The sequence below is a fragment of the Petaurus breviceps genome, unplaced genomic scaffold (assembly GCF_028583685.1).
Source record: "Petaurus breviceps papuanus isolate PSGF00001 unplaced genomic scaffold, PetGlider_PUasm1.0 37, whole genome shotgun sequence".
Taxonomy (NCBI): Eukaryota; Metazoa; Chordata; class Mammalia; order Diprotodontia; family Petauridae; genus Petaurus; species Petaurus breviceps.
In genome coordinates this window covers 90,833,807-90,894,822 of record NW_027186296.1, presented here as the reverse complement: position 1 = coordinate 90,894,822, position 61,016 = coordinate 90,833,807, and the positions used below count along the sequence as shown (strand labels likewise).

The window sequence follows — 61,016 nt, the reverse complement described above, 5'->3', positions numbered from 1 at the left end:
GAAGGAAGGAAGGAAGGAAGGAAGGAAGGAAGGAAGGAAGGAAGGAAAAGAAAACTTCCTGCAGTACTCCCAGTTCTTAATAAATAATTATTCAGCATTCTGGAGAAAGACTCCAGAAAAAAGCCCTAGGCTTCTGACTTTCAGAGAGGAAATAAACAAATGTGGCCACCCATCTTGGAAGAGCCTTGCTATCTCTTCAAAGTCAACATGGTCCTTGCTAGATTCCTGCCAAGTGCCTTCTAAGGGCCACATGCTATATAGCTCAAAAAGTCAACCTTTTAAGGAGGTTAAAGGCCAATGACTAAAGAGGAAGCCATGTATACCAAGATATTCATAGCAATACTTTGGCACAAAAGTACAGAATTAAGGAACTGGAAGGGTCTTTAACAGTCATTCCAGTTCAACCTATATTCCAAAGTAATCCTCATTATATCTTACAAGTAGTCATCTGGCTAGCCTCTGCTTGAAGACCCCCAATGTAGAGGGATGGGGAAGGAAGGAACCCCACCCCCAACTCTAAAGACATCCCATTCCTCTTTGGGGCATATCTAATTATTAATAACTTTTTCTTGACAGCGAGCTCACATTTTCTTCTTTGCAATTTGCACACATTATTCATGGTTTTGCCCTCTGGGGCCAAACAGAGTAAGTCTAATCCATTTTCCACATAATAGCTCTTCAAATAATTGATCATGGTTATCATGGCCCACTCATTCTTCTCCTCTCCAGACTAAACATCCCTAGTTTCTTTAACTGCTCCTCATAAGATAAGAACTCAAAGCCCTTCACCATCCTTATTTCTCTCCTCTGAAATCTTTCAGCAAATCAGTGTTCTTGAACTATAGCACCCAGAGCTGAAGGAAGGCGCTCCAGATGAGGGAAGAGAGGATAGAGGAATTATTTCATTCCTAGAAGGGATACCTCTCTCAACACAATCCAAGATCATGTTGTTGAGGCAAACCCCTCTACACTCTTGATCTCATTGTGTCCCATCTTCTTCTCCAAATTGCCCTCTCCCCCATCCCCAGCCTCTCTCAAGCCTTCAGTATATCCATAACTACTGTGTACTTGATGCTTACAGACATGTCCCTATCTTCCCTACCTTTTAAAAACAAGCCTTTACTTGATCCTACCATTTGTCCCATATCTTTTCTCCCTTTTGTGCCTAAACTCCTTGAGAAAGTCATCTACAACCGGTGCTTCCCCTTTTCCTTTCATTCACTTTTAAACTCTTACCATTGTAGCTTCTAATCTTATCCTTCAGCTAAAACTGCTCTCCAAAGTTAATAGTGATCAGTCCTTTAATTGTCAAATCTAATGGCCTTCTCTCAGTTTTCACAGTCTTGACCTCTCTGCAGCTTTTGACATTCCCAACACTCTTGTCTTTCTGGGGGTTTGTGATTTTCTCCTCCTCTTCCCCCTCCTCCCCCTTCCCTCCTTCCTCTCCTTCCTTCTCTTCCTTCTCCTCCCCCTCCCTCCCTTCCTTAACCTCTTCTTTTCCTAAACCCACCCTCTCCTCCTTTCTTTGCTGGATCTTCATATAGCTCACTTCTCCTAACTGGGTATTCCCTAAGGGTGTTTTCTGAACCCACTCTTCTTTTCCCTTCACACTCTCTTTCTTGTTGGCCTCTTTGGTTCCATGCAGTCAGTCTTTGTCTCTATGCAGGTGCATCCCAGATCTGCATGTCCAGATCTAACTTCTCCCCTGAACTCTGATCTTGCATCACCTCCTGTACATTCAGATGGGATGTCCTGTAAACATCTCAAGCCCAAAACTACATCCTAATAAGAGTCAGCACAAATAGAAGAGCAGCAGCCAGTCTGGAAATTAAGTTGAGTTGAGGGGAGCAGATTGGCAGCCTCTTCCAAGTAGCATTGACAGTATTGATTTGATTATAGTTCTAGAACTGGAAGGCAAGAGGAGCTGGCAGAGAAGAAAGTGAAGGGGACTAGTTAGGGGAGAAGACTACGAGGCAAGGCAGTGGGCAAAAAAGATGGTCAGAGGGGAGGCTAGATGGCACAGTGAATAGAGCACCGGCTCTGGAGTCAGGAGTACCTGAGTTCAAATCCAACCGCAGACACGGAACACAAGAAACTAACTGTGTGACCTTGGGCAAGTCACTTAACCCCAATTGCTCTACCTCCCCCCTCCAAAAAAAAAGGCAAAAAGATGGTCAGGGAGGAAAGTGAAGGTTGGCTGGAAATGGCCTAGATAAAGGATATATCAGACCACCTGAGGCACTCATCAATTAAAACAATGAGAGCAGGAGTTCAGATACTCAGTACTCCAGGATATGGTCTCTGGTCCAGGCAGAAGATTACAGGTGAGTGAGTACTCCAAGCACGCACAGTAGTAGTTATACCCTAGGCTCCCCTGGGTACTTGGTCTTTCCTCTTCCCCTTCTCCTATTTAACTGAATTTGCCCCAAGTATTAGAATTCCTGGGTACATTTTCAGAAAAGCCTTCCCCTGGCTAAACAAATTATAGTATATGATTATGATGTAATCCTATTGTACCCAATGATCAACACAATTATGAAGAAGAATGCTATCCGTCCCCACAGAAAGAACTGATGGTATCTGAATACAGAATAAAGCATACCTTCTTTTACTTTATTTTTCTTGAGGTTTTTTTGTCTATATTTCTTTTACAATGTGACTATTATGAATATTTTGTATGACTATACATGTATAACCTATATCAAATTGCTTGCTTTCTCAATGAGGAGAGGTGGGGAGAGAAGGAGAGAATTTGGAATTCAGTTTTAAAAAAACAAATGTTTAAAATTGTTTTCATAAGTAACTGGAGAAAAATTTAAAAAGAAATAAATGAGGGGCGGCTAGGTGGCACAGTGAATAGAGCACTAGCCTTGGAGTCAGGAGTACCTGAGTCTGAGGATCTGGCCTCAAACACTTAACACTTACTAGTCCTGTGACCTTAGGCAAGTCACTGTTATGGGAATGGGATTTTAAGATCTTCCCTGCCCCTAGGCCCTTTGATAGGCTTAAGTGCACCAGGAGGCTGTGGTGGGAGGATTGGTTTTCAGGAATGCTTTTTGATTAGGCAGTGGGTCAAGAGGGTTGTTACATTCTCCGAACCAGGAGAAGGCTATATATACCCTGATGTGAGATTTTGTTTTGGGGTTCATTCCGCTGGTGAGCCCCCCCCCCCCCCCCCCGCTTTGAAAAACCCAAATGTTGATGCTTCCCTCTCTGGTAATTATGACTAGGTATGGATGTAATGGTCAGACAGTTGGAGGCCTGTCTGCTGAAATTTTTTTCTGTCTTCTTGTAATTTCTGCTTGTAACTTCTGTCTGTATACTCTGAAGTTTGGAGTGCTGACTTTTCCCCCTAAACTAGGTAAATGATATGTTTGATTGATTAAAGCAAGAGTTTTAACCTATTTTAAGTTGCTTTCCTTTAGGAAAGCAGATCTAAGAACCTGTGTTGGCAGCCACCCTGGGTATGTCCAGGTGCTTGCTGCTACAGTCACTTAACCCCAATTGTCCTGCTTCCCCCCCTCCAAGAAAGAAAAAAAAACACACACAAAAAAAAAAAAGAAATGGAAAAGAAAAGAAAAAGTCTTCCCCCTCAGATTTCTCCTAAAGCTTTATTTTCCACTCTAATGAAATTCTTGTGTATTTTTTTAATGAATATCTATCTGTGCTTGTCTTATCTCTCCACTAGGTAGGATGTTATGTCCTTCCTAAACTTTTACCAGTGCTTAGTGCAGTGTCATGAACAGAATAAGAGCCTAATAAATGTTGGTTCATATACTGTATTATGTAGTGCAATGCCACCTCTTAAGAGATTTAGCCATTTGGGGTCAGAAGGAGACTTCTCTGTCTTTTGGAGAAAGTCATCCATTCGACCCAGGGGCACTGACCTAAGTGTTCTCCTTTTCTGAGACTTTTTGCACTTTGGGGAAGCTAACCCTAACAGGTTTTATTAAATAGCTAACATTCAGCAGGATAATTGCTAACTACAATGTTACAATAATTTGACGCTGTTTTTAAGTAATCAGTCTTCTAACAGTAGATAACCACTTTCATAAACAGCCATGCTATTTGGCTAATTGATGATATGGCATCCATACTGGACTTTGTAGTTATAAGACCTGGGTTTGAGTCCTAAATTCACTATTTAGCTAGCTGAATGAACTTGAACAAGTGGCACTTTACATAGCCCTGAGTCTTAATCTCCTAGCTGAAAGAATAGTAGTTGGATGCTGATTGATAGTGGAAAGAGAACTGGATGGAGAGTCAGTCACTGGATTTGAATTCTAATTTATTACTTACATGACCTTGGGCAAGTTATTTAGCCCCTCTGGCATCAGTAAGGTGGGTAGGCCAGATAATGTGTGGCATTTTCAGCCAGAGGACTTGTGTTCAAATCCTGACTCATTGTCCAAGGCAATTCACTTAACCTGTCTGAGCATCAATATCCTCACTGGGTAACACGACCTCTAAGGTCCTTTCTAACACGAAGTTTGTAGTATCACTCTCAGGACTGTTTCATTTTTCACCAGGAACCTTATCCTTGCAAGAAGGTCTTGATCCTTTCCCTCCCCCTCTCCTTTCCAGTTCTTCTTTATATTTTGTCTTCATCTGTTAGTAGAATGTAAGTTCCTTGAGGGTAAGGATCATCATGTTTTATTTTATTTGCATCCCCAGTGGTTAGCACAGTGCCTGGAACTTAGTATGTGCTTCATAAATAGTATAATTGAGAGAGTCTCTAAACTTCTAAAATCCTGTATTAATGTAAAAAGTTGATTGTTACAAATTGTTATGATTTCATTTAATCTTCATTACCTTTAATGACAATTATTAATACTGATTCTTGGATGCAATAAATCACTACATTAATTCTTCAGAAATGTCTCTTATATTCATCTCCTTCCATTACTGCCCATACGCTCCTATTTTAGTGGGTTTTATCACCTCATGCTGAGACTACATCATTAATCTCCTGCATCTAGACACTCCCTACATCAATCTACCTGACACACCACTTCAGATTATACTTTTTAAAATAACACTTCCATCATTTTGCTTTTTGTTGTTAGTCATTCTATTCTAACTCTTCATTTGGGGTTTTCTTGGCAAAGATACTAGAGTGGTTTGCCATTCCCTTCTCCAGCTTTTTACAATTTTTAACAGATGAGGAACGAAGGCCAACAGAGTTAAGTGACTTGCCCACAGTCACATAGCTAGTAAGTGTTTGAGACCAGATTTCAACTCAGGAAAGTGTCTTCCTGACTCCAAGCCCAGCACTCTATCCACTGCACCACCTAGCTGCCTCTGTTGTCGAGTGTGTAGATGTGTCAAGTCCCCAATTATATGGTAAGTAATTTTAGATCAGGACCCATTTAATTTTACTACACCTAGAATGATTATTTGTACTTTGTAGGTACTTAATAACCATTTGATCATAATATCTGCATTTGAATCGCCATATCTGCATCTGAATATCTGAAGAAAACCATTTGTACCACTCTTGTGACTTGTGAGAATAAGAACTTAGAATATCTGGGATCCAATCTTGGCTCTACCAATACTTTGCTCAGAGTTTTCTATGCTTCAATTTCTTTATCTAAAAGTTGAATTTTTTAATATAAGGTTCTACATTTATTAACTTGGCTACAGCATTTTCTTAGCCTTAGAAAAACTAAATGTAATTCAACAGTTCAAATGAATCAACTGAGTTTATCTACCATAACTACACTTTTAAACGAAATAACTTTTACAAAAGAAGTTTAAGTTAGAATGTGGCAGCTAAATGGTACAGACAACAGAGTTCAGAAATTGGAACCAGCAAGACCTGAGTTTGAATTTTCCATCAGAAATTTACCAGATGTGTGATCCTGGGCAAGTAACTAGACTGTTTTATGCCTGTTTCTTCATCAGTAAAATGAAGACAATGATGGCACCTACCTCACAGGGTTGTATAGATCAGAGTTAACATATATAAAGGCCTTTGCAAACCTTAAAGTGCTATATAAATGGTAGCTATTATGACATCTGACTATGTCCTGAGATGTCTCTGAATGATGTTTTCCAATGGGGTGCTTCTGATACAACTTCTTCTCAGGATACTTGGCACTTAGTGGAGACAAAGAGGAAGTCTAGAAAGGAAGAGGAGTCTAACATGGCTGTGAACATGGCCTTTCCCTCTCTGAAGCCAAGGTGCAATTGGCAGGAATCTCTCCAGCACTGCAAGGCACGACATTCAGGCAGAGCTTCATTTTCATCCTGCTGAGCCAGAGCAATCAATGATCAGTGCAGCATGAGGAGCCAGCATGCCCCAGGAGCTGCTGCCAGCTTCCCTAGCCACTTCCGAAAGAGACTCAACTATTATTCCCTTTTCCTGCTGTGGTGGCAGACAAGCAAGTTTAGGAGGTAAGGGAATTGCCTGTCCTCCACTCCTATGGATGCATGAAGCAGAAGGAGGGGGAAATCAGACTCTAGCCTAAGGGTGGATGAGATCATATTGGATTGAAATGAAAGATTACATTATCATTGATGCTTTTTGATATTACCACACTTCCTCTAATCTAATTAAACTGTGTGGCTTTATTATGATATGAGGTTTAAGAGTTTCAAAAGCTGAATCTAATCAGGAGTTTCCAGTGATTGGATACTGAATCAAGAGAACAGAATCAACTCATACATATCAATTACACAACCTGCTACAATTAAAAATCTTGAATTTAAAAAAACAATAAAATGTCAATTTCAGCTATTCCAAATGACATCTAGGAACTTGTTTTCAAATAATTTAACTCAGAAAATTAAAATATGGTTCACCAAGTAAGCTTAATGTTAGCAAGGCAAACTAGATCTGCTAAAATGACATAACTTAAAGTAGCTTCAGGACAACCCTATTAAACTATAGTCATTGTAATAATTTCACTGCATGGGGCAGCAAGGTGGCATAATGAATAGAGCACCAGCCCTGGAGTCAGGAGGACCTGAGTTCAAATCCAGCTTCAGACACCTGACACACTTACTAGCCATGTGACCTTGGGCAAGTCACTTAACCCCAACTGCCCTTCCTTCCCTTCCAAAAAGCAAAAATAATAATAATAATAATTTCAGTGCACAAAACCCTTGACTAAGTTATTCTTTTGAAATTGTTGTTGGGGTGGGTAGGTGGCACAGTGAGTAGAGAACCAGGACTGGAGTCAGGAGGACCTGAGTTCAGATCCAGCCTCAGACACGTAACAGAAAAAAAAAATCATTGTTCAGTGGTGTCTGACTTTTCATGACTCCATATAGGGTTTTCTTGGCAAAAATACTGGAGTGGTTTGCCATTTCCTTCTCCAATTCATTTTACAGATGAAGAAACTAAGACTTGCCCAGGGTCACACAGCTAGGTAGTGTCTCAGGCTAGATTTCAACTCAGGAAGATGAATCCTCCTGATTCCAGGCCTGGCACTCCTAGCTACCCTATTGACTTGTCAAGAAGACAAAAGGCATGGTATGCTTGAAATAAAGTACCTTTTGCCTTGTGGTGACTCATTCATTACTACTCCATCTGGTTCAAAATGTATGCTTATCTGAATAGAAAATTTAAGACAATCCACTAAATTCTCACTAATTCTAATAAATAGAAGTGATAAGAATTAGTGAAAAAAATCTAAATTGGAAAATGTTAAAGAAATAAACATATATTTAAAAAGAAAAAACATTATTTATGCAAAGAAACAACTAGGCTAACAAATTGCTGCCCAGTACAAAATCCTTAAAAACTAGCTAATAGGTCAGAATGATTTGTCATTGGCACACTAATATACAAATAGGTATTTCTGAAGTCTTTAACAAAAGTTAGTCTCTAAGACATTTTAAATAGCCTCCCTCCAAGTCTCATGGCACAAATACCTATACATGATCATAAGCAAACTTCTCTTGACTCTGGTATTACAGATCTGAAGAACAGATAACTCAGAGGGGATATACTTGTTTTTAAATATTTGAAAACTGTCACAAGAGAGGATTAGACTTGGTCCCAGAGTGCAGAACCAGGAACATGGGACTGAAGTTGGAAGGAGGCAAACTTAGGCTTGATGTCAGAAAAAGGATCCTAACAATTAAAGCTTCCCAAAAGTGGAATGGGATGCGTCAAGGGGTGGTGGGTTCCCCATTGTACACAGTAACAGGAACATTATACTATGATCAATTAAGAATGATTTAGCTCTTCTCAGATATACAATGATCCAAGAAAGTTTCAAAGAACTCATGATGGAAAATGCTATCCACATCCAGAGAGAGAAGTGAGGGAATCTAAATGCAGATCAAAGCATACAACTTTCACTTTATTTTTTTTATGTTTTTTTCTTTTCTCTTTTGGTCTGTTTTTTCTTTCACAACATAATATGGAAATGTTTTACATGACTAAACATATATAACATCAAACTGCTTACTGTTTTGGGGGGAAGGGAGAAAGAAAAATTTAGAACTCAAAAAATTTTTAAATGAATGTTAAAAATTTATCTTTACATGTAATTGGAAAAAATAAAATACTATTTTTAAAGAGCTGGTGGATTTTTTTCATAGAAAGTCTTCATGAAGAGGCTATACAGTGGGAGTTCCCTTTTGTGTTTGGGTTGAATTAGATGGCTGCTCTGATCTTTTCTATGTGATTCTGATTTCACCTGTATTTAACTGCTTTCTTATATGCAACAAGATATGGGTGTAGATAAAGGAAAACTCTTCACATTAAGGAAAAAATGATAATCTACTGATTGTCTACCAACGATATAAAAACTTCATTTATTAATTGGCCCCATGAAGAAAGACCTCTAGCATCCAGTGAAACAAGGTCACACGGGACTTAGTTCCCTAAGCAACAACATAAAGAGAAGATATGTTTGAAGTTGATCAAAACTTATACCATGAAAATTTTAAATTTCTTTATAGAAACCTGAAAATAGAATCATGGGATAGAGAGCTGGTATAGGCTATACTACTCAGTGAAAGGACAACTCAACTTTAGCAATTATTTATTCAAATAAATGAATAAACAAACCCCAAAGATATTGCCCACAAATGAGTAAAGTATATAGACATGCAAAGGAATATAGCAAAGGAAAAATACTGGGCCCTCATGTAATGTGCATAAATTATTGATTAGACCTGGAATCTAAGAGTTCAGAAGTCAAAGTTTGCTATTCCTTCTTATGTCCAATTAAACACATATTTATCAAGCATCCAATATGTTCAAGGTATTATGGTAGGTGCCAGAGATGCAAAAACAAACTAAAAAGACTAGAGTAGGAAATTCAATAGAAGTTGGGCATTAGTTTCCCCTAATCTCTTTTACCTTATCTTAAAGAAACAGTTCAGGTGGATTAATGAACTTGGTATCTGGGTAAAGATATCTTTTTAACAGATAAGGGCTAGATTAGTGTAAATTGCCCTTTTGGTATGAAGAACTAACCATCTCTGTGATATTCAACAACCCAAATGGAAAAGACAATTTCAAGGGTGACCCTATTATAAAACTTTGCCTGGTTTGGGATATGCCCATACTAAGTAACGGTAAAATTTTAGCCCAGATTTCCCTTAAAATAATTTGGCTTAATTCCAAACTTGCTTTCTTTATGTATCCTCTAATATGGGGCTCCTTAAAGGCAAAGACAATTATATTTTTGTCTCTGTATCCCCGGCACTTTACACATAGCGGGCATTAAATGTTAACATTAAATGTTAAATTAAAATTGAGTTTTAAATCAGGGGAAGTGCAAATTGTTAGTTTTTCTATATAATCAATCTGAAACATAAGTAGAGATTCTTTGGCATCACTTTTTATAATACTCAAAACAAAATGAGTCAAACTCTTTAGGAAGAGTAGAAATTTAAAATGACAAAATAAAATGAAGTGGGATTTTTCTTTTAGGAACATATTTTGAAAAACCTTTTATATCAGAAATATTTATGTTGGCCACAGAGCTCCCAGGGCACTGTCCTTTTAAGATTTCAGAACCTTCTCAATGGCTGAAAAAAAATTCCTTGATGAGGATGGGAAACACCAGTAGTGCTTACTAAATTGAAATCCTGGTAATAATGCCTGCTATGGTGTACCCAGGAAGGTATCTGAAAAGTCTAGTACTTCCTGTGGACATTAAGATATGCAGAATAATAAGTGGATTCAGGAACTGGCTGAACTGGACCCAAAGATGGATCTATATAAACTCAGGTTTCCAGTGGTTTTCATTTTTATCAGTATCCTAGGTGAAGGCAGGCATAGGATGCTTATCAAATTTCTGGATAACACAAAGCTAGAATATTTAAGTTGGATGACAGATCTGGGATCCAAAAATGGCAATATAGGACATGAAGCCAAACCTAATAAGAGGGAAGTTGGGAGAAATGTAAAGACCTACATTTGGGTTAAAAAAAAAAATGCCTACAAGATGGAGTAAATTTAGTTCACGTGAAAAAGAGCCAAGTGCTTTGGTGGACTACAAGTTCAATTATTAACCAACTGTGATTTGGCAGCCAAAAAAGCTAAGACCATAATTCTCCAGATATGATCACAAGTGAACTCAGATCCTTTAACTTTAAACTTCACTATATTAGATATGGACTAGCTTGAGAATAGCAAAAGGACAGCAACCAAAAAGATGAAGACATGAAACTACCGTGTTTCCCCGATAATAAGACCTCCCCTTACTGTTTAAGATTCCTCTAAAATAAGCCCTCCCCAAAAAATAAGCCCTATTGAGATTGCTACTGTAGTGAAGGTGATCAACTGCGCTACACGCTACATTACGGTACCCTCTGTATGCACCGTCCCCACCCACCCACCACCCCCCGTGAAACGCACGCCACGCTCCGAGCTGCATCCAATCAGAGCTGCAGCAGTGACCGTGTCATCCTGTTCTTCCCCAGTGATTTGCTTGCTGGCGCCATTGAGAGCAGTGCCTCGGAGGAGAGCTGAGGCAGGACAACATAAGCCCTCCCCTGGAAATAAGCCCTCTGGTGTTTTTCTTTCCAAAAAAATTAATAAGACAGTGTCTTATTATCGGGGAAACACAGTATGTATTTAAGGAACTAAGAGTATATTGACAGTCTAGAGAAGACTGGTGATAGCAAGAGTGGAAGAGAGAAGTAGAGGGACATAATAGTCGTCTTTAAGTTTTAAAGAAGGCTTCGCTCTGTACAACAGTAAATGGAAAGAGTCTGCAGGAGATTTCAAGTTAATATAAGGAAAACCTTCTTAATAAAGAGTTATCTAAAAATGGAATAGTTTGCCTTTGGGTGAATGCTAGATGGCCATTCAAATGTCCAGGATGTCGTAGCAGGTGGTCCTACTAGTGACTAAATGACCTTTGAGAACCCTTTTTCAACTTTAAGCATCTATAGATTTAAGGTAAATACAAAAGAATCCTTTACCATTTTTACTCAGTATAAACTTAAAATCTTTTCTTTAAAGGAAAGGGGAAGACTGGAAAGAATGTAGTTGAAAATATATAACTGAAATACATACATGAGACTCTGGACTACTGAATTAGTTGGTTCACTTTTGCAAATTGACCAGAAGAATAGAAGACAATTAAATATCACTTTGTACACTGGAATTTATCAAATAGAAGTGCTCCATCACCTGTCACTTCAACATTAGGGAAAAAAATCATTTGAACTGTCAGTCACTACATGAATTGATACTATATAAGGTCATTAAAATATATAGTTCCACTAGTTTTTGCAAGTTGTAGGGTATTAAATTTGATTAAATTTAAATTACAAGCTTTTGATTTGAAGTTCAAAAATTATTTTTCTATTACAATTAAAGCACCATTGAAAACCACTTCTTTTTAATCCTCTGCCACCAAGTGATATAAAAACTTCTCATTAACTCTGATCAATGTAATGATCAATCAAGATTCCCTAGGACCAATGATAAGGAATGCTACTCACCTGATGACAAAAAGAAGGTGAACTAAATATGTAGAATGAGACATTTTTAAACACAGTCTATGAGAGAATTTTTTTTTGACTATGCATGCTCATTTAAAAAGGGTTGGTTTGTTTTCCTAGTGGGGAGCGGGAAGAGAAAAGAAATGCTTAATTGAAAAAAATTAATTAAAAAAACTTCTTATTAAATGTTATTATACTCTGTACAGGCTGATATAGTCTACCAAAACAATAATGTTTATTTCATAGTAGATGTTAGATGAACTATAATTAAAATTAATTTATTTTATATTTTTAATGTGGAATTATAATCAAATGTTCTAGAGGAAAGCAACTTAAAATGATTATTTCAAGAAATTTTAATGGTCTTGCTTTTGAACTATAAGAATCTGAAGAGATTATATTAAAGACAGAATAATAAATTACTTTCCTATAAAGTAAATTATGAAGCCCCTAGAACTCATAAACTTGAATATTGGTTACTGTCTATACTTTCTAAATTATGCAGCTGGAGTGGTACAAAGAGTTAGGGGATTCTCAGTATAACTCAAGGAAAAAAGCACAATAATCAAGACTTATTATTTAAAGCAGAAGTCTACCTGGAAATGTAATGAAGCCATCCTGGTCAAAACCAGTAAATATCACTTGCAACAATAAAGTTTAAAAAAAATTGTCACAGGTAGGGATAAAGTTTTGGGTTTTTTAAGAGAAAAAGAAATACTTTAGTTAAAAAATAAAAGGAGTCAATCTCCCCTATTCCTGGCCCCCAAATCCCCAATGCAAAAGGAAAATGTGAAGGGCATGTTAAATTAGGTAAAAAGTCTACTACGTCACTGACCCAACCACTAACACAAAAGTCCCCTTGCTACCTACCAACTAGTGTGCCTTAGTTGCTTAATTTTTTATTTTCATGGAATAATTGAGTTGATAAATATAAAGACTAAACTATAGATATTTACAGATATTTACTGCATCTTGTTAGTCCCTAGCCTTAAACTAACAAATATATTGTTGTAGGTAGATACAGTCTTATCCAAGCAATGTTTCTTTATAATGATTAATTCTCCAAAATTATGTTCATGAAGCAAATGAGTTACATAAAGGTCCTTTTTAAGCTCTGCTTAAAAAAATAATTCAGCATGATATTGTCTTCAGTGGATTATCAATAAAATTTCTCTGGGTGGTCCATTACACAAATTTGAATTTCTGAAAACAAAGTACAAAAAAATTTTGTTTTCATTAGATTAGAAAAGGCATTTAATCATTTACTGTAGTAGGTTCTGATGAGTGACTAAATTCAGAAAATTAAGTTTTCTGAAATTTTGATTTAAAATTTTTATTGTCAATATGGTAACACAAAAACATTCTAAAAGATCACTTAAGGATACAGCAAAGAATTTGGATTACTGACAAACCCATTTATAATGCAATGTATCAGATGAACAGCATGTTGTAGAAATAAGAAATTATGGACTTTTTCTCCATGCAGAGAGAGAGAGAGAGGAGAGAATTTTTTTTTTAAACAATGCAGCCTGTCGTTTTGCACATAAAAGATTATAAATTTAACCAGGAAATCATAACAATCCCAGTCCAATCTTAAGATGTTCCGATCACTCCATCTTTTTCCTTAACCTGACTTATTGTTTTGTCTTCGGAGCTCACAGCTTGTACTTTAGAATCTTCAGTTTTTAATTTTTTAACAGAAGGTTCTACTGAGAGAAGAGGCATGCAGTGCTCTAGGGACTGTGCTATTCCATCAATTGTCCATTTGTCTTCACGAAGGGCATGTTCCTCTAGTGTAAATGGTCCCTGTTTAGTTCGGGTCAGTTCTTGCACAGTGGCACAGGAAGAAAGTTCTACAGCACAAAAAAGGGAAAAAACAACCCGTAAGACAGGTTTGTTATTTCACATTTTATGTTGTTTTATATAAGATCAAAAAGGTTTAAATCTTATATATCTGTATCTCACTTAAAAATAAAAATAGAATAATCCAGAAGAATAAATCACAACAAAATCACTTGGGATTAAAAAATAAATAGCATTTTCTTTCTCAGTGGGAAAAGTCTTTTTCCCCCCTCACTGGGGAGAAAGTCAGAATATAAATATTATTTCTACTTGTCCAGGAGATTTTGATTTTATATCTTTTAAAAATGGAACCATTCCTCTAAAGAAGTTTTTAAAGGATAATTTTATACACACACACACACACACACATCTATATATACTTAACTGTACTCAGATAGTCAGATACTCTTATTTCATACTTTCAAAACTGTTTGCCTCCTGGTCTTGACGGAAGTCTTAGCCTGGCTCCCAAATGTGAGCCTGGAGCTTTGGATCACAGCTGACTCATTAAGGGTTCAGTTGAGTTCAAATCACCCAAGTGTATTAGATTGTTTAAAAAAAAAAGAAAAGCAAAAGCACTGCTGATTTTCATCTCTTCTGGACAATAAAAATGAAATGAAAATTACTATTAAAAAAACTGTTTGCCCTTATATTTTCTATTCTCTTCTTTACTTTTCTATCCACTTTTTATCGTCCTCTCATCATAAGCATTTCAGTGCCACTGCTGATGTTTAGAAATTGCGGGCCATAAACCTAACAGTACTGTGATGGAAGCAAGCAAGGCAGTCCAGAACATAGGGCTGGTATTCAGAGATGTAGAAAAATTGAATACTGAAAAAAGAATACAGCTCCCCAAGTAGTAATTCTTTTCCATCCATCCTTACCTTTGCCAATGTCACTGACCAAGCTTCTGATATAAAAACCTCCTCCACATTCAACATCTGGAATGTTAACAGTGACATGGTAAATTGCAAACGCCCCATGAAATCTACTTTACATAGAAATGATGCCTCTAAACAAATGTAAAAAATGCACTATGCAAACAATCAAGTGATGAAATATTTATGGGATACAAGATAAATTATTCATCCTGAAGCATATGTGTGTGAGAGATTGCAAAGTCAGAGCACTGGGAAAGCAAATAGAAGCAATCCAATGAGCACATTTTAAATTAACTAGCAAGTCATGGCATTTTAATAAATATTGCAGCCTAATTCATTTAAAAGGTTTTAAAAGGTTAAATATCTTAACTTTGCATTGCTGAAAAGGAGGCATTTTTAATGTAAATATTTCAGACTTATAGACTTCAAACAAGTCAAGATCATTTCCTAAATGATCATGGTTGTGTTCTAGATAACACACTATAGATAAAGAAACAACATTTTAAAAGTTTCTTCTTGGGACTGGCTGATAAATGTTTGACAAGTAAGCATAAAATAACCAATCAAATGAGAGAAACCATGGGAATAAAACTTTTTTTCCTTAACAGTGGTGGTCTTATAGGTTGAAGAGAAGGCTAGAGGTACATTAGTATCTGAGTATGGAGTTCACAACTATTCTTACAAGTTTCATCTATCAACAGAACATCTCTTGTAAAGGGTCCCCATCTGTCAAATAGAAAAGGCTACTTTTTTTTTTTGCAGGGTAATCAGGGTTAAGTGACTTGTACAGGGTCACACAGCCAGTAAGTGTCAAGTATCTGAGGTCATACTGAGCTCAGGTCCTCCTGACTCCAGGGGCAGTGCCCTAACCACTGTGCCACCTAGCTGCCCAATGGTTAAATGTTTTTTCTAGTCCTAACCATACAATATTCCAGTCATGTGAAGAGTAAATCAAAACAACTTGGTGATTTTACTATTTTTGTTTGATAATAAATTGTTAATACGTTCTAAAATCATAAAGGGTCATTTATTTCCACGTAACTATTAACTTTAGTACTCCTAGGACCAAAAATGATCCTCAAGACCAAAGAAAGGTAATGGAATTCTAACAACATATTTGTACTCATAGGCAGTCAAGTATGGTCATATCCTTTATTCTACAAAAATCTTTAAAACTTAAGTGTAGGTAGCAAAAAAATCCAGGTTTTCAATCACATTCAAATATGTTATTTTCAAAGACAGCATCTTTTCCTCCAGCCAAACAACTATTACATTTCCATGGAATAATTTTTTAAAAACTATTCATTATTGTGTTTCTTATGTATTCCTCAAATAATTGAGAATCAGAGCTTCTTAAAGACAAAAGAAATTTCTAATTGTTAAGTACAGCACCCTGTAGGCACACAAGTTATATAATAATGCTAATGGAAAAGGAAATGAAATTTAGAAACAAAAACCAATTAGGAGAATATTTCTTAAGGCATCTTTTCTAATATGCCCTGTGAACTGACTTAATAAAATTAAAGAGGGCCTAGAGACTAACTAAATCCTTGGCTCTTTGAAAATCAAGTATGTCTCAAGTTTCATACATCAATCTTACTGTGGGGAGGAAGATTATGAAATAAACATAAATTTCTCAAAACAGAAATAAACATTATCCCTCCTCCCCCCAAAAAACCTCAGGTCTCGACCAGGGGTGGGGAACCTGCAGCCTGATGTGGCCACAGGAGGCCACAGGTTCCCCACCCCTAGTCTAGACTATATGAATTTTATGAATTATCATTTTTTGGGGAGAGGCAAACATGTTAAGGAAAAGCTAAAAAATGTCATAACCTAAATATAAATGTAATATGTTACTAAGTAGACATACTCCTTTCCATTTATTACCATATTACCAAGGATCTTCAATTGTAAATGTTTTAGGTACAATGGAGAAAAGAAATTATCTTCATTCTGATGAATTATCACATAGGATCACAGATGCTGAGCAAAACAGGATATTCTAGGTCAATTAATCCAATCCCCTTATTTTATTGATGAGACAACTCAAGCTCTGAGAGGTGCCTAAAGTCACGTGGGTAGTATGTGGCAGAGCCAGGATTCATACCCAGTTTTTCAGACTCCAAAGCCAGCAAATATTACACTATGCCATTCTCAGAAAGTCCTTTGCCCTCAAGAGAAATTTCATACCAATCAGAATGAATTAATTAATAACACTGGTGGAGAATTAGTTGGTACAAGCTTGGCACAAGTTGGTACAAAGGAGGAGAGGGTTACAAAATATTAAATACTGTTATCTGAAAATAAGATATATGACCAATAATCCCAATTTTATATATTGATACTGTGATACATGAAAATCACAGACTATTTAGAAAAGCATTTATGAGTTTCCACATAGATGTGGCCACCTCCTAAACTGTGTTATCAAGGCAGCAAAGAAATGAGGAAATTTACCTAGTAAAAATTATCTAATAATCACACACACAAATCTTCACTGTATTCCACAGATTACTTTGAATTGCAACTAAACAATAAAATAAAATGCATGAAATTACTAGCATTTTAAACTTCTTCCCTTACCTAATGTAAATAAAGGTGGTTGGAATTTTTGAAGGGAGAGGCTATACACTGTGACTGGTCTGGCAGGTTTTGCCTCTACTACTTCACCTTTCTTCATCAAAGTTGAAAGTCTCTGTCCATCTTTCTTTAAAGCAGAATAGCTAACAAAGGTTGAAAAAAATCTCATCAGATATTAATGTAGTACACAAATAACTGATTGCTCTGAATTAAATCCATCATTAACTGAAGCAAATCATTCTACCCTGTCAGACTTAAATTTCACTTTTCATAAAATGGATTAATATTTTTTATGTCACGATGGTATCAGAGATAATGAGAATTCCTTTAACATCTTTGAAGCTAATATATCTTATATTGGCATTTACTGAGCAATGGTGCCACTTCCAAGCTTCAGTCAATTCCCTGGTGGATTCGATCCAGTTCTCTGCAGTTCCTGGCACCACTACCCCAAACTTCAGAATTCTGTAGAATGAAATGAAGGAGAATGGGGCAGACTAGAGAGAAAGAACAAATTAAGATTTCTCAGGGAACCATGACTAAATTCTGCTAAAATAATGATGGGATTATTCATGATTTCTCAAATAATGAAAACGATTTATTCTCATGTGAAAGAAGTTTTCATGTTTGAAGATTTCTGGCTGAATGTTATTAAAAAACAAATAAATGGTCCACTTAGGAAATCTTGTTGCACAGTCAAGCTTTATGTTCAGAACAGGAAAGCTTTGAAGCAATTACTATAAAGAAAATACTAAAAGCTGACGTAAGCAAATTTAAAAAGATAAATATTTAATTATTGGGCCCAAAGTACAATTCACACTGCTTCTGTCTGTTAAAGCCATTTGCCAACTTTTACTACTTTTCAGGTCAAATGTGACTCCAAACATTATAGTATAGCAGGTTATAGTTTCCTTTCCCTCCAAATAAGGGAAACTCATTTAATTAGTGTCTTTCAGGTCTAAACCTTGTTTGGGTACATTTTTATTCTGTTATTTAACATCTTTTACTGACTCAAATGAAACAGATACTATAAATTATTGTGAATGTAATATTTAAAAATCATTTAGAATACTCCTCACAGGGATTAAACTGTCCTTCTGAAAACTAGCCAACACAACAGTGAACAGTATGCTCAAACCAATGTTAGTAAACATAATAATTAATAAATGTCCATTCAATCTCATCCCTCTATGTCCATGAACTCATCTATATTTAACAAATACAGAAACATATCTGGTCTACCAGAAGACACTTCCCTGGTCTTTTCTGTTTTAGCAATATGAGGAAATGCAAGCTGCTAGTCCTTGAAAGCAAAATCCACAGTCTATTATTCAGTCACTAGAGTACATCAGGCTCTCAGATGCTTCTGACATATATCCCTGAATCAGTCCAGATTAAATAGGGCAGCTCTTTGCTAAAGGGATGATCTGATGTTAGAAAAGAGGTGTCGGTGATAATAAATATAATCTCAAAGCTTAATGTTCACTCATATAACATGCTATGTTGACACCTAGGCCTGGATGACAGACCACTTCCTGTGTTCTCTATGACTTGATAGCATTTCTTAAGAGATTATCAGAATGTTCACAGGTTTCTGTCTAAATTAATATAAAATTAATATCATATGCATCTGATCATTCATTATCATATTTAATGGATGCTTTGCTGAACTATATTACACATAAATGGAACTCAAATGATTTTTTACTGTGGAAAGCATTAAAAGTTTACTATTATTAATATTTACTTACAGAGGGGGTACTTGCATTATATTTCCAGTAAATTTCTGGAGAATACCTTCAATATCTTCTTGCTTTATCTGATCTGCCAAATGTGAAAAAAAAAATAGACTCTACACATGACAAAAGAAACATATGTCATTTTCATAACACTGACACAGCTCTAAAAATGTATTCACTTTATTTTTTAAAGCTGCACTATGATGTACACATTACCTACCAATATCTTCTAGAAACACGAAATAGCAAAAATACATCTTGCTGTGAGAAACCAGAAGAAAAAGGTATATCTTTTTTTAAAGATTAGGTTTCTTTCGTCCTAGTTTCTATGAAAAAAAAAATGGGCCAATGACCTTCTATGTGTTAGTCAATGCTTATTTACTAAAGGTTTTGGAAGATATGAAAAAAAAATCCTACAATTTGTCCTGCAGTGATCAGTATCTTAGAAAATAAAAAAGATAAACACTGCAGTGCATTATCAGGCAATGTGGCATCAAAAACTGTTAGGGGCTAAATATTTTAATGTCTTACTGAGGATTATGCTCTACCCTACCTTAATTGCCACCCGCCAGATTCAGAAAACTACTAAAAATGGTATAAACTTTCTATTCTTAGATTTAGTTTTGTTTGAAGTGACAAGTATCTGTCTTTGTTCTTCCTCCTTCCTGACTTTTACTTCACATCTCCAAATTGCTTTGAAACAACAATAACAACAAATCTATCTGGTGGGGAGCCAAGGCGAGGAATGCAGTCACTAGCTAATTTACACTTTGAGACGGAGAGCATACAAACTTCTAAAGCCTTTGACACTGGTTTTCGGTTCTATCCTTTTTCATATAAAATAGTGTACACATTATATTTCTGTAACTAAAGAACTACACAAGTTCAATATAAACTTTAATTCAATAGTTATTATTATTAATTTTGGAGATTTTCATAACTGCTGAAATCTGAGGATTTTGAACTAGTTCCCAAATATTGATTAGATTAAATCACGGAAAGATTATGTAATTTGTGGGCACAGTCAGAAGCATCCCATGTTTATACAATACTCCCACTAGTCTCCTTTCCAATTTTTTCTTCTACCTTTTGGGAATTGTATTGTAATAATTTTTATTCTAGTACAGATTTGTTACAACACATCTTATATGGCAAATAGCAAAAAAAAAAATCTTATGATTAATCTCTAACTTATATACAAGTTTTTGTCATACCAAGGGCTCCACAGACTGATCAAATTTAAAAAATAACCAGGATACCCCATCCTCAAACTTTTAATATTGACATAGGAAGAAACAGAATGACCTTAGTTTGACATTACTCCTTGAAAGTTACACAGGAATGGGTAGCTAAACTTTACTGAATTCAAATAGGAACAGAAAAAATGCAAAGCACGGGAAATAGTAAGGCCATATTCGAGTGCTTCAGAATAGTTCTATGTCTATAATCTCTTCTACTAGGGGAGAACAAGAATAGTAGATCATTTGAATTTAGGAGTTCTGAATTTTAGCTGGGCTAAAACTGATTAGGTGGCCACACTAAGTCTAGACCAATATGGTTAAGCCCATGGGAGTATAAGGCCATTAGGCTGCCTAAGGCTTGGCAAACCAACCCAAATTTTAAGAATAGAACAGGTCAAATCTTCTGTACTGATCAGTATCTGGACTGGGCCCATAAGCAGCCACTGTACTTCCAGCCTAAGCAAGATAGGGAAACCCAGTCTCAAAAATTAAAAATAAAAAAAGGAAAAAGTTTCATATCAGCATCATACAAAGGTAATTTTCACTAGGAATGAACTTTTATTTAGCAGGCTTTATTCTGTTTTTAAATGTTCTTTCTTTTGCTTCCAATTCTTCTCTAACATCTTATGAAGAAAAATTTTATCTCCACTGCAACATCATATCATAATTACTATTCATACCTTGGACATTATACCAAATGAATATTTCTAAAACACAGATGGCAAATGCTTACCACAATGCCCAGCAGCTATTTAAAGAAGTACCATCAATGACAATGCTGCAATGATTCATAAATCAGTCAAGGCCACAAGAAAAAAAATGCATGTTGGAGATTATGGTAAAACCTTTAACATGTGAAATATAAAATCATAAAATAACCCAATTAAAGAGAACTTTTAAGTAGCCTCTTATACATTATCAGAAACCTTCTGATATGTTCAGAAACATTCAATGTCACATCAATCCCAACATTATTGGCCTCGTATTCAAAGTCTTGCATAATCTGGCCACTCCTTAACTATATTAATATATATCCCACTACTACCTAATATAAACTACATTACAAAAATACAAATTACAATGAAAAAACATTTTGGGGGATAAGGACAGGTGAATTAAATATTTTAGTTAACCAAGAATTGATTTTACTTTTTGTCTTAACCCTTATGAAAATCTTTCAAATAAATATTACTGTTATTATCACCTAAGTAAAGCACAGGGTATAGTGCTTTAGGATCATAATAATGAATATCTGCATATCAATTCTCACTACAATACTATAGATGTCTTTAAAGGAGACCATATTGAATGTTTATGGGAGCAGAACATAGTAGGAAATTTTTTTTTAAACAAATTCTTAAAATTAGCATATTTACATGACATTCACCCTTCCCACTTGGAAAAAAAAAAGATTTCTAATTGGATTTCAATTAATTGGAACTTTTATCATATTTTCAAAATATATGTACAATAACTTTTTAAATAGTTGAATTGCAACCTTAATTCAAAAGCTCTGCTTTAAGAGAAACCTTAAGAAGACATAAGTGCATTTTAAATTTTGCTGATTGATCACACAAGGTACTAAAAAAACTGCAGAGCTGAAATTCTAATAGCTAGGTAGGTAAATGAGTTCCAGCAGCTAACTAAACTCTCTCCTACTGGGACAATGTTGTAACTCAACACAAGAACACAGGAAGACTAGATAAGCATTCATCTCCTGCAACTGAGTCAAGTGGGAAAAATATCAACCACAGGCAAGAGTTAAAAAAAACCAGAAACCTTACAAATAATTCACACTTTGTGACAGAATAATGGGGGTGAACTTACTGTATAAACCTACTGCTGTTATAAATAGAATGAGCACTGTGCAGGTTGCTAAGAGACCATTTCATTTATCTTTTTTTTAGAGTAGTGAAAAAAAGGGATGGTAGATAAATTAAGATGGGCCCCAATTAGTTCTTTTTTACTTCCAGGAGAAAATACTCTTTCTCTGCCATATGTTTACATGTTCCAAAACAAGAGGAAAGAATTAGTTTTAAAACCGTGGTCCTATATAAAAAAAATTAATGGGCTTGCTTATTTAAACGGTACAAAGTAATCTGTAAAACAGAGATTGCAAGGCAGATAAAAAATGAAAAAAATTCAAAATTGTAACTACTAAAGGATTTGGGCAGGAAGTTGGAATGAAGGAAGAAGGGAAAGTAGAGGAGTCATTTTGAAATGGTCTCCCTCAGGATTTGTTTCAAATGAAGCAATTATAATGAGAAATGTTAATGAATGTAACCCAATCCATGTGTTCATTCATTAAAATATTTATTGAGGGCCTAGATTTACTATTAACAATAGTTAAAATTTGTGTAATACAAGGTTTACAAAGATCTTTGTGTGTTATTTTGTTTGATTATTAAATACAAGGCACTGGGGGTGGCCAGGTAGCACAGTGAGTAAGAGCACCGGCTCCAGTGTTGAGAAGACCTGGAGATCGAATCCCAGGCTCAGACACTTAGCATCCACCCAGAAACACCTGGCTGTGTAACCTTGAGCAAGTTACTTAACCCCAATTGCTTAGGGGCGTCCAGGTGGCTCAGTGAGTGAGAGCACCGGCTCCAGTGTCGGGATGACCTGGATCAGGTCCGGGCTCGGATACTCAGCACCACACCCAGAAATGACTGGCCGTGTAACCCTGAGCAAGTTACTTAACCCCGATTGCTTTAAAAAAAAAAAATACACGGCACTGAGTTAAGCACTGAAGGAGATAAAAATACATGTTTCTCTGTTCTCAAGAAACTAGCAATCTAAAATTAGCAAAAAAAAAACAACTAGCCAACAGATCCACTAATCCACTAGTTTTGAACTTCTTTGGTTTATGTACATTGTTTGAAAAATTGAAATTACTTATTAATTTGGCTTTAAATTTAAAACAGAGTTCAAAGTAGCCTTCCTTCCTCTTCTACTTGTTAAAACCAAATCAATTTAGATTTTAATGTTATAAAGCTTACATCCTACCGTAAGGTTTTTCTTCTGTAATTTTCCCTGTTGAATCCAGTGTATCAGTAGCTTTCCCCAATTCTCCAGTAGCAATATACTTCTACAGAGAGAGGAAACAAGCAGAGCACACAATGAAAATTACTCATGAACATGCCATGGTTCATACAAAATTTTATCTCAATTTAAACTAATATGATTAATCTGATACAAAATTAGGGTAACAATGACTACATATTAGGTTGCCTTTTTTTTAATGCACTTTGACAAATTAAAAATACTTCTGAAAATTTTCTGACCTCCAACATTATAAAACCTGAGTCACTTTTAAAATTAAGGCCTAAAAATACAATGAAATGTAGAATACAAAAATAATATAATGGTAGACAACTTTTAAAATTATTTTCTGATGCCTAACTATGTCAAGAAGTTAGTCACTGTATTCTTGAAAACAATATCCCAGGGAAGTGCAATATCATTCATTAAGCATTTAATAAGTGCAAGGCCCCATGCCAGGCACAAAAACAAAACTGTCCCTGGCATTAGAGAACTTACTAACCTTTACTAGGGAAAATCACACACACATAGGTAAGAAAAGATAAATTTTTTTGGTCTGGACTTGTGGTTTCAATGTTCTAGTGTAAAAACTAATGTTGGTATCTCCTCTATGACTTCCAAATTGTTTGGGGGCACTGAAAGGGTAACTTGCCTATAATCACACAGCTAGTTATGTTTCTCAAGAAGGATTTGAATGAACTCCCAGTCATTCTTACTTGAAGGTCAACCCTCTCTCTACTCTGCCAAGCTTCCTCTTGAATGAAAACTATATACAGAGTAATTTGAGGTGTGAGGTGGAAAAAGAAGTAACAACTGGAATGATCAGGATAAAACTTTTATAGCAAGTGGCATAAGAGCAGAAAGGTCTTACAGCTGAAGAAAATTTTAAGTAGAGGTCTGATGACAAACTAAGCTTTCATACGTAAGCCTAGTGATCTTGAGATGGGCTCATCACGAGAGAGGTATGTCTATCAGTGGACACACCTTTTTACCATGGTAATTCATTAAAGTATCTACAGTACCAGGGTTGGCATCTTCATTGGCGAGAGACGAAATGAAATCATGGATAATTTGCAGTACCGCAGGGGTTTCTTAAGTATAAGAATAATTATTTCACCTCTCCGAATGAGAGGTAATAAAAAAGCTAAAACCAACATGAAAACATGAATATAAAGCTAAAATTACATAGAAAAGCCACGTTAATTGAACGAACATTTCATTTGTCGTTGTTGTTCAATTGTGTCTGATTCTTTGTGACCCCATTTGGTGTTTTCTTGGCAAAAATACTAGAGTACTTTACCATTTCCTTCTCCAGCTCATTTTACAACTGAGGAAACTGAGACAAACTGGATTATTACTTATCCAGCATCACACAACTGGGAGGTATGTGAGGCCAGATTCGAACTCAGGAAGATGAGTCTTCCTGATTCTAGGCCCACCACTCTATCCACTGCTATACAACCTCATAATAAGATTCTATTTTCAGATCTCTGAAGGGGGAAAGTGAATCTGTGCTCCATCTCTACTAAATTTAATTTTTATCAGAATTACTAATTGTGTTACTATCAGTGAAGAATTAGCTCATCCCTAGTCCATTACTAACCAAAGTATCTGCTTATCATTCCAGAATAACTACAGTACATTTTTGTTTATTGTTCTAACTGCCGATATCTGAAACATGTTTTCTTTAGTACACTGAAGGTGCATTATAAAAAACCTAATGAAAATAATTTTTTTTACTTTTAAAAAGGAAGAATTCATTCCATTTCTCAGAAATATCTCATTAATCTCATTATGACAGCAAATTTATAACCAATGGAAGACATAGTGGAGAAATGAGAAAAAAATTACACATACATATACCGTGTTTCCCCGATAATAAGACTTATCCCGAAAATAAGCCCTCCCCTTACTGTGTAAGATTCCTCTAAAATAAGCCCTCCCCCGAAAATAAGCCCTATTGAGATTGCTACTGTAGTGAAGGTGATCCCCTGTGCTACACGCTACATTACAGTACCCTCTGTACGCACCGTCTCTCCCCCCCCGGGTGAAACGCACACCGCGCTCCGAGCTGCATCCAATCAGAGCTGCAGCAGTGAGTACGTCATCCTGTTCTTCCCCAGTGATTTGCTTGCTGGCGCCATTGAGAGCCGTGCCGCGAAGGAGAGCTGAGGCAGGACAACATAAGCCCTCCCCTGAAAATAAGCCCTCTGGTGTTTTTCTTTCCAAAAAAATTAATAAGACAGTGTCTTATTATCGGGGAAACATGGTAAGTGTATATATGTTTATGTATGTGTATGCACACAAACATATGCACACACATGTATGTATATATGTGATCCTCAGAGTTAATTTCATCCAATTCTTAAGAGATAAAGAAACCAAGTTTCCTTAAGTATTCTCCCCCCCCCCGCTCCCCCGGGTCACTAAGGTAGTAAATATACAATCTAAGCCCCAGCCGTGGAGTCAGAAGGACTTGAGTTCAAATTCAGCCTCAGACATTTGACACACTAGCTATGTGACCTTGAGCAAGTCACTTAACCCCAACTGCCTTGCCTTCCCCTCTCCAAAAAAAAAAAAAACATAATCTGAGATTTGAGCCCTGGTATTCTGACTCCAAGTCTAGCCATCATTATGCTAAAATAAAAATGTCTGTCTTTTATATGTCTATAAGAAAATCCATGCCCCCTTTGCAAGTGTCACTACCTTCATCTAATTTAATTAAATTCATCAAATATGTAATACTACATATGCAAGGCACTTTGTTTGCACAGTACATATTACAGAATAACTCAAGATTTTCTTCTGTGCACACTGTGCAGAAATATTTGATTAAGGTTGTAATTTTAAAAAGTCAATATTAGTGACAAAAGTAAGCTGTTGATAACTTTCCTTAGTCATACCATGTTGGCTTTTCTTTTTCTGCTAACTATGATTCTGCTATATTATCTCCTATACTATAGAATACAAGTACAAAGAAGATGTACAACAAAATTATTTCCATATTACAAATAGCCCAAGGAGAGAATATTACAAGCAGCCAGGAAGAAACAATTTGAATATTGTGGAAACACAATCAGGATAACTCAGGATCTGGCAGCTTCTATACTGAGGGTTCGAAGGGCTTGGAATATGATATTCTGGAGGTCAAAGGAGCTGGGATTAAAACCAAGAATCACCTACCCAGCAAAACTGAGTATCATGTTTCAGGGGAAAATATGGTCATTCAGTGGAATAGAGGACTTTCAAGTATTCTTGACGAAAAAACCAGAGTTGAATAGAAAATGTGGCATTCAGATATAAGAAGCAAGAGAAGCATGAGAAGGTAAACAGGGAAAAGAAATCATAAGGAACTTATCAAAGTTGAACTCTTTACATTCCTACATGGAAAAACAATAATTGTAACTGATGAAACTTTTCTCAGTATGAAAATAGTTGAAGGGAATATAAATATATATATATATATATATATATATATAGTCTTTATTGGAGGGTATATGGGCATATGAATACATATGTGAATGTGTGTATATATGTTTACAGGTATACATAGATAGAGGGCACAGGACCAATTTAACAGGAAGGGATGATACTTAAAAGGTGAAATTAAGAGGTGAGAGAGGAATATAATGAGAGGAGATGGGGAGAGACAGAATGGGCTAAACTATCTCATATAGAAGAAGCACAGGAAAATGGTTACAATAGAGGGGAAGAATAGGAAGGCAAAAGGGAATGGGTCAACCTTATTCCCATTGAATTTGGCTTGAGGAGGGAATGAAATACACACTAAATAGGGTATCTCACCCTCCAGGAGAGTAGGGGGGATGATGGAAGGGAGGGCAGGCTAGGGGGGAGGGAAGTTGGAAGCACCCACTTTTGAAAAGGGAAGGGATCAAAGTAGAGAATAGAACAAGTGGGAGGTGGGAGAGGAGAGAGGGAAATATAGTCAGTCTTTTACAATATATCTACTATGTTATTGTTTTGCATTAGACACACATGTATAACCTATACTGAACTGCTTATCTTTCCAGTAAGGGTGGGAGACAAGGGAGGAAGGGAATGAATCTGGAATTCAAAGTTTTAAAATCAAATACTCAAATATATACATATATACTATTATTAATACTATTTTACATGTAATTGGGAAATAAGATATACAGGCACTGGGGCATAGAGATCCACTGGAAAATCGAAAGTGGTATTGGAGAAAATATGGGAGAGGGCAGATTGGAGGAGGGGATATCCTGTGGGACTGCTATTTTGGGGCAGTGGGTAGGGGAAAAACAGGGAGAAAATTTGTAACTCAAAACTGGCGGAAATGAATGATGTAAATCAGAAGTTAATAAAGCATTTGAAAAAAAAAGAAAGAAAGAAATGAGTGTCTAAGGCAGGATTAGAACTCTGATTTTCCTGACTCCAGGTCCAACACTGCCAATTACTGTGCCGCCTATCCATATCTAAAAGTGACTGTTCACCGATTAATCAGATATCATATTTAATTTTGTTTTGTATTTATCAAATGTGGAGATAAGAAATTAATCACAGAATTTAGGGGTCAGAAGAAACTTCAGTGACCATATAGTCCAACCCATACCTGAAAAAAGAATAAACACTGTAACATACCCAATAATTGGTCAGTCAGCTTCTGTCTGCAGAACTTTAATTGTGGTGAAGCAACTACCTCCCAGGGCAGTCTATTCCACTCTTGGATAACTCTAATTATTAGGAAATTATTCTGATATCAAGTCTAAATTTGCCTCTTTTTACAGTATTCATTGCTCTTACTTCTGCACTGCAGGGCCAAAAAAAAAAGTCTAATCCCTCTTCCACATGCTAGTTTTCTAACAATACTTAAAGACAGCTGTCAAGTCCCATCCTGCTCTCTCCTTAGTCCCCCAAGTCTTTTCTTCTCAGGCTAAATATTCCCAGTTACTTCAATTTCTTCTCATACAGCACAGACAAGAGGCCCTTTCAGCATTCTGGTTACCTTCCTCTGGAGGCCCTCCATCTCAATAATGCCTTTCCTAACTAATACCCAGAACTGAACACACTACCTAGATTAGAGTCGAGTACAGGTGACCTAATGCCTGCTCATTCCTAGAAGTTACGCTTCTCTTCTTGTAGCCCAAGATCTCATTGGCTTTTTGCTAATTTATCATAATGCTGATTCAAGTGACTTATTATAAGTTAAAACCCCCAAGATCTCTTTCAAAAAAACTTATCTAATCATGCCTCCTCCATTTTCTTATGAAGTAGTTCCTTTGAACCCACATTTAAGAAATAACATTTATCCTTATAAAATTTCATCTATTAGATTTAGCTAATGATGTGCTGCTAGATGTTTAACAACTGGCTCTCCAGGGAAAATGTATGCAAGGCACATTTTAAAAATTTAATCTCATATTAACATTTTCTCTATCACTTAAGTCTAGACAATCAACAAAACAATCATTCAAGCCATGATTTATAAGGTTTGGCAATTTCTGATGTGTAAGTGCTCGCACTGAAAATTTAACAATCAGCTCTTGCAAGGTAGTTCAAGCTGACTTATATAGTCTGTTAAGATATTTTGGGATCCTGGATGTCATCCAGTATATTAGCTGTCCCTCCTAGCTTTGTGTCATCTGCAAATTTAATAACAATACCATCTAAGTATGTCAATGATAAAAATGACAAAAAGCACAGCTCCAAGCACACATTCCTCGGTCACACAACTGAAGACTTTACAAATTTATACTGAACTATTAGTGATTCTGAGTACAGTCATTTAACTAAATCTAAATTCATTTACCTGTATTATTATCCAGTCCACATCTCTCCATCTTTTCCACAAGAATTACATGAGACATTTTATCTAAAACTTTGCTAAAATCTATATAAATGAGAACTTCAGAATTCTCCTGGACCTACCAGTCTAATTAGTTACCCTGTCCAAAAAGACATGTTAGTCCAGCACAAACTACTCCTGACAAAGTTATGGTGGTTTTTTTGTTATTGCCAATCATCTCTTTAACAATACATCGCAGAATTTTTGCCAGGAATCAGTCAAGCTTACTTAGCCTATAGTGTATAGACTCTGTTATTTTCCCTTTGTTGTCAACTAGGAAAATATGTCCTACTCCAGTATTATGGTGACTTTCCCATTCTTCATGACTTTTCAAATTATCACTTACAAAGGCTAAGGAGTGACATCATCAATTCTTTTAGTACCCAAAGACATAGTTCATCTGGGCCAGCTGTCTTGAATTTATCATGGGGTATTTACAATCTCTTTATTTACATTGAATATCAGCTCCCTGTTAGCCATTTTTGTTCCATGCTTTCCAGACCCAAACTCATCCTCCTTAGCAAACAAAAGTAAAATGAAAATTAAGTGGCTCTTATTTCTGTTATCAATTTTCATTGTGCCATACTGTAATGAGAATGGGAATTTGAAGATTTTCCCTGCCGCTTAATAGACCTGGGAGGGGTAGGGGGGTGAAGACCTCCCCTGCTTTGAAAGTAAAATCTGCCCCCTAATAGGCTGAATGTAACCACATGGAGTCTGTGATGGAGGGAATTTGCTAAATGGTGGAGCACAGCCCACAGAAAGTTTCCCTGCTGTGAAGATAAATTCTGACCCCTAATAGGCAGAATGTAGTCACATGGAGGCTATGGTGGGAGGAGTTTGCTGAAGGAAAGCAGAGCCCACAAGAAGCTGGTAGTCAGAGCTAGCAAGATGGTGGGGGAAAGAGGATGCTCAGGCAAGGAGTCAGATAGGCTCGTGAGTAAATATTGATCTTGTACTGGTTTGTGGGAAGGCTAAAGGTGCTGTGGCTTCTGAATATCTTTGGTACTATGATGGAATTGGCTTATTGGTTTTGTGGTTTGGTTTTCTGGTCTCTAAATAAATGCTTCAGTTCTATCCTCTATCTGGAGAATCTGGTATATTTTGCAATCGAACGTCATGCGATACTTATAGTCACAGTCTTTATTGTGATTGTGGGTGCTGTAAATATTGCATTGGCACTACACATACCTGCTACTGAGGTTTCCTATGCCTTCTTTGATCTTTCTCTTTTCCCCCAAATAGTTTAAAGAAACATTTTGTAATGTTCTTAGTTTCCCTGAGAACCTCATTGGGAGTTAAAATATATTTTCTTTCCTGACGCCTAATGGTATTTACCTTCCAATTCAATGCATTTCTTCTCAAACTATTCACCAAAACCATCATCATCAATGGTAGGAAGAAAAAAATGTGGGTAGTAATATATAGGTGACTCTACTTCCTTTTTTACTAAGTTTAAAACTCTTACTTTTACTTTGCAGAATTAAAACATTTCAGAGTTAGGGGGCGGCCAGGTAGCACAGAGAGTAAGAGCACCAACTCCAGTGTCAGGATGACCTGGGGATTGAATCCCGGGGTCAGACACTTAGCACACACCCAAAAACACCTGGCTGTGTAACCTTGAGCAAGTTACTTAACCCCGATTGCTTAGGGGCAGCCAGGTGGCTCAGCAAGTAAGAGCACCGGCCCCAGTGTCGGGATGACCTGGGGATCAAATCTGGGCTCAGATACTCAGCACCACATCCAGAAATAACTGGCCATGTAACCTTGAGCAAGTTACTTAAACCCAATTGCTTTTAAAAATAAAAACACATGTCAGAGTTAGAAAAAACCTCAGAGGTCATTTGGTTAAACCCCATAACTGAACAAGAAACCAATTCTGTAACATATCTAACAAGAGATCATTCAGAATTTTTTTCAATACTTCTGATGAGACCTTCATTATCTCTCAAAGTCAAGTTCATTCTTCTTTTGGACAGGTTGCATCATTAGGCCATTTGCCCCTACATCTATCCTAAATCTGACTCTCTTCAACTTCTATCCACTGATCCTAGTTCTTCCTTTAGGGGTTAGCCAGAAAAATTCCAACCTTCCTTCCACATGACAACTCTTCCAATACTTGAATTCTGTCATCATGTCCTCATAAGGCTTTTCTCCTCAAGGCTAAACAGAGGCTGTGCCTTCAACCAAAACCCTTCGTCATCCTGGCTATCCTCCTCTAGGTGCTTCACAGTTTGCCAATTTATTGTTTATTCTCCGGTTCCTATAACTGAGAATGTGAATCACATTAATGTTTTAATAACAAAATTCCACTCAAAACAATCAGCAGGATTTGTTATAACAGAATTTTTAGCTGGTACAACGTTGCAACTTTCTGCTTTGAAATTTATGACTATGAGAACCTCTTAAACCATTCAAATGCTTTCTTTATCCCAATGCCAAAATTAAGAAAACAAAATTGTCCAAAACATCCTCATGTTTTCAATGGGAAAAAAAATGAAATATATTGCAGAAAGGAGGCACAATCATTCTTTTTCCCCTGGGCCATCCTATCCAAACAACAACAACAACAAAATAAATGTGGTAAATTCCCCAATTGATATATGGTCAAAGGATATGAACAGATAGTTTTCAAAGGAAAAAATTCAAGTTATCAACAGCCATATGAAAAAATCCTCCAAATCACTACTAAATTGATTTTAAATTTTAATTAAAATATAATTAATTGATGGCATTTATCTAGCACCAACAAATTAAAACTCTGAGGTTTTACCTCATTCCCACCAACTGTCAAAGATAAAAAAAAAAAGTAAAATGATCATTGTTAGAGGGGTTTTGATTAATGAAGTGTGTTGAAACTCTTGGTGCAACATGGGTCCAGCCATTTTGGAAAGCAATTTGGAATTATGCTGCCAAAGTCATTAAACTGTTCGTACTCTTTGACCCCGTGATACTAGTACTACATCTGAGAATAAAGAAGAAAAGTATCCTTATGTACAAATTTATAGCAACTTTTTGTAGGGTCAAAGAGGTAAGAATTAAGAAGATGGTCAACAACTAGGAAATGACTGAACAAATTATGATATATGCATATAATGAAATATTATTATGCCATAAAAAAAAGATAGTTTCAGGAAAGATTTGTATGAATTGATTCAGTAAAGTTTCCAGAACCAGAAAAACAATATGTACAATAATAACAACAAAGACAATTTTGAAGACCCTTAAAATTTTCAATTTGTTTATAAAAATGTGAATATTAGCAGAGTATGAAAAGGCCCAAATTGAACTGGCTAATATAAATCCTAATTTGAAAAAAGTATACAGAACAGGCAGTACTAAAGGAAACTAATACACTAACAACATGCTACACTTGGGGAAATGACATTCCCTTTGAAAAGAAACTAAAGTAGTCTTTAGAGGACTATTCCTTTTTAAGAGACATCCATGGAATGTGGAAATCATGTGGAGAATGTGAAATCTTCATTTCAACAATCATTATGGACAAGGCAGTGTCCATGACCTAAAGCAGAATATCCTTTGTGGGAGCAGGATGGAGAAGGTAGAAATATATACACAAATAATGAAATAAAAAGAGGGAATGAGGCTTCACAACTATGGGGAAGGGAGAGGATCAGTGAAGTCATGTCAGTGGCAGCTGGATTGTTTTAGGCAGAGGAGAGAGCACACTACAGACAGGAAGGACTGCCTGTACAAAATCCAAGCTTGGGTTGAAGGGGTGAAGGGGAAGATTTTGTCTATAGTGACCAATGAGAAGGTACTAGTACTTTAAACAAAACCTTCCAGGAAAATCTTTAAATGATTTTTAAATAGCCACTATTAATGATACCAAATAACACAATGCATACTTTTAGGAATTTTTGCATTGAACATACAAGTAGCTACTCCATAAAAAACACTCTTTTCTATATCCATTTGTATTAGGAATACAGAACTGAATGATACCCTCCCTTGCTCTGAAAATGTGTAAAACTAAATGAGGATCCCAACTGCCCTCCAAAAAAAGCAAAAAAAAAAAAAAAAACTAAATGAGGGCTGGAGGGAATGTAAAAAGTAGACAAATAAGTATGATTCTTACAAAAACATGGCAAGGAAGGACAAATGGCCAAGAAATCCAAAGTGCTGAACAAGAATATAAGGCAAGAGAGGGTGGGGAGAAAATGTTGGGGAAGATGTTTCATAGAGGGGGAAACACTTAAACTGAGGCTTAAATGAAGGTATTTCAAAGACAGCTATAAAAGGAATATATTCAAAGTATTCAGAGCCAGAAAGTGCAGACCAGACTAGTGGAGCAGCAAACAAATCCATGAGACCAGAAGGTATGAAGGAGAGGAATCAGAAATCAGCCTGCAAAGGCCGGCTAGAGTCAGATTGCAGAGGGCCTTAAATGCCAAGTTAAACCTCTAATTTATTATTCAAGTAACAGGGAGCCACTTTGAGCAGAGGAATGAAATGGTCAGAACTCCATGGCAGGAACATTTTTTGTGGTAACTTGTAAAGGCCTGGAGAGGGCAGAGATTGGAGTAAGTGTGAATCGTCTGATAGTACAAAACAACAGTAAACTAACAGTACAAACAGATGTGAGACATATTACTGAGTCAAAATTATCAGGGCATGGCAACTAATGGAAGAGCCTGTTCCCACAGAATCACTAAGGAAGCATGTCAAGAAGGTTGTCACAAGGGACGGCCAGGTGGCTCAGCAAGTAAGAGCACCAGGTCCAGTCGGGATGACCTGAGGATCAAATCTGGGCTCAGATACTTAGCACCACACCCAGAAATAACTGGCCATGTAACCTTGAGCAAGTTACTTAACCCTGATTGCTTTAAAAAAAAAAAAAAAAGGATGTCACAGGCCCACATAAGAGCAATGGCAAGCTCACAAAAGAACAGGCACACAACAGTACCCAGAAAAGGACAAACATATCAGATAATCATTGACATATATCATAGAAAGCTTGTCTCCTAATGTTTGTACAAGGCTTCCCTGATATAATACTTCTGCTCTGGTTCCCAGCTCGTTACTTGCAGACCTGTAAATTTGGCATTCTCAACAAGTATGACTCCTGACCCAGTCTAATTTCTAGTTTATCATAAGGTTTTTTGGACTCTGCCCTTTTCCTTAGAAGGGAATTGATGAGCTCATTTGGGGAAAGAATTAAACAGTGGTACCCTTAGAAATAGGGGGAGAAAATCAAGAGAAACATGAATAGATCATAGAGAGTATGTGTGTGTGTGTGTGTGTGTGTGTGTGTTTTCAAGGTTAAGATGATAACTGAAACCTTAGACTACATGATATCCCAAAAAAGGAAAGTGAGTAGAGAGAGGAAGGACAGGACAGAGTCTTTACTTAGAGAAATAAAGAGGAAAAAAAGAATAAGAAATGGCCAGACAGAAGGAAAACCAGGAAAAAGTAATGTTTCTGAGTCAAGGAAAAAGAAGACATGAAGCAGGTAACAGGCAAGTGTTAATAGTTACAAGAGGACTGTGAAAGGACCACCAGATATGGAAATTACCGGGTTCAAAGACATAGAAAAGGTTTCTTTCTCTTTTTTTGGTGGTAGTGGGGGAGGATTGGGGGGAGAGAGTTGAAAGAAGGCAGCTAGGTGGTTCAGTGGATAGAGTGCTGGGCTTGGAGTCAGGAAAACCTGAGTTCAAATCTAGCCTCACACACTTACTATATGTGTGACCCTGGGCAAGTCACTTAACCTCTATTTGACTTAATTCACTGGAGAAGGAAATAGCAAACCACTTCAGTATCTTTGCCAAGAAAATCCCATGGACAGTACGGCCCATAGGGTCACAAAGAGTCAGATACAACTGAATGACTGAACAACAAGGTTGTTAATGAAAGAAATAATGGAGACACAGGGAGTTGAGGGATAAGTAAACAGTAAAGAAATGAAAGTTCTCTTTCTAAAAGATTAATAGTAAAGAGATCATCTTCAATAGTCCTTTACTGCCTACAGGACAAAATGTAAACTCTTTAGCATATATTGTTCAAAGCCCTCCTCAATCCAGTCCCAATCTATTTCTTCAACTTAATATCCCATTGTTTTTATATACAAACCTTCTACTACAGGCAAACTGGTCTCATCATTCCCTAAAAATAGTATGCCTAGGGGCGGCCAGGTGGCTCAGTGAGTAAGAGCACCGGCTCCAGTGTTGGGATGACCTGGAACAACTCCGGGCTCAGATACTCAGCACCACACCCAGAAATAACTGGCTGTGTAACCTTGAGCAAGTTACTTAACCCCGATTGCTTTAAAAAAAAATAGTATGCCTATTCTTTTGGACCTTTGTACATGTTATTCTCATTCTGTTCAGTTTTTCTAAATCTCAGATGGTAGTTCTTCATGCATCCATATCAAAGTCTCCCTTTTCTGTCACTCAGAAATGTTTTTCTTCATGTCTTCCAAACTTCATTTTTAAGGGTCTTCAATAATCCCCTACCTTTGCCAGAGCTAAATGGAAATAAAACTTTCATACTAATATTTTCAGATCCATTTGTATCTTGTGATCTTCTAGACTACAAATGGGATGGGAAGGAGAAAGACAAGAGTAAAGACTTACATGCCCACTCCTTCACTGGCTATCTTTTCCTTCAATAATTAGTACCAGTCTATTTCTTTTTTCCTTTCAGGACTTGTTCTCTAGCTCAAAGGAATCTACTTAGTTGATAATAATAGTTTACAGCAACAGTTAACCTTTACATATCTCTGTATCTTTATGTATATTACCTCATTAGCTAATTTATCTTCAGGTTGTTCTGCTACTACTACAATGTCCACTTCCTGAAGCTAATGGGGAAGGTAGAACAAAGGGCAGCAATTTTTCTCACCCTATCTGGGAATGACACGCCTAATCGTGTGTGCTTTTGTTTTTTTGTCAATACATATGATTTTATGCAGGTGGAGAATTCTCAGTAAGGACCAAAAACTCTCTCCAAAGCACAGTGATAACTAGAGTAGTTTATAGTCTTAGAATTGCCTGAGGGACCGAAGAGGTTAAGGGCCAAGTACCTTTCAATAGCAGTTTTGAACTAAGGTTTCCTGACCCCCTCCAAGGCTGGTCTTCTATGTACTAAATCACCTGCCATAAACTCTTTAAAATGCTGTTCTATGACATGAAAAGTAACTCCACATGAAGAAAAGGATGGAGGCCTTGCACCAATGTTATATACTATACAATTCTTCCTTATGGCCCTAGACCTCAAGACTACTCTAACAGCCCATCTTATAGCCCCAAGACTGACGAACTAAAGCTCTAAGAATCCTGTCCCAAGTCAAGGTCCAAATCTAAATTCAGTGTAGTATTACTGTTTATTTGGTTCTAGCTACCTGCACTATTAAACAATCCCAAATGATTTAACAGCTATATTACGTAAATGAAGTCTACAGTAAAAAGACATTTACTTCTCCAAAATTCAACTTCAGTTACTGGTCATTTGTCACATTTACCTACAATGTTTTTTAAAATGTGCTTACTAAGCGATTAGCTTAACAAAATATTTAAACCACTTGGCTAGCATAGTGCCTAATAAATGTTTATTGAATTCCAGAAGAATAACAATCTGAATCCAAATAATTCATGTCCATTTACTGTGGCAAGACCAGGGATAACCATAATAGCAATTTTTCACTAGTCATTACTTTGTGTTGTTATAGAATTGAAAGTAATGACCTGTGTTTCTAGGAACTCTGCAAACAAATGAGGGAGCTCTCAATGCAGCAGCCTACATATCTTTCTCTAGTAGAATGTAAGCTCTTTGAGGGTACATGGGAGATGCTTTATAAATGCTAGTTGAGTTAAAGTGAACATGGCTCTGCTACTTTTTAAAATTTCATCTAGGGGTGGCTAGGTGGCACGAGTAAAGCGCCGGCCCCGGAGTCAGTAGGATCCGAGTCCAGTTCCAGCCTCAGACACTTAAAACCCACACAAAAAAAACTAGCCGTGTAACTTTGGGCAAATTACTTAACCCCAATTGCCCTCCAAAAAAAAAAAGCAAAAAAAAAAATTTTCATCTATATCTAACAAATCCAAACTAAAAGAAATACTTAGAAATATTTAGTTCACAGTATAGATGACTTGTCTGTTGCCCTACTTGTTTCTAATTCATATTACATATACTTCTGGAAAAACCCAGAGGCTCTAATAAGATGCTAGGACTTCATTTGGGGCTTATTTTTAATTCTTTCAAATCAATCTTATATTAGGTCAAGATGTAAGTGTACTTAATTTGGGTAGTCTGTATTTATGGAATTATTCTTTTCAAGGAAATTCAGCAGATGTATATTATGTATGTATAACCATACCAAGGCAAATCAATCTCCTTCTGCTACTCACAAAAAAAAAAAAAAACATACTGATGTCCATGTAAGAAGTAAAAAAGAGGGTGGACTCAAGATGGCGGAGTAGAAACAGGACATCTGCCTGGCTCCAGCTTCCACCTTTCCCAATTCATGTAAAAGGGGACTCTGAACAAACTTTGGAGCTACAGAACCCACAAAATGACACAGAGAAGCTAACCTCCTGCTGAGGACAACCAGGCAGGGCAGCAGGAATCAGCCAGCTCAGTGCTCTGGGAGCTGAGCCCAGGCCTGTGTGGAGCCAGAGGTTTTAGCTCCAGGGCGGGCCTGACCAACCACCTGCTGGAGGGACTCCAGATCACCAGCAGCTATGGCAGTTTCCAGAATTATCAACACATAGATGCTAAGGACAAAGTGAGAGGTCAGTGCAGTGTGGACTTTGGGACCAGTAGTTGGGAGTGCCTCATGCCCCGGCGTCCACATTGCAGCTTTAGCTGCTGGCCTGCACACTGTAGGGGGAACAACCGACCAGTCTGAGGGGTAAGCGCTCTTGCTTTAACCTGCTTGGATCTGGATTGCAGTCTAGGGTGAAGATCCTGGGGTGTGTGACCAGCTTGCCAGAGCGTGTGGAGGCTTCCAAGAGGGCACCCAACTAATACCTCTGGCAGTTAAGAAAACCCCAGCATTTTGGACGGAAGCTCCCCTGTCTGGTGGCAGAGTCCTACTGTGGCAAAAAGCCCAGGGATCAAGTGACTGAGGGGCGACATGACGAGGCAAAGGAAGCAAAACAAACAGAAGAATCCAACATTAGACTCCTATTTTGGGGACAAAAAGTATCAAAGCATGGAAGAGGAGGAAGACAGTGAAGTCAGAACTCCTGAACCAAAAGCTTCAAAGGAAAATACAAGCTGGTTACAGGCCATAGAGGACCTTAAGAAACAGATAAGAGAAGTGGAGGAAAAATTGGGAAGAGAAATGAGAACGATGCAAGAAAATTATGAAATGAGAGTCAACAGCCTGACTGAGAAAAATAACACCTTAAAAAATAGACTAACTCAAATGGCAAAAGAGGCTCAAAAAGGCAATGAGAAGAGGAATGCCTTAAAAAGCCGAATTTTCCAGATGGAAAAAGAATCTCTAAAGCTCACTGAGGAGAATCATTCCCTCAGATTTAGAACAGAGCAAAGGAAAGCTAATGACATTAAGAGAAATCAAGGGGTAGCTAGGTGGCACAGTGAACAGAGCACTAGCCCTGGAGTCAGGAGGACTTGAGTTCAAATCTGGCCTCAGACACTTAACACAAAAAACTAGCCATGTGACCTTGGGCAAATCACTTAACCCCAATTGCCCTGCAAAAAAAAAATTGGGGCAGCCAGATGGCACAGTAAGAGTGCCAGCCCCGGAGTTGGGAGAGCCGGCATCAGTTCCAGCCTCAGATACTTAGGACCCACACAAAATAACTGGCTGTGTAACCTTGAGCAAGTTACTTAACCCCAATTGCTTTAAAAAAAGAGAGAAATCAAGATGCTGTTAAACAGATCCAAACAAATGAAAGAATAGAAGGCAATGTTAAATATCTCATGGGAAAAACCACTGTCCTGGAAAATAGATCAGGTGAGATCATTTAAAAATTATTGGACTACCTGAAAGAAAGAACCTAGAAATCATCCTTCAAGAAATTCTCAAGGAAAATTGCCCTGATGTTTTAGAAACAGAAGGCAAAATGGAGGTTGAAAGAATCCACCAATCACCTCCTGAAAAAGATCCCAAAAAGAGAACTCCTAGGAATATTATAGCCAGGTTCCGGAACTCCTGGATCAAGGAGAGAATATTACAAGCAGCCAGGAAGAAACAATTTGAATACTGTGGAAACGTAATCAGGATAACACAGGATCTGACAGCTTCTACACTGAGGGATCGAAGGACCTGGAACATGATATTCCGGAGGGCAAAGGAGCTGGGGTTAAAACCAAGAATCACCTACCCAGCAAAACTGAGTATCATGTTTCAGGGGAAAATATGGTCATTTAGTGGAACAGAGGACTTTGAAGCATTCTTGATGAAAAAACCAGAGTTGAATAGAAAATTTGACATTCAGATACAAGAAGCAAGAGAAGTTTGAGAACGTAAACAGGGAAAAGAAATCATAAGCCACTTATCAAAGTTGAACTATTAACATTCTTCCATGGAAAAACGATACTTGTAACTGATGAAACTTTTCTCAGTATGAAAATAGTTGAAGGGAATAGAAATATATATATATGTCTGTATCAGAGGGTATACGGGCATATGAATACATATGTGAATGTGTGTATATATGTTTACAGGTATACATAGATAGAGGGCACAGGACCAATTTAATAGGAAGGGATGATACTTAAAAGGTGAAATTAAGAGGTGAGAGGGGAATATAATGAGAGGAGATGGAGAGAGACAGAATGGGGTAAACTATCTCATTTAGAAGAGGCAAGGGAAAATGTTTACAATGGAGGGGAAGAATAGGAAGGCAAAAGGGAATGGGTCAACCTTATCCCCATTGAATTTGGCTTGGGGAGGGAATGAAATACACACTAAATAAGGTATCTCACCCTACAGGAGAGTAGGGGGGAAAGGGATGAGAGGGGGGATGATGGAAGGGAGGGCAGGCTGGGGGGGAGGGAAGTTGGGAGCACCCACTTTTCAAAAGGTATGGGATCAAAGTAGAGAATAGAACAAGTGGGAGGTGAGATAGCAGGGAGGGAAATATAGTCAGTCTTTTACAATATATCTACTATGTTAATGTCTTGTATTAGCTACAAATGTACAACCTATACTGAACTGCTTGTCTTCCCAGTGGGGGTGGGTGGCAGGGGAGGAAGGAAATGAATCTGGAATTCAAAGTTTTAAAATCAAATATTTAAAATTATGTGTGTGTATATATATATATATATATATATGTAAACTATTATTAATACTACTTTACATGCAATTGGGAAATAAGATAACACTGGGGCATACAGATCCACCATGCCATACTGGAAAAGTCGAAGGGGGTATGGGAGAAGATATGGAAGAGAACAGATTGGAGGAGGGGATATCATGTGGGACTGCTATTTTGGGTTGGTGGGTAGGGGAAAAATGGGGAGAAAATTTGTAACTCAAAGTCTGGCAGAAATTAATGATGTAAATCAGAAGTTAATAAAGCATTTGAAAAATGAAAAAAAAAAGAAGTAAAAAAGAAAAAATGCTTTTGGAGAAAGAAGGGCATGTAAAAGATTAAACTTGAGTGATTTTTAATTTAGTAAAAACAACAGCAAATATTTAGTAAGCATCTACTTGGTGGAGAAACAAAGCTAAAATAAAGCCAATTTTTACCTTCTTGAAGCTTATGGTTTTCAGATGCAACAAAATAACAATAGTTCAAATCTGTATATTGCTTTAAAGTTTACAAAGTTATAGTAGACAACCTTATATGATTAAGTGCACAGAGAATTGCAAAACAAGCGTTATTGAAGATCTAAAGGGAGGAGGAAGCAATGTGTATCAAGGGTCCTTACTGACCAGAAAGCTAAGGGTCCTGGAAGAGTTGGCATTTGAGGTAGGCTTTAAAACATGGAGAGAAATTCAACATGCTAAAATGGAAAGGAAATATAAAGAGAATAAGCAAAGGAGGTAGTAAGGCACAAAAACGTAGTACATATAGATGCACAGATTGGCTGAAGCAGTACATTGAGAGAAGTATTAAGGAAGAAAAGCAAATTATATAAAGTATAGACTGTCGAAGAACATAAAATTTTACTTAACACAACTAATTTTTTTAAATGTATTAATTGAATATTATGGCAAATTAGGGAAGAGAGGGGACATGAAGAAAGGGAAAGAAGAGACAAATATACATATAACCACACAAGGAAGAAAAGAAAGCATTATATACACAATAGTAGAAAAAGAATAAATCAGTCAGTTCTGAGTTAAGTGTAGTAATGTTATTATTCATTTAGGTGACTTCAAAGTATCATCTTTAATATTTATTCTTTGAAAATGTTAATCACCTGATTAGCTTCAACAATATTAACAGCTCCATTGCTCCCTAAATACCTAAATTTTCAGAGACTATTCACACTCTGTAGTACTAAGAGAAGATTTTATGGGCCTCAGTCCCAGGTTTTCCACATCTAACCACCAACAAAGAACTCAAGATGAAAGCCAAATGTTCCCAGATACTACTCTACTGGTCTATTATAATTAATTTGTATGTTATAAATATCATTCTATAACATCAGATGGTTGGAGTAGGGCAGAGGAGGTTCCTAATTTTGTGTATGTGTGACTAATCCTTTAGCAGTCTGATGGACCCCTTCTCAGAATAATGTTTTTAAATGCATAAAATACATAGGATTAAAAAAAGAAACCAATTATTAAAATGAAACAGTTATCAACTTGTTAAAGTTCACAGACTCCAGGTTAATCACAACTGAACTAAAGTATTTAAAATACTTTTCCAACTATAAAATACAAAACAAAAGAACTATTAAAAAAATGAAGTTTTATTATCTAACCACATTCTAACAAAGTAGATTTCAGCAACTGTTGATGAAATATATCTTTAATATATATAAAGTAAAAAAGTTTCACCGAACTCCACAGTGAGACAGTTTAATTACCAGGAATAAAGCTCTATTTTATAATAACTATTTAGAAATATTAAATATTTTCAAACTGTACAGGTGCAGCTATGGTTTTATATATATATGCTATTCATATGTGAGGACCAGTGCCCTCCCACACCACCCTGCAGACCAGCTGCTCAATACACTGTACTCTAAAGACTCTAATCCTTACCACCTATCTTGCAATGGCACCATAAGGACCACAGCACTTTTCAATCTGCCTTATAGCAAACCCTCCAAAATTGACGTCTCCCACTATTAGAATGAAAACTTCTTAAGAGCAAGGTTTTAGGGTGAGGAGTGGGAAAAATTGGAAAACTGAAAATTTTAAAAAACAATGTCAAACTTTTTCTACATGTAATTGGAAAAAAATGAAATATTTGGGGAAAAAGAGCAAGGTTTTTTCTCACTTTTCTATTTGTATCCTTCAGTATGATACTTTACATAAAGTGACTAAAAATGCCTTTACAAGTATGCAAATCATTTATTCAGCATCCAAATGTCCAAGAGTCTTGAAACATTTTTAATCAAAAATTGCCAACACAGATCATTAAAGGGTAGTTAATAAAATTTATCATTCTTACCTTAGAACCTGATAACATACTGGTCAACATTTTTGTTCCTTTTCCAATTCCAACCACTGCAAGTTAAAGAAAAAATATGATAAAATTAACCTCTTATGAAAAAATGTAACTCTTATGGTAACTGGATTTTAAAATCTATACATCTGTTATTATCTTTTGTCATGCACTATACTAAGCTAAAAAGAGCACTATGAATTCAGCACAATTGTGGTGCAGCTTCTATTATCCCAATCATTTGAACTCATACTCCAATAAAAAAAAAAAGGGAGAGAAAGGGACTATTTCTGGAAAATGTGTGCAATTTTTTTCATCTTTATGTATGTTAAAATGGTGGAGGTTTAAATTTAGAGTTAAATTTTACAAAAATAAAAATTTTTATAAAAATCTTCTAAGACAGTAGAATTTCATATGAATATCAATGAAGAATACACAGAGCAATTAACATCCTGGGGTCTGGTTTGATGATTTCTTTTACAGAGTTCATTATTAAGCATGCAAAACCATCATCATGATTAATAGACCATTTAAAAATTGTTACAGCCCAGAAGTACATTATCAAGAAAAAAGACAACATTCTGAGGAATCAACTTTACACAGAGAAAAAATACATTAGAGGCTATATGCGAAATCATCAGTCCTCAAACTTTTTTGTCTCAGAACTGCTTTTACATTCTAAAATGTGATTTATATCTCTTGACATTTACCTTATTAGAAATTAAAACTACTTTAAATATTTATGAATTCATTTTAAAATGACAATAGTAGGCCTATTACATGTTAATATAAAAAGTTTTATGGAAATAACTGTTTTCCAAACCAAAGAAAATTTATGTGAGAGGCTTAATTGAAGACATCTAGATTCTCATATCTGTTTCTATATTCAATATATTACAATATGTTGTTTTGGTTGAAATATGTATTGGAAGAAAATCTGGCCTCATACAGATATGTAGTTGGAAAAGGGAGTGTTTTAATAAACAAAAAAAAAAGCCAGTATTTTTATGAAAAGAGTTTTGGTCTCTTGGACACACGCAGGAATCCCCAGGATTCACAGACTCTATTTTGAGAATCAATGTGATAAATATTAATAATAATAATGATAGCTAGCATTTATATAACATTTTAAAATTTGCAAGTTCTTTTCAAATATTATCTCATTTAATCCTCACAATAACCCTGGTAGGCAGGTTTTATTACTATCCCCATTTTACTGATGAGGAAACTAAGACAAAATTTATGACTTTCCCAGGGTCACAAAGCTAGTAAATCTCTGAAGCCAAATTTGAACTCATGTCTTCCTGATTCCAGGACCAGCACTCTATGCACTATACCATTTAGCTGCCATACATAAATAAACCATATGTAAAAGTACACTAGAGTTCACCTGGCTCTTCAATTTGAAGCAACAACTCACTCTATACCAGCATATTTCACTAGTCAAGTTAGATACGGTTAGGAAATGAACTCTGGTCATTTCTACACTTAATAACCCAAGTATTTTTTGTTATTTATTGGACAAAACTATAATATGTTGGGAATGGGTATGACCTAAGAATGGAAAAGAACAGAAGGGGATATAGACAAGCAGTGTACAACAGATTTGTAAGAAACATAAGAAAAAAACAAGTGCCATGAGAGAAGTTTTGCAATTTTTAACATGTAAGATTCAACAACATATATACCTATAGATTTAAAAACAAAGACATCTAGGGCTTGCAATACCAACTTGCTTGACAGAGAAGACAAACAGATGGAAATCACTCCGGCCTCTCCCTCAATTTCTGTCACCAATATCTCTCACCATTTTTCTAGTCTTCTAGATTTGAAACCTTAGAATAATCAATGATTCCTCTACTTTTTCCTCTGTGAAATTTAGATTAATTATTAATTAATAGGTAAGAATCTTAATCACTGAAACTAATATTTATGGATCAGATTTGGATTTAATTGTGAAGGCCTCAGCAACAGAATCTGTAAAAGTTTAGATTTAAAATTTAAAAATTCCCTAATTTTGTGAGCCACAACCTGGTCCTGTCTCAAGAAGGAAGATAAATGGAAGATGAGTGAACCTAGTCAGGAGATGTTTTGCCTAGCACTAGGTCTCTCTAGTGTTATGTGGCATCTAGCATGAGACTTTCCAGAGGATGTTGTTTAGCTCTGCTTTTTTGCCGTTGCTATAGATTCTGGAGATTCCCTACTGTAAGTCCGCCTGAGTTAGTAAAATGTAAGCCCACCCTTCACCTATACTGTAAACCAATCACAGTCTTAATATGCATCAACGAACCTTATATAAAGAACTGTATGAAAAACTGCCCTGTCAGTTAAGTCTTTGGCTACTGAATTAAGGAAATGGCAATTGAAGACTTGCAAGCAGTTACAGTATCTGACTGGTTACTTTGTAGCCACTATTATTACCACAAAAATTAAACTTAATTTTGTTTCTTTGAAAATGAGAATTTTTTGCGACTTGAGAATTTCATAATTAAATCAGGATTCAGAATCATCATCGTAAACTCTTAGCTCAATTTTAATTACATCTTTGCTTTTGGTCCTACAATAAAGTCAGCAAAAGCAATCCATAAATGTTTTAAAGTGAAATTCCCATTGCCCCATACATATTCAATGCTCCCTCCTACCAAAAAAATAATTCAAACATTAGTCTGTGTCTTTTTGTTTTGTTGTAATACTCTTTCTTGAACTATAAAATGCCAGACTTCAAAATCAATAGTTATGCTGATAGTGAATACCATCACCTTAGCATGTCTGATCTTCAATTGTAATAATAGGCATTAGGAAAATGGCTGATATATTAGCACATTAAATCACCATAAAAATCACTGTGATATCATTTACAAATCAATTTATTTTTTTCTCTCCCAAGAATGTTTTTCATATTAGACACTACAGGATAAGAAAAGATTAATAGCGTTATGCTGTTACCATTGACATCAGATATAGCCCTTTTCTAAAGACGCTTAAATTTCATCAAAGACAAGACTTAATCAATCAGCAAACATTTATTAAGCACCTACATTGCCGTGCAAATCAACTAAGACAAAGTAAATAATTAAATTTAGCACAATAAACCTTACAACTTCCTACAACTTTAAAAAATTCAATATGCAAGATGTTCTTCCTTTACTGCCACTTATTTTACATAATTTGGCACTTAATTCACAAGGTCTTGGCATATATGCTTTAATCCTTCATCATGAAATCTAACTTATCATTTTGGATATTAAACTTTTGATAAAGTCCATTTTTGCTAATCAACCCTTTAATACATTCATTAAATTTACAATCGGGTTTAAATCAGGCAAGCTCCCAGGCTTCTGAAGTATGATCCTTTCTCTCTCTTAGATAAATCTTGAAACCTTTTGTGACATGTTACATGATGTAACATTGTGTTGGTCTATCAGTCTAAGCATTCATAAGCACCTATTATGTCTCAGGAATTGTGCGAAGCACTGGGGATACCAAAAACAGGGGAAAAAAGGTAAAAGATGGTCTAATGGGGAGAAAACATGCAAACTATGTATGAACAAGCTATGCAAAGGATGAATTGGAAATAATCAATAAAGAGTAGGTGCTAGCATTAAGGGAGGTAAGGAAAGATTTCTTGGAAGAAGCTAGGATTTTAGCTAGGACTCGAAAGAAGCCAGAGTAACCAAGAGATAGAGATGAAGAGGGAGAGAATTCCAGGCAGGGAATCAGCCTGCAAAAATGCCCTGAGTTAGGTAATACAGTGTTTTATGGGAGGAACAGCAAGGAGGCCAGCGTCACTCGATCATGGAACACTTGGTGGTAAGGTATAAGAAGGCTGGAGAGGTAAAAGACTAGGTTATGAAGGGCTTTAAACATCAACAGATGATCTTTTATTTCATTTTGAAAGTGACTGAGAGCCACTAGAGACTACTTAAAGAGGATGGGTAGAAGTGGGGGTTTATATGGTCAAATCTGCTCTTTAGTAAGATTAATTTGACAGATGAGAGTAGACTGGAGTGGAAAGTGACTTGATGCAGAGAGGCAACCAAAAGATTATTGCAATAGTCCAAGTGTGATGAGGGAAATCCTGTAGCTTTGAAATTCTTCTGATTATCAATATATCTACCACAGTTCATTCTCTCCCTAGGTACAAGACTCCCAAGGTTCCCATTTTGGGGGGTGGATGTTTTAGAGTCTGATGTAGCTATCTAGATCTTACAGGTTTACCTAGATTACTCCTAACAATGGTTTTGGCATCGTCCTTAACAAAAAAGTGAGTGTCATCAGTAAAAATCACCTTTTTCCAATCTTCAGTACTGCAGTCTTTGCATTATCTTGCCCATTAAAAACTTTTTAAATCACAGCAATAGTTAGCAGCTAGTTTTTTTAACTGGTCTTCTCATTGTTCTTCCAGTTGCAGGAACTCCGTCCTGCAAAAGAGAGGAATCAGTAGCAACCTTCCCTGTTGCCGGGTCCTGCTAAAAGTCTCTGCTTGTTTTCTGAGGAAACTGAGACATAAGAAAGGTTCTATGATATACCCAAGGTCACAAAATTTGAACTCAGATCTTTCTGACTCCAAGTCCCATAATCTCATCACCATGCCAACAAAGATACCTATCAACTGTGGAATGGCTAAACAAATTATAGTACATAAATGAAAAGGAATATAATTGTGGTAACAAATGATGAGCATGATGAATACAGAGAAGCAAGGAAAGACTTACATGAACTAATGCCAAAGTAAAGTAAGCAGAGCCAGGAAAACAATATACAAAAGACTGCAACAATGTAAATGGAAAGACCAACAATAGCCACAAAACAACTGGAACTGAATGTTGCAAAATTGTAAAGAACAAGCCTAGCTCCAAAGAAGAAATATTAGAATACCTTCCTGCCTCCCCTTGGGCAGAGGTCAGAGCTCTTACCGTGTTTCCCCGATAATAAGACCTATCCCGAAAATAAGCCCTCCCCTTACTGTGTAAGATTCCTCTAAAATAAGCCCTCCCCCGAAAATAAGCCCTATTGAGATTGCTACTGTAGTGAAGGTGATCCCCTGTGCTACACGCTACATTACAGTACCCTCTGTACGCACCGTCTCTCCCCCCCCGGGTGAAACGCACACCGCGCTCCGAGCTGCATCCAATCAGAGCTGCAGCAGTGAGTACGTCATCCTGTTCTTCCCCAGTGATTTGCTTGCTGGCGCCATTGAGAGCAGTGCCACGGAGGAGAGCTGAGGCAGGACAACATAAGCCCTCCCCTGAAAATAAGCCCTCTGGTGTTTTTCTTTCCAAAAAAAATTAATAAGACAGTGTCTTATTATTGGGGAAACACGGTAGGTATAAAAACACTACATATAATGCCAGACATTTTCAAACTGGTGATCAGTTTTACAGAATTTCTTTTTCTTTTCTTCCACTTTTTTTAAAGTCTTTGTTGCTGGGTGTGGTGGTGTATATACCTTTAATCCCAACTGCCAGGAAGGCTGAGAATGGTGGAGGATTAAGCTCAGAGGTTCAGAGCTTCAGTGTCCTATACTGAACAGGTAGCCCCACCCAAAGGGGAAGCAAGAACAGGGCAGTAGGCTACCTAAGAAGATTCTGTCATTTGTTCATTCTCCCACCCTATTACTTGACTTTTAACTTTTTATTAAAGTAGGGCCCTGCTTCCAGGGTGGTGAGCACAGTCCCAAGCTTCAGGGGTTTTGTGCAGCTGTTTTCAGAGATACTTCTAGGGACCAGTGATTTTTCAGTTCTTCCAAGGTAGTATGATCTAAGGAGAGGTGTTTACTATTCTCCTGGCCTATGCTCTGGTCTGTAAGTGACCACAAGCACACTTTTCTGCCCTGGAACTCTGAAGAGAGCCCCCCTCCGCTGTGGTCACAAGTTCTGCCATGCTACTAATGCTCTTCCTCACTCTGGGACTGCCACCCAGGACTGCAACCTGGATCCAAGTATAGGCAAAGCAACAAGAGTCCTGCCTCAGTGCTAGTAAAAAGACCCCTATAATCTCCTTCGGACCAGCTGTTCAACCCCCTTACCGTCTGTGGGCTGAGAGTTCCAGAAGTTGCCGCTGCTGATTCAGTCACTCTCAAGGCCTGCTCCTGGTTTGCTGGGGCCGGGAATGTGCTCCACTCTCACCTGGGTACGACAGACCCTTCCTGCTGACCTTCCAAGTTGTCCTTGGTGTCTATGGGCTGAGAGGCCTGGAAACCACCACAGCTGCCAGTGATTCAGTCACCCCAAGGTCTGCTCCAAGCTTGCTGGGGTCGGTGTGGCCTGTGCTGGAGTGTGTTCCTCTCTTACCCTGGTACAACAGACCTTTCTTACTGATCCCCCAAGTTGTCTTGGGCCAGAAATCTGCTTTACTCCATCTTTTTGTGGATTCTGATACTCCAGAATTTGTTTAGAATCATTTTTTAAAGGTATTTGGAGGGTTCTGAGGGAAAGTTCAGTTGAGTCCCTGTTTTTATTCTGCCATCTTGGCTCTGCACACTACCTAAGAAGATCCAAACCATACTCCATCTCAAAAAAATTATCATCATAAAACAAATTTTAAAAACAAAAAATGTCTGTCATAAGAAATGGTGCTCTGGGGGGGGGGGGGGGGGCCAGGTAGCACAGCAAGTAAGAAGCACCAGCCCCAGTGTCGGGATGACCTGGGATGAAATCCGGGTTCAGATACTTAGCACCACACCCAGAAATAACTGGTCGTGTAACCTTAAGCAAGTTACTTAACCCCAATTGCTTTAAAAAAAAAAAAAAAAGAAAAAGAAATGGCGCTCTGGGACAGGAAAAGGGAATAATGTGGGGAGAACCTAGGTAACAGAGGCTACCAATCAAATACATTTTTTTAAAAGAAGAAAAATAGTCAGATATTTAAGGGAACTTGTATGCTCAGTATAAAACATTTTGATGTGGCCAAAAAAGTTAATGCTGTTTTAAAGTTACAGATGCATGATGTCTAGAACAAGAGAGATTCAAGTCATGCTGTGCTAAATCTGAGTCTAGTCACCAGCCTAGAAAATCCAAGAGAACAGAGGCTATATATTCTCTGGATGCTGTATGCTCTGCACAGAGTAGGTGCTAATTAAGCTTACTGAATTAAACTACCTTGATTAAGCCACATCAGATGTATACTGCTCCTTTCTGGGAACAAAATTTTGTGGGGAACACTAACAAGTTTCACACAAGTCCTACTTTGATGCCTCATTACGGTAATGGAGCATCCCTGGGTTCAAGGTTCTACCAAGCTGCAAGGCTTCAAAGTAAGCTTCTAGAAATACATTATGCTGTCTAATTAAATACAGAGGGGCTTATCTCTAATAGCCTAGCCACCAGATGATAGCTTCTTTGGGACTGTATCTGGGGATGCAAAGAAAAGTAAAAACAGTCTCTGCCCTTTAGAAGCTTACATTCTACATGTGCTTTATATTTATTATTACACATATTCTATGTGTTTTTGCATGTTAACATATAAATAACTAGGTACACACCAGATATACATAGAGTAGGTGGTAATATGCAACAGGAAGACGCTTAGGAGAAAGACTAGAAATATATGGACAGATCTGGGAGTCATCTGTATAGAAAAGATCATTTAACCAATAGAAACTGATAAGAACACCAACAAAGAGAGGAGAGAGAAAAGAGAGCCCAGAATGGAGCTTTAGGGACATCCATACTTTATGGGCAAAAGAAAGATAATGGTCCAAGTAAGGAGGTGGAGGAGTGATCAAACAGGTAGGAGGAAAACCCAGGAAGAGCAGTGTCACAAGCCAGAGGAGAAAGTATCTGGAAGGAGGGGGTAGTTGGCAGTGTCAAAATGCAAGGGAGGCCCAGAAGGAAGAGGAAGGAGATGCAGAAACTTGGCAAGCAAGAGTCTGTTGATCACTCCAAAGGGATACATGACCTAGATATAAAAGGTCACCTGATAAATTATAGAGGAGCATGGATGAAATTAGCTTTTGGATCTATGGATAGGGGAAGAGTTTATAACCAAGGGTGGGAGGGAATTACAGATTACAGGACAATTTTGATTACATGAAATTTTTAAAATCTCACACAAACAAATCCAATGCAACTAAGATTAGAAAGAAAAGTGTTAAATGGGGCGGGGGGGAATTGCATCAAGTTTCTTTGATAAGTTTTATTTCCAAGATATTCAGGGAACTGACTCAAAATGTCTAAAAATTAAGAGTCATTCCTCAATTGATAAATGGTCAAAGACTGTAACTAGGCAGTTCTCAAGGGAAGAAAACTATATTTATAGTCAATATTTTTTTTAAATGCTCCAAGTCATTAACAGAGAAATGCAAATTAAAGCTACTCTGAGGTTCCATCTCACACCCCTCAGACTGGTAAAGCTGACCATTCCCCCACCAAAAAAAATTACAAATGCTGGAGAGACTTTGGAAAACCAGGAAAAGTAATGCACTGTTGGTGGAGCTGTGAATTAGGACAATCATTCTGGAAATCAATTTGTAGCTAGGCTCAAAAAACTATTAAATTGTGCATACTCTTTGACCCACTATGAGGCCTATACCTTAAAAGATGAAAGAGGAAAATGACCTATATATACAAAAATATTTACAGTAGTTCTTTTTGTGGTGGCAAAGTACTGGACACTAAGAAAGTGCCCATTATTTGAGGATACTATGGTGCTGGAAGAAAAGACAAAGGAGACAGTTAAAAGGAAGTTTAGGAATACTTCTGTGAATCAATGCAGAGTGAAGTGAGCAAAAACGAGAAACTCATTTATACTATACAACATTGCAATACATAATAATTTTGAAATTCTTAAGAATTCTGATCAACACAGTAATAAATTATGATTCCAGAGGACCAAGTATAAAGAATACTACCCACATCCTGACAGAAAGTTAGGTGACAGAGTAAAGGTGCATTATGAGACACATATTTTTTTGACATAGTCAATATAGAAATTTGATTTGCTTGACTATGCATATTTGTTACAAAGGATTTTTTCCCCAGTAGGGATGGGAGTAGGAATGGAAGAAAAATAAGTGCTTATTAATTGAAAAAAAATTTTTAAGGGTTTGTGAATCACTTGCTTTGGAGAAGGAAATGGTCATCCACTCCAGCATTTTTGCCAAGAAAAACCCAAATGGGGTCATAAAGAGTCAGACACTACTAAACAACAAAAATGGATAATTTGTTGGAAATGTAATAAAGAAAATTCCTCTTCAGGTATCAGTTAGACTAGATGATATCTGAACTCCCTTTCAACTCTAAGATTCTATAGCTCAAAGCTTCTAAAGGATAATTATTTTAAAATAAGTCCTATCACACCTACAATCTTTGCCAGATATATTCCATACCCTATCCCTTCACAGTATTAAGATAAAATTTAAGGGTGGAAATTTCTCACCTTTCACTCAATATGTGCTTAGGAATTTTGGAATTGTGTGACATGGGAGACATTGGCACAGGAATTCACAGCACAGTGCACCCTCATCAGAAAAGGTACTGTGCTCCATAAGCAAAGAAGAATTGAAGTAGTTCAAAAGACATGCAAGATGTGCAAATTTAGAAAATCTACCCCAAATGTTCACGTGGACTATTTGTGCCAAACCTGTGGTTGAACATTCCAAGTTTCTATTGGTCTGATCAGTCACAGTCAGACACACTGTAACTCTACTCTAGCATAGTGATATCATTTTGATCATTTTTGAACCAACTTTTGGACTGATTTTGTTTTTCTTGGTAACCCTAGAACTAAGAACAAAACCTGGCACAAACTAAGAGCTTAATAAGTGCTTTTTTTAAGTGACTGAAATAAACGGAATCATAACTAACAATTTTCTGCATAACAGGAGAAGGTACTATAGGTGGAAATAATTTATCCAAGCTAAAATAGGTGTATTTTATCCATTATTGTCTTTTAAGTCTTTATAGCATGATATGATAGTATGATAAAAAACAATAATTCTTAACTGGTGAAAATAAATCCATCAAGATTTTCTAATTCATTTAAATAGATTTTCCCCTTGATTATTTTCCTAAATTATTTTTCTTAAGATCTGTAAAAATCCAAAAATTAAGACTACTTCACTTTTTTCTTCTGGCACAGCAATTGGGGTTAAGTTACTTGCCCAGGGTCACACAGCTACTAAGTGTTGTGTCTGAGGCCAGATTTAAACTCAGGTCCTCCTGACCCCAGGACCAGTGTTCTATCTACTGCATGACCTACCTGCCCCCTTCACTCTCTTTTTGATTGCCATCCTAACAATGCCTTTATGTGACTAATGATTTTAGTAAACTTTTAATAAACAGAATTACATTTGAAAGAGGTATATAATCTGGAAGGTAAAATTTGAAGTGGAGGAAATGTGAAAATAACTAACTAGTCTAGGTTAGTCTGTTTAAAATGAAAACAAAATTTTGTACTTCAATGAAAAGTTTTTCCACCATATCTAGAATTTTTTTTAACTATAAATTCACATTTTTAAACTGTCTGAAAGTGTTTTTGTCACCAGTTTTTTTTTTATTTTTCTGAGTAGTATACATTTGCTTTATTTCTTATGTTAACATCACTTGGCACTGAACTTATGGGATTTTTTTGTTAATTGCTATAGTATACATACACAGGTTGTCAAGCCACAGACATGTACTACAAATCCTAACAAATGCCAATAAACAAAACAGGAAATAAAAACCATTAAGGATTTCCCTCTTCAATCAATTCTACTGACTTTTCTAAACAAACAACAATGTTCTCAATAAGAGCATATCTGTAAAAGAAAGTTCTTGCTACATTGAAGAAAATAAACTTTACTTTTTAAAAACTGGATATAGAAAGGAAAAAAGGCTACATCATACTTTAAAGGTCCATTTGTACAAATGAGTGGCTAGTTTTTATTTCTTTTTGGTCTATTTTATTTCCTGCTTTTAAGCAAAAAAGGCAACATATGGGATGGCTAGGTGGCACAGTGAGTAAGAGTACCAGCCCCAGAGTCGGGAAGACCCGGAATTGGTTCTGGCCTCAGATACTTAATACACACACACACACACACACACACAAACTGGCCATGTAACCTTGAGCAAGTTACTTAACCCCAATTGCTTTAAAAAAAAAAAGGCAACATATGTCCTATGTTACAACAAAATAGTTAAGCAAGATTCTAAAGTAAATCATAAATTAATCTGCATTATATCTTAAATGAAACTACTTCAAACAATTTTCTCTTACCAACCTAGGAAAACCACTATAAAAATGAAATGTTAAAAAATGTTCTTTATATCTATTACCCAGAACTCCTGTGGCAGCACTGTCCAAAGTTCCTCCATGACCAATTTTTAATGCCTGTTTCTTTCTTTTGTTCCCATCTTGAGGAGGCATACCAGCTTCTATTAAAGAAAAATGAATGAAAAAAATAATCACCCACTGTATCTTCGAATAAAGCCAGAGAGCTCCCCAATTAAGGCAAACAAGTTATTTTAAAAGCACACATACAATTAATTCACCATAACAAAATAATCAACACTACTAACAAAAGATTATGACAAATACAATTGAAAGTCTACCAAATTACGAGTTATATCCCAAAAGGTCATTTGTAAAATCAGTTGACTGTAGGAACATATTTTTTACCAAAGAAACAATATTGTAAGGAGTTGTTGGGTCTCTAGATTACTCCACAAGTCTTTTTAACATAATATACAACTACGGACATATCCCAATTTGAACTTTATTGTTCTCTGAAATAACATGGTTAATGTATCCCAATGTAAGGCCACAAGAGACTGTTATGATATCATTGGGGCAATAGCCAAATTATAACTGCCCCTATTACATGAATTTGCCTAATATATTACCTATTAACGATGACAGGCTGAGTTTGCCAAGTTCTGCTAGAACTAACTGAGTTTGGAGTTCTGAAAGTAAGGGAAGGGGTCATCATACCCCAAAAAGAAAAAGCAAGAGTTTTTTTGCCAGTCTTAGGAGAAAAAAATCTGTCAAAGTTTGTATCTGACAGCCTTCAATTACATATCCTTCTCTATAAACTTCCAAATGCCTAATATCTTCTTGTAGACCTAAGTCCTCCACCTACTTCTTCTCTAAACTCAAAGTATTCCAGACTCCCAAAGTATCTGCTTCCCTTCCCTAAGTAATCAATAAATTAATTTCTGTGCAAAGGATTCAGCTACAGGTTAGAAGAAAAATGTGACTGGTCTAATTCACATTCACATGGCCTTCCTGACTACGTTTTCTTAAATGTATGTCTTCAGAAATGTTGGCTTTACCGGTAACAAATAATCTTGAGGACAAGTACTGTTTTTTGCCTTTGTATCCCCAATGCTTAGCACAGTGCCTGACAGGAAGGAACTTAATTAATGCTAAATGTGTTCAACCATTCCCCAACTGACATCTATTTTGTTTCTAGCTTTTTGCTTTCACAAAAAATCCTGCTATAAATATTTTGGCATATTATATGGAATCTTTCTGATTCTGACGTCCATAAAGTATAAATCCAGGAGTAGGATTTCTAGATTAAAGGATATGAACAGTTTAGTAATTTTTCTTAATTCCAAAATGTTTTCTAAAATATTTGGCCCAAGTCCCAACTTCACCAAGAGTATATTAGCATGGCAGGCATTCTGTAGTCCTTCTAACATAGACTATTTCTCTCTTTTATTATCTTCACCAATTTGATGCATATGTAGTGAAAGTTCCCATATACACCATAATACTTACAACAACACTTCTTACAGTAGCCAAAAACTGGAAACAAAGTAGGCCCTCATCAATTGATGAATGATTAACAGTTTGGGGTACATAAATGTAATAGAACATTACTGCCCTGTAATACATTATTATAAATAGAGACACAAAGGAAGGAACACTTATTATGAACTGACACAAAACGAAGTGAGGGAAACCATATATACAATGGCTATGACAATTAAAAGGAAAGCATAACAAAATAAATGAAACAAATGTTGTGCAATTATAATAACTTAAACTTTTAATCCCAGAGATGAAAACACACCTCCTTCCCTTCTTTGCAAAGGAAGGGACTATGAGTGTGGAACTCTCTAACTTCAAATGTGGTTGTATTAGTTTTGCTTGTTGAACTGTTTTTTTCTTGTTTTTATTTTTTGTAAAGGAAGGATGACTAGATGGCTTCTGAGGTTCCTTCCTGCTCTAGATCAATAATATTATTAATTGGGTGGCTACCCAGGAGAAGAAATATTTTGGGAAATGTAGATGATCTAAAACCAACAGATATCAATAAAAATTGTTTACAAAAAAGTGTTGGTGGGAGAATTCTTAACCAAACATGACTTAGGAGAGCATTAAAGAGGTAACAATTTTAACTTCACAAAATTAAATATAAAGCAGCATTGTAGAGTGGATAACAAACAACACTTGAAAGCAGGAAGACTTGGGTTCAAGTTCCAACTTGGACCCTACTGGCTAAGACCCTGAGGAAGTCATGTCCAACAAGAGTTCAGTAGACTAAAAGATCACTGTGAACAAGGGTTGTTTCAGATAAGACTTCATAGGGAAGGAGGAAGTACACTAAAAAGAACACTGGACTGGAAATCAGGATACCTAGGTTCCTTCTAGTCCTATAAACTCTCTTTACTGATTTCAAAATCCTTCAATTGTTTTCTCACTGCCTAAAGAATCAAGTTTGAAGTTCTTGGCCTGACATTTAAAGACTTCCAGGTGACCACTGGGAGAGATGGTGAAGTGGATACCACTTAGAACTGCCTATGAAAAGACTGCTGGGCCTGGAGACAGGAAGACTCATCTTCCTGAGTTCAAATGTGTTCTCAGACACTTAACAGCTGTATGACCGTGGGCAAATCACTTAATCCTGTTTGCCTCAGTTTCCTCATCTGTAAAATGAGCTGGAGAAGGAAATGGCAAACCACTCTAGCATGTCTGCCAAGAAAACCCCATATGGGGTCACAAAGAGTGAACACAAGCGGCCAGGTGGCTCAGCAAGTAAGAGCACCAGCTCCAGTGTCGGGATGACCTGGGGATCGAATCCCGGGCTCAAATACTTAGCACCACACCCAGAAATAACTGGCCGTATAACCTTGAACAAGTTACTTAACCCCAATTGCTTTAAAAAAAAAAAGTGAACACAACTGAAACACTAAACAGTAGCAGCAGCATCAACAGCAGCTGACCATCATCTGTCTTCAATCAACCTTTCCTGGATGGCCTCTTAATATTCCCCTTTCCCTAAGAACAAGACTTATATAGCTCTTTAAAGTTTACAAATTGCTTTCCTCATCACATGAGGTAGTTAAGTAGTACAATATTATTTACTCCTATTTTTCAGAGGAGTAAAAGCTTAGGGTTAATGAAGTCTAGTAATTTGCCTAAAATCACACATAGTAAAGGTTAGAGCCTAGCTACCACATCAGACTTTTTAACTCTTTCCACACCCTCTAGTTCAGACAAACCAAATGTTGTCCAAGTTCTTTGCCATGGTTCACACCATTTCCTCCCCTTCCCCCCAGAATGCTCTATTCGCTCTTCCCATTAATCACTGTAATTATTCTTCCTTTAAGGCTCATTAAAAGTACTACCCTAGTTGTTCTACCTACCACCTGTCTGACCTAAGACAAGTCACTTAATCTTGGTTCCTTGGCTTTCTCATCCATAAAATGAAGGAGTTAGACTAGATGACCTGAGATCTTTTTCAGTTCTAAATGTATGATCCTATGAAGCATCATCTCTTCCACAAAGCTTTCCCTAATCCTTTTTACCCAGAGAGGTTATCCTCTAGGGAGTGGAGCCAAGATGATGAAATAAAAGTAGTAATCTCTCTCTCTGAACCACTTTTTTTTACCTCTCATATGCTTATCACATTCTATTTTGTTTTGATCTGAACCCGTGGTTTCAAATTTGTGGGAAATATCCAGTAACAAACCTCCTTTCACTAATGCAGACTGGCAACTCATCTGTAATTTAAGTTTTAGATAACTGAATGCAGCACTGATGGGTTAAGTCACTTGTTTATTACATAGCTAATATATATGGGAGGCAGAACTTGAACCCAGGTCTTTTAGATTACAAAGCTGATTTGCTACCCACAATAGGATGCCCTATTTTGTATTATAGGTCCATAAACAAGGAGTACATAGTATGTACAAGGCACTGTGTTAGGTGCTGAAGGGCATGAAAATGAATAACTTGTGCTTCTGGCTCTAACAAATTTATCACCTACCAGGGGAACAATGGGGTTCTTTAGGAGATATTGCTCACACCTTACTAGAAATCTTCAAGCAAAGGCTAGATGTCCCATTTGTCAGGGATATTAGAGAGGGGATTCTTGGTCAGATGTTGAGTTGAGTTTTCAGTATTTCAACTCAAAGATCCTGCAATTCTGATTCTGAAACTGCATATAAATATGCATGTAAATAAATCTATCACAAAGTAGAGCTTTGCAAAAGTGCGTAAAAGGTTCAAAGAGTTAAGATAATATCTATGACATCTACATTCTAAGTTATAAAAACCTTGAGGACAAGAGCTGCCTTATTTCTTGAATCTCTCTCCATATTTAGCACAAAGAAATTTATTAAGTTAGCATCCACTAATCTTTGATAAGACTAGAATGGTACTTCAGAGGCAGACTGCAGAGTCTCATATCTAGACCAACCTTATCATTAGAGGCCCTACAATGGGATACAAGAGCCATAACATGGTATTAAAGTTGATGGAATCCATGTGAAATGCGGACTACAAATAAAGTGCTGGGGCCTGAAGTCAGGAAGACCTAGGTTCAAATCTCACCTTACTTTCTGTCTGAACCTGGGCAGGTCACAGTAATCTGTCTCAGATTCAAATTCCTTACTAATAAAATAAGGATAGTAATAGCACCTGGCACTCAGAATTGTGGGGTCCAAAGGAGATATACACATAAAAGTGCATAGAAGACCTTCAAGCACCATGTAAATGTCAGCTATTATTGTAGGGATAATCTCAAGAAAAGCAATTAGTATCATCTCCCACAGTGCTTTGAAAACTATAGGAATATGGATAATATTACTATATTGTGCAGCTGGAGACCACGAGTTTGAGCCATAATGGTATTTATGAAGCTATTATGGTGTTTATGAGGCCAGAAAAAAACAGGTTCTATTAAAAATAAGGGCAGATGCACAGCCTATGTACAATACTGTATAACGTGGGTTCGTAAGTTTGACGCCTTGTGGCATTTATCAAGTTTTTATAGTGTTTATGAGGCCAGGAAATGAAAAAGTTCTATGTAAAAGACTAAAAGTCTACTATTGGGGAAATAAAGTTATCTGCAATCTGAGCTAAGAATGCAAACTTCTGGGAACTAGGTCCATTGCCTTTAGGTCTGCTTCTTTGAGCTCGTGGCAACACTCATTACCCAAGGCCACGGGCTCTACTACGGTAGATCATGAAAGGGAAAGTGTGAAGGAGTTTGTACAAACTACAGGTTCTTGGGCACTGCCCGCATTCTCAAGATGCCTAAGATACAAAGGATCATTGCCGGGACCAGGGTGTTCGTCCTGCCTGCCGGCCCTACTTCCATCTCCATTCATTTCCAGGTCCTCCTTTCATGTTTTGTTGTGTTGGCTTTTTTCCTTTGTCTCAGTGCCAGGGCCGCCAGGTGGCTGGCCACCAGAGCGGCTCCCCGACGTGCGCCTGAAGAAAGGGTTAAATTAGGAAAAGCCCGGTTCCCGCCTCCGCCTGCCCCTCTCGCCGCTGCCGCCGCCGCTGCCGCCGCCGCCGCCTCCACCGCCGCTGCAGCCGCGCTGCCGCCTCGCCTCGCCTCGCCTCGCCCGAGCCCCGGCTGCGCTACCTGCCAGGAGTTTCTCCTTCAGCTGGTTCAGCAGCTCGGCCGAAGTGGGGCCCTTGGGCTTGTACACGGCGAACACGCCGCTCAGGGACAGCAGCTTGGCGGCCGCCGCCGACCGGGCGGCCCCCGCGCCTCCCGCCGCGGCCGTTGTGGCGGTCGCTGTCGCTGTCACGGCAGCCGAGGCCGCCGCCGTCGTCTTCCCCCCAGCGGACGGCACCGCGGTCTTGGCCGAGACCGCCGCCGACGCGGCCGTCCCCGTGATGGCTGCTTTCGCCGCCTCTTCGGCCCTTTCTGTCACTGTAGCCACAGTCGCCGCTGCTGCCACCGCCTCACAGGCGGCCATCATGCTCCAACCGAACCCTTTTTCTCCTTAAGTGAGAAGCGCAGGCTGATGACGGGACCCAGAGAGCGACACTCCCACCACCAACTGAATTACTGAGGCTGCTACCAAATTGTAGTCCTTAGCCTTGCCGGGGAGGACCGGGGGCGCAGAGGCTGCTGGAAGTTGTAGTTCGTATTCCCGAGGCCTCGCTGCTGGTTTCCTGGGGTGACTCTGGTTGGCTGCCACTAACGCCGGGGAGTGCTGGGAGTTGCAGTTCTTGGTTGGAGTCTAAAGCTCTCTCCCCACCTCCTGGCTCGATTTGGCGGGAAAATGCACTGAGCAGCCTGTGGGAAAAGCTCACCCTCACCTTGTAAATATGCTTCACACGTCAGACCATTCATTGTTATTGCAGACCTTCCAGACTTCTGTGAAACACAGTCACAGTGATAAATGAAGTAATAATAATACAAATAATAAGCAATATAACCAATAATAACTACTCATAAAATAAAAAGAGCTGTCTACCCCCAAACAAATGAGATTGGCATATCTATTTTTTTTAATTGTTTAATTTTTGGCGGCTTTAAATTTTGACTGGAATGATTTCACATGTATAATTGATCTATTGCTTGCCTTCTCAGTGAATGAGGGATGGACTGAAGGAAGGGAAAGAATTAACTCCAAAAAAATATTTTTAAAGAAATGTTGAAGGGTTGGCTACGTGGCAAGTGTACCGTCCCTGGAGTCAGGAAGGACCTGACTTCAAATCTGGCCTCAAACACTTAACACAAAAACTAGCCATGTGACCTTGGGCAAGTCACTTAGTGTCATTGCCCTCCAAAAAAAGAAATGTTGAAAATAAATATTTTTTAAAACTCAAAAAATTTTTACTCAAAATTTAAAGATTGGGGAAAGGTGAAGGTGACAGGCTAAGTATTTTGGAGACAACCCTTCCCCAAAAGTTCTACGTACACTTAAGATCCTGTGTATTTGTGGTCCAAAAGTCTTAGGGCAGTTTTCTTTTATAAACATTAATTAAATGTGTAGGCACTATGCACTAAGCACTGAGAATAACACAGGGGAAGAGAAGACAGTCAAAGAACTCACAGTCTTAATGGAGGAGCCAATATCAATCAATCAATCAGTCAACATTTCTCAGCTACTGTGGCCAGGTATTGTTATAAGAGTTGGAGATACAAAAGAGGCAAAAGACAATCCCTGCCTTCAAGGATCTTACAATCAAATGGGAGAGACAACACACCA

The 61,016-nt window shown here is 37.2% G+C and overlaps 1 protein-coding gene across 2 annotated transcripts; it reads right to left on the bottom strand.

The window, feature by feature from the left end:
- Positions 1–13,239: 13,239 nt before the first annotated feature.
- TRUB1 (TruB pseudouridine synthase family member 1) lies at positions 13,240–60,271 on the bottom strand. Of its 2 annotated transcripts, XM_069099030.1 has the most exons (8): positions 59,435–60,265; positions 53,889–53,987; positions 42,637–42,692; positions 23,212–23,293; positions 18,977–19,049; positions 17,229–17,368; positions 14,649–14,705; positions 13,240–13,775 (listed from the first exon to the last, which is right to left on the bottom strand). In XM_069099030.1, exons 1-8 carry the CDS (start codon positions 59,775–59,777, stop codon positions 13,516–13,518), a joined length of 1,110 nt encoding a protein of 369 aa, XP_068955131.1. In that variant the 5' UTR covers positions 59,778–60,265; the 3' UTR covers positions 13,240–13,515. The 2 variants fall into 2 exon arrangements, with proteins under 2 accessions (XP_068955131.1, XP_068955132.1); XM_069099031.1 differs by lacking the exons at positions 17,229–17,368; positions 18,977–19,049 and having other exon boundaries at positions 59,435–60,271.
- Between the last annotated feature and the right edge of the window lie 745 nt (positions 60,272–61,016).

Coding starts and splice junctions, on each gene's coding strand:
- TRUB1 (XM_069099030.1), bottom strand. CDS start 59,777: ATGATGGCCGCCTGTGAGGCGGTGGCAGCAGCGGCGACTGTGGCTACA. Junction 53,988..59,434: donor GAAGGAGAAACTCCTGGCAG/GTAGCGCAGCCG, acceptor TTTCTTTAATAG/AAGCTGGTATGCCTCCTCAA. Junction 13,776..14,648: donor GGTCAGTGACATTGGCAAAG/GTAAGGATGGAT, acceptor TTTGTGCTGTAG/AACTTTCTTCCTGTGCCACT.